Below are 72,089 nucleotides of genomic sequence, written 5' to 3' on the forward strand. Positions count from 1 at the left end.
TTTGTTGAAATCCATTACATTGGATTTGTTGCCTTTGCAGCATCTTCTTCTGATTCCCACAGCATATAATTATCATCTGTCCCACACATTGTACTGGGTATGCAACATTTGTTTAAACCATTAATGATATTTTAACAGAGATGCTAACCATTACGATTTAAGCGTAATCATTACGATTTTGGTGTATACATTACGATTATACACTCATACAGACAAATATTATGACTTGTTGCAACTCCCAAATTATTATATATTATATAGGCCTATACAATAGTGATAAATTGTTCCCCCAGGGCTTGAAAGGGGTGAAAAGGAAATTTCTAGTAAGATACAAATAAATTTTGATAACAAATAAAAGACACAGCCCATATGGCAACTTGCGATAATCATGTTTGTGCTTGAAATAATAAAAAATATCTCCGACGTCTATCAATAGTTTGAGTGCGGTGCTTCTCCATACTGGGGGAATCCATAGTTTCGTCATCAGTGCTTGTCAGCCAATCAGCGCTCGCGTAGATGGGTATTTCTCGTTTTTTAAGCGGCATAGAAACACCATTGCGATCATTCACTAGTTGAAAAAAAAAGAGGCCTCGTTCACCAGATTGCCTTGTTTCTGACAAATCTGAAAGGGCTCTGTTTACAATTATTACGCTCAGTCATTTGAAATAGTTGGCAGCTCTGCTTTAATGATTTTTGATGGTACCTTCTACTTGTAAAGTACTGAACAAAATTGAGCATGCATGAATATGATGCGCAACAAACTTTTCAAAGGTTTTTGCAAAGAAAAAAGTGGGCATTTTATTTAGGCAAATGCAGTACTAAACATGTTGAATATAAAGAATAATCGCTAAATTTTAACGTAAATACCAGCATGTGAGATGTATACAAACTTCTAGTAATTCTGTATATTATTGTGATTAGCGCATGTTTCTACTGCAGATTGACGTACAGGTGATGTGGTTGTTAGTGATACAATATATAGTGTTAGCGTAAGTAATACAATGTATAGTAGTGATTATTGTGATTAGCGCATGTTTCTACTGCAGATTGACGTACAGGTGATGTTATTGTTAGTGATATAAGGGAAAATAAAGAAGGTGCTGTAAACATCATTACAAGAGGATTTTATTAGTAAAACATATTTGATGCTATACAGCATTTTATATGGACTGCTGTGTAATCGATATTTAGCAGTTACTAATCCTGGGTAGGCATAAGTGCTGGTAAAACTTCTAAATTTAGCCAGTTTCCTTTTTGCTAACTGTAAAACGTATCTACCCAAATGGTCCGAGACTTTCTGAAGGGTAGTCTTGAGAACTACGACACTGATCATATATTGTATGCCTACATTGTGATTAATTTCATATTTTGCAATATACTTGACCAAATTAATTATTTACAAGAATATATATAAGAGCCTGATTTATTATTTGGGATGATACAGATTTTTTTGTGTTAATTTCACAAATTTTTATTGTAAATAATACATCCACTACATTGGATGATTGTTTGTTTTTGAATACAATTTTGTCAGAATTTGACTTTTGATATAGTCTTCACATACATATAAAATTTGATCAAAAATAAACTATTTTATATAGTCTTTGAAAACCATGCTAAAATTGTGTGGTTTGTAAGATTACTTACTTGATAATTCATATGAACTTATAAAGATTTAGGTAAACTTTTATATCTTGCTTCAGAATGATATTATGGTCATTATATTTTTTTATTTGAAATATTTTTCAAAATTAAAATATTTCCATGTTATGTTATAGTTTTAATGCCAAACAATTAAATGCTAGTAATCTAGTAGATTACTGTTAAAGGCTTTCAAGAAAGTAATGTCAGATTTAGTTCATCAGAGATTGGTTTGTATGTAGCCCTATATTCCCAAAAATTGTATCCAAATTAAAAAATTTAAAACCTTTCTTTCTTTCTTATTATACCATTTTGCAAAACTTATTTATTAAGGCCACCTTGAGGAGTCACATTTTTAAACCACTCACATGGCAATACAGTAGTATATTATCTGTCAGTTATTCAGTAGATGCTAAATTTACATTATGTAAGGGATGCTTAACATTGCAATTTGTACTTTTGTGATGTCATAAAATTTGTGCATGTAATAAATCACATAAGGAATTATGCAGACTGTAGGCTAGAAAACAGCATAACATATTAACTTCAAAAGCAACATATAAAATTATTTATTGCTCTTTATTTTAGTTTTATTTACTCTTGCCACAGGTCACCTTTGGAGACTCTGTGAAAGTACATCTAGTAAAAAATAAAATAAGGAACACCTAAAAGTTAATGAAGAGACCACACCAGTGAAGATGAGTAAGTGATTGGAATAGTTAATTCAGCCCTGAATTAACCATTAAGCAAAATAAGCACGTGCTTAGGGCACCAAGGAAAGAGGGACACTACAGAGTTTTCCCCCTAACTATCACGCCCTTAACTCTTTCATTGCCACACTTAACTTTAGTCAATTTTTTTGTAATTGTCCTTATCTGCCATGTTTGACTTTACTCTGCATTGTTAAAAAAACGTTTTATTTGGCTCGGTGAGTGACTAAAGTTTCGAGAAGTAAGAAGTCATTGATTTGTGAAAGATTACTGTAAAGAGCAGTACAAAATGTTGATAAAACTTCAGGTAAAAGATGATCGTATTTGAAGATGTCTGACTTTGAAGATGAAATACTTTTCTCAATCTTTCCTCTTGTTGTGGCTATTTATAAGAAATTATAGACAGTGGAACAGTTTTGTTTTACCTTTTACTGTTTTATTCAGTCACATCTACAGAGAAATAAAGAGTATAATACCACAGAAACATAAGTCAAACGAAATGGTGACAGATATGTACAGAGACATGGCTAGTTTCATGTTTTTTCTTCTGTTTTTGTACATAATATTTGGGTAATTGCTCTTTTGTTTTAGTTTTATTTGCATTAGTACTGCATTGTCCATGTATGTTTCTCACTGATGCTTTCCTTAGCCTTAATTTTTTTGGCTTCAAACAACTTGCTGTAAAAGATCTCCTTTATTTGTGAGTCCATATTTTAAAATTTATCATACCAAGAAAAATTTAGAAAGGAGTACTACTGTAGCAATGCACTCATTCATAGATTACACATAACCTACAAGAATATTTGGGCATGTATGTATTCCCATGTGTATGTAATAATATAAACAGACCTGAAGCTGAGATTTACTTAGGGGAAAAATAGCCAACAAAATTTTGTCAAATATGCAGTTTTTAGACCCAAAAATGGAGATCACAATTATATTCTCCTTATTTCTTCCTTGATCGTATCCTTACATCATAATGCCCCCCAACCCAGTCCTCTGGTGATATCTTTATGAGATGAACGAACAATCCGAGACAGAAACACAGAGACATATATGAAAACTTTTAGGTGTAATTCAACTATTTGTGACTATAAATTCAGACCAGTATTTGTTCGATTATAATTCTGAAAAACTGGGAAAACAGTTGACTGATCGGAGCACTCTAAAGGCGATAATTCGACATTTTAGGTCAAATTGCATAAGACATGTAAGACATCATGATTCTTAACGTTGTTATTTGTACATTATACTACTAGTAGTAGTATAGTACTGTGGTGCTGTGGTTATACAAAGATGCTGTAAAGAACCGACAACTCAATAAAATCAATTTAGGATTGCCTGGTTTGGTTTGTTTTGAATTTCGCGCAAAGCTACATGAGGACTATCTGCGCTAGCAGTTCATAATTTTGCAGTGTAAGACTAGAGGGAAGGCAGCTAGTCATCACCACCCACCGCCAACTCTTGGGCTACTCTTTTTACCAACGAATAGTGGAATTGACCGTCACATATAACGCCCCCACAACTGAAATGGCAAGCATGTTTGGCGTGACAGGGATTCGAACCCATGACCCTTAGATTACGAGTCAAATGCCTTAACCCACCTGGCCATGCTGGACCAGGATTGTCTTAAAAAGTGCATGAATTGAACAAGTTCATGTGAGCAACGTTAGTACTGAGTGGCCTCAGTTGCAATGTATTAGCATTAGGCCTTACGTTACTGTTGTTATCTGAGAACTGAGTGATAATGACGTTTGGCCTAAATACTGTAACTAGTTTAGTGCAAGTACACTGGAAACACTACTTGTAGCCTGTTCTGTTCTCAATTTAAGGCTTTCGTTTTGAATTTGCCTTCACATCCAGACATACAGATAAAGTTTCAGACATATGCCTATTTTGTTGATATATGGTATGTTGGCTCATCTAAAGTACCTAGATCAAAACTGAGCTCAGAGTTGAGGTTACAACTCATTCTTCAGATATTTGATTAGGATTAAGGTACTCTAGCCTTGGCCTAACCCAGTATTTAGTAGATCAATCTGCAGTACAGTTTACAGTTGATTATATGTTATGTATGTGTACCAGTACAAAATGATCACTGTGTATATAGGCTACTACAGTATGTGTTGTTAATCACAAATTGTTTTAGAAGACTTTTTGGCTCACAGTGGATTTGTGTATTACCATTGACATTGCTTCTTGCATACAGCTACCATAGCAACAACCTTAATGAATCTTTTGCAATAACTGAAAAACTAATTCATCTGAAATGGATTGAAGCCAGTCTCGAATGGTTTTCAACCATTCAGAATGCAGGAAACCAATAAAGGTATTTACGAATTCATGTTTATAACTGATGGGCCTAGGTCCTAGAATAACTTTCTGACAATCTTTTGTCTAAATGTAGGCCTAGAATTTAGTATGTCTGACTGTCTTACCAACGTTTTTCTCATGACTGATCTCACTTTGCCTGTAAATTCTCCTGATATCTCTAGTGTTAATGTTGATGCAAGTTGCTCTAAAAGACAGTCTGAAGTTGAAGTAATTGCTGAAAATGAAAATTTACTAGACTATGTTAAGATGCTCCAGTCTACAAAAGATGAAGAAACTAAAGAAAATGATCCAGGGTAGTGGGTTGATTTCTCTGCTGATGATGTGGCTTATTAGATTGCTTGTAGACTCACTGATTGTCAACACCACAATGGGCCATTTGGCAAATCTTGCCGGACTTTCAGTAGTGGCAAGCCAACGAAATATTGTTTGCAAAAACTTTTGTTTGGGGTAAATTACACCAAATTAGTTCTGAGGACTTGATGAAAAACTTTGCAATTAAAAAATCTAGAAGAAAACTTTTTCAAAATTTTAACAAATATTACAAGTAAATAATTTGTTTACAGGGTTTTAAGTTCAAAGTGGGAAATTGTTAACTCAGAGTGAAACAAAAATACAGTAAAAATAATTCTTTTAATTGTCATTAATCAAAGTGATTTCCCTTATCATTTCTGAATAAAAGGCTTCAGTTATTGTTTGATTTTGATCCATGCCCAATCTGTTAAATAACTAAAATAAAAAAGTTTTTATTTAATATAGTTGTGGGATTTGGCCTGGAAGAAAACTGAAGAAGGGTTATAAATTTTCAAACTTTTATTTCACTTTCAGCATTTATTTGAGTCTTGTCAGTTAAGTAATGGAGGGTTTGAGGTGGGGCACCATTGTTGGACTGTGCTTAGGGCATCAGTTGCCCTAAATCTGGCCCTAAGTTAATTACATTGTAAAACTAATTCTGAGTTACATACAGATAGGTTGTTAGTTATGGAACCACAATCCACTTACACTGTTCTTAATTTGGAAGGCATTGTTCAATAGTTATTTCATTTAGGCAGTTATAAGTGGTGGATACAGTACTGCAGTCACATATTTTTAAAAGTAAACTGAAGGCCTTGTGGATTGTTGTTATGAATAAACATTTCTATATAATAGCTTGATTAGTGTAGTCAAAATTATGTAATTATTTCCAATTTAATCACATTAACACTGTGTAAAACAAATTGGTAACAGAAAAAAAAAATCCTCAGGGAATGTACATTTTAATGAGTAAGTCTTGATCACTTTGACTTGTCTACAAATTACACCAAAGTTAAGCTCCAAACAAAACTTATAAAAAGTCACTATTTTTATGATAAAATGAAATATTGAGTACTCAGATCATTGAGTGTTACAACCAAATTGGGTTCTCTCAGGAAGCAGTTATCACAAAAAAAGTAACATTTAAAAGTTTTATATTGTATGCCTCAGTCTTAATAATCATTTTGAAATGTCAACAATTTCATTTTTTTAAATTATAAATTATAAATTGAGTATGAACCTGGAAAGTGCATCAGAAATTGTTTAGAAAAATAAGTTTTAATACAGAAATTAGGTTGCTTGAGATGTAATTCCCTTTATCAATGTATACAGTTTTACTGTTGAGCATTGAGATCTATCAGAATATGTTTAATATAGAAAGCAAATTATATATATAAAATAGCCATGTAATGATTCATTAAATTACACAGGCATAATTTGTCAAGTTAAACTGAAATGTAAATGTATGTATAAGAATCATTAAGCATTCAAGTTTGAAATTTTCAGGCATGTTCAACTTTATAGTTACTAACTTTGTATTTCTGAACTGTTTAATACTTGTTAGTTACAATAGAATTTATTCAATATTACAAGCCTTCTTAGTCAGAGCTTGTAATCTCACTTTTGTTTTTCGAGAACAAACTTTCTTCTATCACATTTTAAATACCAAATTCATTAACTGTGGTAAATTTGACCAAAATCTTGCTATGGATTATGAGATAAATTTTACAGAATATCATGATCTTTTATAAACTTTAGTGTCTGCACTTCAATTGTTTTGTAAATTTTACAGTACAATAGTAAACTGGCTTAGTGTGTTGACAACTATAGATTTTACATCTCTAAGTTAAGCTCTTATAATGGACAGTTAATAATAGATACAAGTTTTGAATACATCATATCACACTTAATTAAGTTACTGTAGGTTTAAAAAATTTTTTTTTGCCATATTTACAATTGTTGTAACTGTTCCTTCTAAATATTAAACTTTGTCAAGGCTTATGTTTCCATGATTTAATTCCACTTATTACGTCTTGGTGTCTGCTTCACTTGATTTATTGAATGACAGAAATTAATTAATGAGAGTTGTTGTGTTAGACAAACCTCATAGTACTTTTAATTTTCTTTGTATTATATTTAACATTCATTACAGTACTACAATTTTAACCACTTGTTTTATGATCTAGGTGGTTCAGTTAATTTATTATTTTTGTATCTTCATAAAGATTAGTTTTTGTATGTACTCTTGGTGACCAAATGTCTTGCCACTTGACTCAACACCATAGTAATTTATTTAAGCTACTGTGTTCCTCTACAGTTACACTGTCAAAGCTGTTTAATGCATTTTTATTTATTACAATATGATTTGCGGGAGATTGTATAAAGGTTTGCTTATATGTGGGTATATTAATATCCTAGGTTCAAGTTGAGTGCAAGATAATATTAAAGCCAACACCTAGTGTTTGCATTTTCTCTAACTAGGCTTACTCTATATTACTTCAACAGTATTGATTAGAGTTTAATGTATAATTTTTTTATTATTATTATTATTATAGGTTGCATGACATTGCTTGCTTAATATCCATATTTAGCAGCAAGATGGACAATTCCATGAAGTATTACTGGGTTTACATCTAAAAATAGAAGGAACCAAACTGATTAAATAAGGTATTTAGTTTTTTATACGAAAGAAAACTATACTTAATTAGCTATAGCTATTACCAGGTTAATTTTCAGTTTTGTTTCAAGAACATGTGTTCCAATTAGAAGTTAATATTAACTAGCAGAAATACCCATCCTCTAGGTATAACTGCTAGTTCCTTGTGGCCTTTTCTGGAATTGTCTTGACAGTTTTACAATTTACTTATACTTGACATTCAATAACATTCTCCACTTCTGAGAAAAAATTTTGAACACTCAGTTTAAAAATGAGCTATTATCACAGAGTATATTATAATGAAGTATATCTTTGTAGACACATTTATCGATGAAAGTGCCTTGCTTTTCTGTTGCAACACTCAAAAGATTTTCACAAAAGAAAAAAAATGTTAAAGTTTGTTCTTTCATTGTTTGACATTTGAAACTTATTGCTTTTTTGTAATTTATGTTGTTTAAATCTGAAATATATAATTTTTGGGGAATTCTTTATTTACTGCTCAGCACTGTATCACCCAGATATGATTGATGTGGTTCTTCCCAAGATCAAAGTTCTGGACACACATGTCACATGCTCCATTATAAAATCTTTAAAATGTTTCTTATTAGAATAATAATAAAGTAAGAAAATGGTATCCTTAATAATTCATAAACAATTATAAATTCAGTGTCCCACTGAACATATATATCTTTGTGATTATATTTAATATTGCATTTATTGAAATTTGTTTCTTACTGGAAAAAATTATAAATAACTAAAATACATTATAGGTTTTTCCTTTTCATTTAACTGTTCTGTAGAACTAAAATGCCAAATTCCAACTTCAACAGTTAACCTGGAAGAAAAGGAAAACAGAATATTTAATAACACAAAGGGCATCTTCATCTGGCTAGGTCTGAGCCATCAGGAAAAAGTCAAGACTTTCTACTAGCATTCCTGTTCTTTTCAAGAGAACGTTCTTTATATCTATGTTTTTCAGAGGCCCAGCATGGTTAAGGCACTCGACTCATAATCTGAGGGTTGCGGGTTCAAATCTCAATCACACCAAACATGCTTGCCCTTTCAGCTGTGGTGGCATTATAATTTAACAGTATAAGACTAGAGGGAAGGCAGCTAGTCTTATACTGTTAAATTAGGGGCAGCTAGCACAGATAGCCGTCATGTAGCTTTGCGTGAAATTCAAGACAAAACAAGCCCATAAAATATTTCATTGGTAATTTGCTTGGGTTGTATACCATTTATTTTGTCAACCAGCTAGAGAAATGTCTTTGAAGTAGTGGTGCTTTATACTTGTTTTACAAAAGTAAGAAGACCAGGTTTTTCAGAAATTTATTTTTTAAATTATAGTTCATGGTGTGCAGTCCAAAGCACTTTCACACATGTGAGAGCTACTACTTAAAATAAGGAAGTTTCAAAGTTTTAAGCAGGAGACCGGACTTCAGATCAGAAGAGATAATAATTGCACAGGTACACATTTTTATTTTATATGGAAAGTTTTTTTATTTTAAACATAAGGTCAGGAGGGGCCCTCTCGTTCCAGCTCATCCAGCAGAAAAAAAAAAAAAAGTAAAAAAACCTTTCTGGTTTTGTACTTGCTATGAGAGAAACATTTCTAAAAACAATTGTTTTTACAGCTGTTTTAAACAGGTATGTCCCCTTAGAGTTGTACACAAAACTGAAATTTAGTCAATGACTACAACAGAAAATTGTTTATTTTTTATATATATATACATGGCTGATTTATCCCTAAAGACTTAAATATCAAGTTTTCCACACACCAGTATGTACACCAAAGTTGATTTAAAATAACCTGTTTAAAAACAAACACCATTCTAAATTTCTTAACCATTATTGTCATGTCATGGCAAGAAACTAAAATAGGGAAATGTACAGTAAATGTGTACTAAAATAATTCTTGTATCTTTTGGTGGAACATGGCATGATCAAAATGATTAGATATTATACACAAAAAATGAGAAACAACTTTTGCTAATTAGCAATCACGATAATTAAAATTCTTTAATCCACTAATTTGTGCTTAAAATATAACATAGTTTTAATAGTTGCAAAGCAGTTTTCCAAAAGGTATTTAAGTTTCAAACACTAGGAATGTTTTAATCAAAGTTGGTTAGCAAGGGATATATTTTATGAATATAGTACTACCCACTAATGCTGCCATCTAGAAGTATATATAGAAACTTCAGTGTTTTCATGAGGTAAATGCTAGATAAACAATCTTGCAACAATCCATCATTCTGGAAAAATGTTAAAGTGAGCCCTGTAATCTAGTATTTCTAGCACATTCAGATTTCATTTTAAAATGTTTATTAAAAGCTAAAGATTTCTACATACCTTAACTCGTTGTTTGTTAAAGTTTGAAACCTTTTTATAAAGCAAAGAACATGGTACTATAGACTGCTTGCTTTGTGTAAAAGCAATGGCAGGATAGTACAAGGTTGGAAAATTCATAATTTTGTTTTTGTAAAGTGCTTTCACAGTAATTTTTATAATCAAAACCAAGAGCTATTTTAAGCTTGGCACAGTAGAATATTCAGCTACGATACAAGCTTTATAACAGCTTATACTATAGAAGAGAAAATATTAACCTTGATACCATAATTAGTTTTCAGTAAGGCTACAACCATAAGTGGAGAATAGAGAATGAACCTATTTCTTGAATGTATGTTTTAAATGTAAGAGGGGGGACTAAGACACTTACATAAAAAAAAACAACCTAGAACAGCTAGGTATAACATTTATGAAATTTCAGAACATTATGTAACAGTAACCAATAAAACCTGATAGCTTATGAATGAAAATATATAAGGCACATCATGAAAATAATAAGTCACTACACATATTAAAAACACTTTAAATGATGGTTAACACATTATCACATCTCAAAGATGAGGGAAAATATCTTTTAAACCCAAAGACCTGTTAAAACTATCTTCTTCCCAATTACAAGGAAAGTAAAGCTTTACATATCAATATTGTAGATAGAAGATCTTTTATTTGTTCATGAATGTTTCCTTTAATTCAGTACCAAAATATTCTCCTGATTGTCAAGTACTAATAGCTGCCTGTACTTATACCCAGGTCATCACATTGTCTCTGTTACCATTAAGTACATCAGACAAAATATGCTCCATGAAATCTTCCTGTAAAGAGAGAAGGTCAGTTAATACATTAACAATGAACTTGGTGAGAATATATTACAACTTATCTTTACATAAATGAAAAATGTTTAAAAAAATTAAAATTATACAGCACATTAATATTTGCTACTGCTGATACATTAGCACTTGTGTAGGTTCACTGAACTGAAATGACTGACATTCTTAAATATTAGGTTGAGGAATAATTCATGAGCGTTTTTTCAAGTTAAACAAATATATTCATAAATGAAACGCTTTCACAAAATATTTCATATCATTTGGTAGATAATTTTTTGCTCTAATAGATGGTGTGTTTGATTTTCATATGTCTTTAATTTTTGCTTTCATTTTCAGCTCATTAAATGGAATGTCAAGTGGACAAAATCGAGCATTTTCGACACCATCTGCTTTTCGCATTTAATTTCTTGCAATTTCGTTTAAAACAATGCATACTATATACCTAAGTATTACATGAAATAAAGTATCATAATAAATGTTTTGGGTGTAATGTGTTCATGCATTGAAGTATTGTATAGTCTTGCATGTAATGCTTGAATGAAATTATTTAAAAATGCTCACGAATTATTCCTCAACCTAATATATTCAATTATTAAACAGCTTTTATGATAAAGATATCTTTAAAACAATTACAAGTTTACGTTTAGGATCCAATTTATTCAACAAGAAACTTGGCACAAGAAGGTTTACACCCACTTCAAAAACAAAGGTACAAATGTACACCAAATGCCTTATATAGATAGCAAGACTTTACAGAAGAGGATTTCTGAAACAGAAGAAAGCTAAAGTGACATTCTACATGTCTTTGTCAATTAACCCTTTCAAAATGAGTGTATACAGAAATTCCTATATACATTTACACACTAAGTAATTTTTGATACAGTATATGTATCTTTGCAAAATTCAGTAATACAGGTTACAAGCATTTTGTATACAAAACAGTTTTTTTCATGAAATATCTTTAAAGATTTGTTTGTGAAAATAGTTTGTTTTGTTACTAGCCTGAGTGCAAAGTGATTTCATGTTATGATTAAGAAAACTCTTCATTGTCCCAAAAATCTTAAATAATATTTATATATCTCTAAAACCTCACAAATACATTTTTAGTGTTTGTTTTCAGTAAGACTTTATATTTTATGTTATTTTATATATCCTGACTATTTGGGTCTGTCACTTGACCAACCTGGTAACTATCATAAAAAATTATTAAATAATTTTTTTTTTTTTTTTTCATATTGTAACACAAAAATACAAATGTTTAGTCTAAGTAATTTACGTCTTATAATGTTATACTTTTTTTTTTTATTATATTGCCTAGCTAACATTACAAAACTTGCATTGACAAAGTGCATGTGCACTCATGTTACTTGTATCCAATAATATAAAAACTGACCTTTAACCTTTACAATATGACCCTTTCTTAGCTGTCTGTTGGTAGACTAGTATTTTGTAATATACAGTCATGTTTCTATTATTATACATTATATATGTATATATATTATTACTATTTAGAAATGAGTTCATAAACTTATTTTTCTGAAAACTTAGAACAATAAATAAAGCAGAGCAAACAATTGTCTCTTCTAGCTACAACCTTCGAACTTACTACTGGCCATAGGTTGCTAAACCTTTAAAAATTTGCAAGTGGAGGATATCAAGTAAACATTTTTTCAATCATACACACACACACACACACAAAATTGAATAACCAAAAAATCATAAATAACTATACTGATACCATAGAAGTCCACTATAATTTACCAAGCTTAGTCACGAAGCTGTAATTAGGTTTAAAAAAAGAATAAAATGGCTTAGAAACCACTAGGGAGATATTCTGAGCTATGGATTGGTTATTCACATGCCACATATTAGAGAAAATGTACATAAGGGACTGTTAAAAACAAAATAACAGGGCCACTGTGTTTGATTCAGCACATAAGCCATATCTCAGCAATATATTCTTTATATGAGGTTCTTATTTTATATTGATTTGTCAATATTGGTAATTTGAGTTCATAACTTGTATAAAATTATAAATTTAGTACTTTGACATAACAAACATCTAATTTTAAATAATGCTGCATTAACATACCATGGGACTCACTAAAATTTATATTTAGGTTGTTCTTTTAATATTTACTTTTGAGTTAAGAAATTAATTCATATAATATAAAGTCTGAAGTATGATCTGAAATTTAATTCTAAATTTATTGGTATAAATAGTATTGCAATAAAGTTTTGAATGCAAGTCAACAAACGTGATGATGTGACTTGTGACCCATCATGAAAGGGTTAGAGATTTAAACTTCAAATATTAAATGAAAATTATATGACTAATAATGGATGAAAAATAGATTTATCATGTAGCAGTTAAAGTGCTGAATATATTCTATAACTCTTTACTGAATATAAACAGCATTGTAGTAAACCAAGCTTACATTTACAATTATTTCCTCCCCCCCCCTCAAAGAAAATTTAGTCTGGCCATCAATTATAAAATAAAGAAAATATTAAAGATATCTTCAAACAAACTTAACATTTTATTTGTTGCAAGTTAATTTCAAGTACCTATGAACACAAGTGTTTAGAAGAATTGGAAATTAAAAAAAAAACAACTCGTAACAATGACAAATATTTCAAGTGCTCCATACAGTATTATGGTATAAATGGGCAATCCTCTGTTTCAATTGACATAGTTTTCCTACCTGAAGGCTAGGCATCAAATCATCAGAATCCATGTTTTCCATTCCTAAATCTATGTTTGTATTTTGCAACCCCTCAGGTCCAAGTTCAGTCCCCACTTGTTGACGTGGATCTGAAACAAAAACAAATAGATAAACAATCATTTTGGAAAACAAGTTACTTTGTAAACCTTAAATACTCACAAATATGAGTATATGTCTGAAGTTGATATGAAACTTTACTTCTCTCTGTTACATAATTATCTACACACAAATATCAATCACTTTCAGCCTTATGCCTGCATAAGGTAATCCTCAGACCCAATGGTGGATCAGCAATCATGAAAAATGTTCATTTTAGTTAACACTACTAATTTAACATTTTGATTAATGGTTATAGTAGATCCAGTTTAGCTAGAGCTGGAGTGTTGGGCTTCCATGTACAAAGAATATTTTGTCATTTGCAAAACACTGAGTTATAAAGTCACATGGTTGATATTTGATAAGTTTTAGAATAAACATAATTACAGAAGACATGGGTGTAATTAAATGCAGTTATTGGCTTGAATTAAACTAAAAAATATTAATAAGAAAGGTATAAAGTGAGGTTTTAGCTACTTGCTCTTTAGAAAAATGCCATATAAGAATGAACTACTGTGAACTCCATGTAACAACTTAAATACTATGCATCCTTTGGAAATTGAAAGAAATTAATTATAAACGTAACGTTCAGTGATAATCTTGTTTATTTTCCACACTTAGCATTCCTGTTACTGAGATGTATTCATAAAGATTGAGATTTTTGCTTCAGTTTAGTTTGACTGTGTTTTAAAACAGAATTTCAATGCTAAACACAGATACAAAGAAATAGACTTGCAGATATTTTAAGCTGTTATAATAGAATAACCTTTAACACTTAACATATTTCAAACATAAGAAATATAAACACATTCATGCCTTCTGGCTACAGGAAAATAAAATGTGCATACTACAAAATAGTAAAGAAACAATTTTATGAAGCAGAAAAATCAAAATACTTGGATTACGAAAAAGTATATACATGCACACTACCTGATGAACCTCTTTCCTGCCACTAGATCAGAAATGTAGTATTGGTTTAATTTTTCAAAAGCTTAATATTCACAGACACCAATGCTTTTACCAACAGGAAGGGCAAACAATGGATTTTTTTAATACAGAGAATGAGTTTTGTTTACCTATATATAGTCATTCTTCCATACATTTGCCATTGGGCTTAGACAAATATTTCACTGATTTTTTTTTAATGCAAGATCTTATTTATTTCACAATGTGATGCCAGTCACTTCATCCAAGATAACTCTGCAAAGCCTTCCGTAAAACATTTCTATGACTGCTCTTCCATGATCTGAGCAGAGCCCATCATAAAAAAAATTAAAAATATTTAATACTAACCTATTATATTGGAAACAAACAATAATAGTCAAAAATACATTTCTTTATTAATTAATAAATGAACATTGAATATTAAAACTTGTTGCTCTCTCTCTTTCTTTCTTTTTTTAAACCACCTAAACTAAGTGTAACAATTTAACACAAACTAGCCAAATACTGAAGCTACTGGGAAAACCAAACATGTAGGTGCTTCCATCTGTCACTGCTGATGTTTATAAAATATATGGTGTCCATGAAGACCCTGAAAGACTAATGCAAAGTTAACAGCTTCTGGTATACCTAGTAGCCTACTTTTCCATACCAATTTCTGTTGTGAAATAAAATAATCTACAGATACACAAAAAAACACCAAGTTGAAGAGTGGGAAAAGAAGGTAGAAACTTGGAATCCTATGGAACCGAACCTTCAAATTCAGTTTTGTATTTTGAAAAACTTGACAAAACATTGTGAAAAAAGGCTATCACATTTTCAACTGAATTTCAATCTAAAATTGTTAGTGTTCAATTTTAATTTGCTTTAGGAATAGAAATATATATTTCATGAATGGTACTATTGTAAGTCTATATTTGGATTTCTTTGTTTCAATCAATGCACTGTAAAATATAGCTACATAATTTAAAAGTAAAACGTTAATACTGTATGAAGCTGTCCATGAATGACATTGGAACTAACTGGTCCTCAGTTGAAAAAAAGTTGGGAACAACTGCATGTCATTTAAGTCCAAAGTCTTATTCTTCCTCTCTCATTGTCACACACACAATTAAAATACATCATTATAGAACCTTCTCTTCTATTGCAGTTTTACTGAAAAGAATAGTCATGATTTACAGATCTTCAGATATTGGAAGTCTACATGAAGGTACAAAACATAAGTTACATGTAGAGTATTTGATATATTAAAGGAACAACCTAAATTTTTACAACTTAAGATGTATAATAAACAATAGTATTATTAAAATGCACAATATTTGGTTTACTATATAATAAAATTTTAATACAAAACTTGACTTAACAAAAACTTAAAAAATACTCTTTTCTTTACTCTTCATCTTTGAAATTGAATATTACAGTATACTGTAAGTCATATATAAATAGCAAATAATTTATTTACTTAAATAAACTTAATAAATTTGGGAAGTGGTAATACTGAAACTTTCATCGCAGATGCTGATAATGTAACACAGGGCTGATTGTAACTTTTCTGTAATAGAGAAGGTATTAGCCTGTGGTTGTAAGAAAAGAAACTTATTTAAAAAAGGAATACCAATAAGTGATCAAAATGGCAGAAGTTTAGATAATGTCTTAACATGTTAACTGCTACAATGTTTAGCATCATCTGTGGCAAGTGCTGCTAAGAGTTTTAGTGTGATATTGTTGCATTTCAAATTTGAACAGCAGTAACAGCAAATCTAAAACATATAACATTTCCTTTTAAATTTTACTTAAGATACACAGGTTTATCCTTAGCAGTGAATGAATTAACATTTCAGATTTGGCTCTTACAACTTTTTATTTATATAAATGAAAATTAAATATACTGACTGACCACAAAATTAAATCAATTAAGCATGTAAATTACCAAAATCAACTTGTTACATCGGAACTACTTAAATGTAATGACAGTATAATGTGTGTTTTTCTTATAGCAAAGCCACATCAGGATATCTGCTGTGTCCACTGAGGGAAATTATATTCAGCATCTAAAACATAAAATATTATAGGTGTGTGTGTATATGATATGTTTGTTATTTTTAATAAAAGAAACATTACTTGACTTCTTAAATAGTGAATACATAACAATCTATCATTATGTTTACAGCTGAAGTTTATGTTGCCTTTTTCTATGCCATGAAACTAATCATCTAGGTAATGAACTTAGAAAAGGTGCTTATAAACCAAGTTCCACAAGATTGTTTTAGTCAGTTATAGTTTTGTACTTTAAAACAGGTAAATAGGTTAATTTGCAAGCTTCTTATACTGCCTGCAATTTACTTGACTACTATTATTTTCAGTAATCAATAATTAAATATATTTAGACCAACAACTAAAGATCACCTATAGCCTAATTATGTCAACTCTTCAAGTACCTATGAACATCCAGACACAAGAATATGGAAGAAACTGCAAGTGATAAAAGAAGTTCAAAATTCTTCACAGTGAAGAATGTTTGAGAGTGTATTAAAGAAACTATGTATCAAAAGGTAAAAACCAACAGCAACTTTATACACTAAAAATTTATCTCAGCAAACCTTTTCAAAATTATTGAAAAATTTAAAATTGTACCTCCAGTTTCATCTAACACAAGGAAGTTGTCAGGGGTGTGGGGAAGACTAAAGTTGGAGCCAAGTCCCAGGCCACTGTCACCACTCTCTTGTCGGCTATGGAAATCTGTTCCTGCCAAAAATGGATCAAGACCAGTGCTACCTGGGGACGTTAATGCGGGAACATTTCCTGTTGGAGATGTTGGAAGTGATGGATTCTCTTCTCCCAAGCTTTGTCTCAACAACAGTTCCTAGAAAGAAGAAAATGTATGTAATACAGACAAGCAATGTATTAGAAGAGTGAATGTTCATATAAGGTATAACCAGAAAAAACAAAAGTTCAAATACAACTAAATGTATAGAGCCAAAACATAGTATCTGACCCAGTAAAATAAAGAAACCAAATAACATTTCAAAACATTTATCTACTAATCCTCTTAAACCTGATACAATGAAAGAAATCTTACACCTTGTAATTGTTTAGTTTCTTTTATAATGTGCAGTAATATTATAACTCATTAACTAACCATTAATTATAATTCCAGGTCTGAAATAATACAATAGCAAAAGAAGAAAAACAATTATGTTAGTCCTAGCTTATTCTATGTAGCTGTTAATGTTCTTGAAATGTCATGCCCATAGTCAATACACCTTGCAAGTCCACACATACACAAGGATCAAGCACATACATCACACTGTATATAAAACAAGAAGTTCTGTTAGTGAGAGCAACAAAGAAAATGAGAAAGAGCTTAATAAATAGTGTTAGTAATCCCTGAAAACTAGTGTCAAATGCATAGACTCACTTTAAGCATGGGATTTCCATGGCAGGTCGGCTGCAAAGCACAAGATATATATTTTAGTGTGGAGAAAACCATAAAGAACATGCCTCATGGTAGATGTACAAGCAATGAGCTGTAACTACCATCCATATGCATGTAACAGACATGTGTTGAAAAGAAAACACGCACTATAAATCACACCTGTTCTCACTTTTTTTCTTTTTAATACATCCTATACAACAAACTTCAATCCACAAAAATATTAGGTCAGCTTCTATGAACACTTTCAAAAACATAGTTATTGATAAAATGCTCAAATACGCAAATTTATGTACTAATGGATTAAACGCCTGTGCCAAACTACATGGATCCTAAGATGCTGAATTTTTTCTTTCTACATAATATAAAAACAGCTGTTTAGTAGTTAAACATATACACAGAATCAAGCATTACTAAACAGTCTGAAACAGTTCACTCCATGAGCTTATTGTTAGTAAAACATTTACACTAAATCTAAATTAAATGATTTCTGAAAGCAGTAAATATTCAACTTCACAATCTAAGCATTATCAAGCAGATAATTTGAACTAAAAATATGGTTTTAAACAATGAAATAGAGCTATAAGATCTTAGTACACAGAAATATCTATATACCAACCAAGTACTAAAACAAACACACATCAAGAAATCATACAAAAACTGAGTTCTGCTATTTCATACACAACCATGCAACTGTCCGTTAAACATTTAATACCAAAAACTACGTAGGTATTTCATGTCCATCTTTGGGAACCTTATTAAAAACTTATCACCCAAACTTACTTGGTTAAACCAAATTTTAAACACTTAACCTCCTTATCAGAATTATAGTTAGTTGTATTACTTTCAAGAATATTATTTTGGTGGATCATAAGAAGTGGAAATATTAATATAACTTTCATAACATTTCCAAATTGTTTGAGTATTTAATCTTGAAACTTTCCCAAGAAGTAAAATAATTATAAAAATCTCCAATTTAATTACTACGAATATATTACTCTACAATAAAAAAAAAACTTGCAAGATTTGAAATTATGTTTCCCCTGTAATAAAATATTTTTCAAAACTTTATATAAAAGCCCTAAATAAACATTTAGCAATACAGTCTTAACATACTTTAGAAATTAAAAACAATGTTATGTTAGATTTACCTAGAAAATTGGTTAAGATAATATAAAGAGCTTGGCGTATCAATTAAGAAAAACTCACAAAGTTAGAAACAGTTTGGCTTAACCTTTAACCCAAGCACTAAAAATTAAATTCATCTCCCCCAGTACAAACTATAACTTTGACCTTTTGTTCTGGCCTTAGATTTTCATTTTAAAAAGTTCATACTTTACACTGGTTATTTTCCTGATTATAGAGTTGACCAAATATACAACAGACATCCCAAAAAGTACACCTACGAGAAGAGAGATAATAGGAACCACACAATTTCCTGCATACATCATGCTGATAAAGTAAGAAAAAACATTTATTACATGCAAATTTTAGCACTGAAATGTATTTCAGAAAGATACTTTTGCTTTTTCTCTTAGTTGTGTAAATAATCACAAGTTTTATTTTCTGTCATTTGTAATTTTGGACACACTTCACTCACTGTAAATGTCCATGTATTGTCACAAGCCTATTTCCCTGTATCCATTAAATATCTAGATTAAAACTATCATCAGTTGAGTAGGTTTGATTCTCATTAATAATTATCCAACTGTCAATGTCACGTTTTCTAGAACTTTCTACAAACACAGGAAAAGTGGGCGAGAAAAATACAGTTAAGTTTTCTTTGTATAGAAAGCTTTCTTTGGATAACATTTTACTGTTGAAATGGCAACCTCAACAAATTAAGGTTTCACTTATACAATAATTCTAAGCTAAGAATTTGATACCCCTTAGAAATAAGAACAAAAATTGGTTTCTGATAATTGATTTTTAAAATTATGATGCAGAACTTATAAAAATTATTTGGTTGGAAGACAGTGTTACTTGTAAATGTTACTTATGTGATGGCTAGTTAACTGATAAAAGATATACCCTGTGACTACAACCTGAAACTCCAAAAAACATGCAGGTGAGTCATAACCATGCAAACATACACTACCACAAAAAACCATCAGAATTACAGTCAAATTTATAGGAAAAAACTCGAGTGTAGACTTTTCCAAAACATATTGAAGAATAACAAACTATCACTGTGAATCAAAATTTCCCACATGACAGTTTATTAGGATGCTTAGGTATATTAATTACTGAGCTAGATGAAGATGGGATTTGAATTCCTTTACTACTTAACCCACTGACACTGTTCTTATGTGCTCCTGCATATCAAAACTTGCAAGTGTCTCAGAAGGAGACAGTACTAACCAAAAGCCAATGTCACAGCAATGATTATTCTAGTAAAAGCATAAGGTTCAAATGCCAAACTGAAGACTAGAATCTGGAATTGATAAAAAATTTGGGTCCTGAAAAGAAAAAGTGGGAAGCAAAGACAGATGAATTAGAACTAAAGGCACGCATTAGCTATATTCATTTTAGAAATTCAAAGACCTTTTATAGAAACAAATGAGAAGAGATAATTGTAGAACATACAGTTTGCAGTCTGCCACTGGTTTAAGAGACCAAAATGAAATGAAAACAGAAATCAGCAATTGGGCCCAAAATATTTTAAAACATTGAAAGAAGTAAATCTCTTGATGTAATATTACCTAGCAATGTAGTAATATACTAGTGAATAAAAGAACAGAGCCTAATAAACTAAAGGAAGCAGAAACTACATGTTAGTTATATATTTGCTCAAAAACTGCTAAAACTCATGATCCCAAATCCCCATAAGATCAGCTGGCTACACAATCAAATAACCAGGCCAGAAACAAAAGAAATCAGGCAAAATAGCCCACAGTATAAAATCATCATATACAGATTGTTTAATATGTATTACAGCTTTCACATCAAGGTTACAATCTGCAACTGTTCAAGTTTAGCATCAAGCATAGCATCTGAATAAAGCAAAGGAACAGAAATATTTGAAAAGTATTAAAACAAGTATTACTAATACAAGTGTGACTCACAGATCATAGAACATTAATTTTCATTATGTTTTTAAGTTCTGCTAGGTTTTTATTCCTTCTGAAATCTTAATATGTAACAATAGCTAGTGTGTACCCAATAGCTGGAGAATGTTTAGACTTTTTTTTTTTTCCATTACAACAAAATTAAAAACCAAAACCTTAATGTGTTCCCAAAAAGGTCATAAGATGTGGCTTCTGCATGCACCATTACAAACTATTACAACAGCATTGTTACCTATCTAGAGTCCATACATAGACAACTTTCAGGGCATTCTCAAACATGGAAACTGACATACTTTCCTCATACATTATTGCCACCTGAAGCTCAAAAGTATTTAGAATACATATTAATTTTATACACAAATCCATTACTTCAATTTATTTTTCAAAACAGATGGAAAAAATACTAAAAATAGTGCATATTATATGCCTCAATATGTAAATATATAACAACCTGTTTATCACATAAGCTAGAATATAGTAATCTGACCATATTTCTATGAAATATCTGTTAAAGCAAACACATTCGAGCTCAGTATTTCACATTAAAACATGTAAAATCATAAGCTAAAATTAATATAAAAAACAAGTGATTCATTGGAGTAGTCACTTTCACAATCATAAAAATTAATAGCAACATTCTGTTTTTCTACATGATAAAAAAATAACCATCTTCAAAAACTACTGCATGCCAACCTTAAGTTACTTACAGCCAGTATGCAACCACTTTTAAACATTAGATAAATGTACAAGAGTAGCTACCTGTCTCAAAATTTCTTGCTGTCTCATACGGAGCTGCTCTCTCTCCATCTGGAGTTTCTGGAGTCTTAATTTTTGTTGTTGTTGCTGCTGCAATGTGGCACCAGTAGGTAGAGCTGTAGTGACAGTAGTAACAGTGGTTGAAGCAGCAAGTGTTCCATTACTGGTAGAACTGACTTGTGCCTGTAATTCACAAACAAGTCTTTTAGACTAGCAAGCTTTGTTAGTAATTACCACAACAAATATAACAGTGCATTTTTAGTACTATTTTATCACTACGAGTTTTTTTTTTTTATAGAATCATTACTAGATATCTACAGTGATAAAATAATATCAACATTTTCATCTTCAGTCTTTTCCACATTATTCCTATCTCTCTAATAACAACTACACTTTTAAAACAGTTTTTACTATCATCCCATAACTCCAGATCTGAAAAATCTTTACAGGCACTGAAATTTTTTATTCACAAGACAAGAATTAACTAAAACGATTACAAGTTACCTAATAAAACTTAAATCTAAATTAAAATACTATATAATCACAACAAATTAGACCTTAAAAAAGAAAGAAACTCCAGTGCTAGGACAGAGTGCACACCAAAGATAAGTGCACTGTACCCATTGTTTGAGAATTACGTGTGGCAACAGTCTTAATTACAATTAAAACCAAGTTTGTTGTCCAAGTTCAGAGACGTCACAGATGTTGAGTCTCTTTTTAGATGCTTTCTTATCAATTTATTTATTTCAAGCCACACTAATATCTCAAACAGATATTACAACTACTGAAGTACAATTTTTTTTTTATCATTATGATAAACAAATATGAAAGACTTAAATAAAACAAATTCAGCAACCACCAAAAATCATGATAATGCTAAGGAACTGTCAAGACATTAACCTCCAGCTGTTGTTGGGATGGAACAACAGTCTGTTGTAGCTGTGTTGGTGCAAGTTGCAAGTTTCCAAGTTGTTGCACTGTAAAAAAAACCAACAAAAAACAACAATGTACAATGACAATTACAATAAAACAACTAATTATAAATGAAGATCTCTCTCAAAACTTTTTAGTTTGAACATTTTAAAATGCACAAGTCTCCAATACACAACATAAATAACAAGATTATGGCAATACAAAATCATCAAAATAACAAAATACTGGTATCCACATGAAACAAGCAAGAAAAATCTACACTTGTCAACAGGTTTAAATTGTTAAACACAGGTTGTTCACATGAAATTTAACAGTTCAATGCCCTAATCTGTATCATTCAAGCTCTTATACAAGTGATACAAAATATTTCAGTTATTTTACTGTGAACATAACACAACTTTTCTACATTATAATTTTTGTTTTAGGAGAAACAATTACACAATTTCACTTTAAAAAGCAATCCATTTTTAGTCTTCTTTCATTATGTTCTTGAAAATAAGACTGAACAAAGCAAGAGATTGTACTTTGTCCACTTAATACCAGAAGTAGTTAGGTTTTGTCTGACACATTACCAAGAAGTTCAGAAAAACCATGATAGCTCCTTAAGATATCTGGATATTTATAAATACTTGTTCCAAGATTCCATTCAAGTGTATGTCAGTTGTACTGTCCATAACATATTTTAAAATTTGACATGAAACCAACATATATGCTATAATAAAAATGACAGACTTATTATAAAACTACTAGCAATTAACATCAAGGCTATCTTTAAAACTCTCTCTTATTCACCCAAACTAATTCTCTCTAAAAAAAGGCATAAATTTGGTTTTTCTTAAGATTTAGTAGTTTATACAAAGGTATTTCTTCATCTTTCCAATCTAGGAAAAGAAACAGTCATCTGTTATGAAATCAACGTTTGTTTTTTTGAAAATTTCTACTCAACAGTAATTAAGTATCAGATTGCTTTCAAATTTGTTTTACTTACATTTGCCCATGAAATATACACAAATAAAATGACTATTTACTCTAACCTTGAAAACTAGCACAAATGATACTTGTATGTATGAGTAAAACAAAACCAACTTAAATATGCAACAGAACATATGAAAAGTGTAATAATTATAAACTGTCCTCAGTGTCAACAGAGAAAAAACTGTCCAAGAATAAATGTCTTTGAAACATTAAAATTATTTTAATGTTTTGTATTAATCTTTTAAAAGTAACAAAACTAAAGATAGCTTCACATACAGTACACTGAACAAAACAAAGCTTCACTATCACCAACCTCATCATAATATATAACTATAGATTATACGTTAAAGCTAAGTGTTTATGTTAGGACTACAAAAAAACATTACTTATTTTACTTGTTGTGTGAAAATTTCTTTATTTTGCAACAGATGGTTGTTTGATGTTCTTTATCTAGGAAGGAGCCAATAAAGGTTCTGAACTATTAATAATAAAACAATTGCATGTATTTAAAATCACCTTCCCCTGTACTTAGATTTATGTGCATTGGTAATTTTTGACATATTTTGCACTACCAATCTAAAATCACTACATATATCACCAGCTTGACCAGGATTAACAAAAGCTGTACTTTTCATTTTGTTAACTATCAAATGGTTTTAATTATTTTTAGCCTCTTTAACCTAATAATAGTTTTTAATGTAATATTGCTGTTATAACAAAACAAAACATTTAAGCTCCAAATGCAACAACCCACTTGTATTCCATCATTTTCAATACATTCTTAAATTTGAATAATAAACTATATAACACAGACAGACAGCATGCTTGTAACAATACCTGCTAAAACATTTTCTTTTTCCAGTGCAAATCTAATCTACTTTATTTTTTACATGTATCTAACACTATTAGTGTAACCAGTTGGAAACTTTCTATGACAATTTGTTTCCTAAAGAGAACAAAATTTGAAACTGTCTTGCATGATTATATATCAGGGTGTAATAATGGTCATATTAGTCTATTTATTGAATATGTTGCCATACAAAACAGATTTTTGTAATGAGTAATAAGTATTACTTATAAGTAATTCAGTACATGAGCAAGTTGATGTTCAGATCTAATGAGAGCCAATCTAATTTAACACTTTGTCAAATCATCCACTAAACAAATGTCATAATTTCAACACAAAAACACAAAATTTAACATGAATGAAAACAATAATGATAATTTATTAGATAAGGGAGAAAAAAAGGAAAACTTTGAAAGCAATCTTATTTCAGTCATGACTGAAAGCTACCATGGTTTTGTTTTTTTATACAATAACACCTGATTAAAAAAGAAAATGTGGTTTTCTGAAATTATCATCTCCACGTCTACCTATATACTCTTAAAACAAAAACTTGTAACCATATAGAATAAGCCTTTAGTTTTCAATTCATCCACAGGTCACATCTGTATAAGTAACATTATCAGAATGGTGTTTGTTTTTTGAAGAAGGTATGTATTGAGCACTTGGAACTTAACTAATTAAAGCCAATTATGCCACCAATTTTAAACTTACTAATTCTCGGATCAAACCAACTTGTAATTCTTTCTTTGTGGTTGATGAAATACACTTCTCCTTCAGGGGTGGTAGCCTGTTCCCAACCGTCCGGCAGTGGACCAAGGCTTTGAACATACACTGGAGGAAGATTTCCACCTGAACTGGACACTGGAGGGTTTGAACTTCTGGATCCTAGTAATGATGAGATGTTGACAGCTTTACGTGGATCCTCCCAAGTGGTTGTCTTGGTTTCATGGCTGATCAAATTTAAGTGTGCACAAGTTTAATAAACTACAATAGAAAAACACATATACATAGCTGGCACTTCAAGAAACTATTAATCAAACCAAAATATGACTCCATAGTTATATAAAAAATAGATAATTAGTTTCACTTTGTTAAAGAAAACTTAATACAGTAAAACCTGTCTAAGCCAGAAACTGCATAAGGTGGAAACCTGTACAAGCTAAAAATATCAAAATTTTGCAGCATTAAGATTTTTCTCATAAAAGGCCCTCTATATGGCAGAACCTGTGAAATGTGGACAAAAAACTCTTTTACCTACCTTATCTATCAACAAGTAGAATTAGGACATGAGTAAGGCAGAAAAAATGTTTTTGATTAAATATTAATTTCTCATTTAATTAATAATTTGTTTAAATATTAACAAATTCTCAGACATTTTGTTACATCAAGTATTAGTTAAATATATTCTGTTCTTTTTCTGCCGTCATTATTCTTGCAAGTAAATTAGATTCATGAATTGTAGAAATATATTTTGTCTTTACAAAATTCTATTCTTTAAATAATAATTTTGGCAAAAAGAAATAAATTTCTATCTTCCCTAATTTTAAAATTTAGGGAATATTTACCATAGGTAATAGGTAAAAGTGAAAATCCGTGCTGCTTCAAAAATTTAAGGATGAATCAACTTCTTGTGGAATGGAAAGCGAATAATAAAGCGTGGATGACAAGTGCTATATTCGAGGAATTTTTGAACACATTAAACAAAAGAATGGAACAAGAAAATAGGACTATTCTATTTTTCTTAGATAATGCAACTTGTCACTCAGAAGTTCAACTTTCAAATGTTCTTTTAGTCTTTCTACCTCCATGTATAATATCAGTTATACAGCCACTAGATAATGGTTTATACAGTGTACAAAATTGAAATACGGAAAATTGATGCATCAGCTTATTATTGCAAACATGAACAACTGTAAGAGAGCATATGAAATGACCATGAAAATTGACGTGTTAGATGCAGTTGCATCTTTAAGTCATTCAATCAAATGTGTAAAAGATGAATGCATAATAAAGTGCTTTCGAAACTGTGGATTTATTATTGATAACGGTGGAGAATAGGGTGCGTCAGCGGATAAAGGATAAAAAATTAAAATGTCCCATTCTTTTTTTGCTCAGTTGTGCCACTGCATGAGAAAAGAACATAGACAAAGTTTCATTTCAATCGCGAAGTATTTAGGGGTCGCGCATCCCTCACAAAGTTCACTATTTTCCTTAAATTTACCCTACATTACATTGTTAATGGTAATTAAATTATTTAATATTTATTGATTATACAATTAGCAAAAACATAAAAACTTGAAAGAAAAATTTATTTCATTGAAGTTTTATCTTGCCTGCCCCCTTCGCATTATGTTCGCCGATGTTCTTCTGCCACCTGAATCATATACTGAAATTGATCTTCGTTCTTGGTGCGGCCCTTTGCCGTAAACTGTTGAATTAAAGTTACTCCTCTTTCAGCTGCATCGTTTGTCACAAAAAGTTTCTTTACTCTGTCCTTTCCTTGTTTGTACTCTTCGGAGGCGCTCCACTCTTTCGGTGGTAATGATAAAAATGCGCTACTAATATCCAGATGGTAGAAAATTTTCTTCGTTGCCGAGGTAAAAAAAATTTGGAAGTTTTCTGGAAACAGCATTGCTTGCAGCATCAACTGTTAAACGTGGAGTTGGCCTAGGAGATCCTTTCATGGTATTCATATTTGAGACCATCTTGAGTTTGTCGCTATTCGTTACACCGTCAAAGAGCGCAAGTCCAACTGCAACCTCAGATAAATACCATAAATGCCGATTCATTGCCTTTGTACCAACTTCCTTAATCGTATGATTTTCATGCAATGCAAGTTCCTTGAGTAGTGTAAGGTCCCTTCGAGCTGCCACGGAAGCATCCTTAGCTGTAAACCATGAGAGCAAGTAATGTTTAGTTATAAAGACATACAAGTCGCCAAGTTTGCTGCAGAAATATGCGTCAAATGAAACACGAGATGAAGCAGGCCGTGGTTGCAGTCTACCAAACTCCTCTTGGAACATCCAAATTTTTAGAGAATATATTGCTCGAGCCATCCATCATGCACAGCACCAGAAGTACGGAAAGAAACTGAAGAACGTCCGTGTGGAAGAGATCCAAGAAAAATGACAGCTAATTCCAAGAGCTCTTTATAATCGTCCCGTGGTTGATGAGATTAAAGGAGATTCTGACAAAATTGAATAATATCATCCTTCCAAGGCTATATTCGGAGTGGCATTGCTTCTACTGCTGTTATGTACTTAGTTTTATTAATTTTAGGCCAACAATTTCTAAAGTTTAAAAACAAAGTAATATCTGGACTTTTTTATGTCTATCACGAGTAGAGAATACAGCGCTCAGAAGAATCTCCAAAATGTGATGTCTACAGGCAAGGTGCAAGAGCTCACGTTCAAGTAACATTTCAATCCTCAGACAGACGCCAGATTTGGATCCTGTATTGGTCGCCGTGGTGTCAAAGCAAAGCGATTTAATTCTGTCTTTTACATTCCATTCTACTAAAACTGATCCAATCTCAGAAGCTACTGAATTTGTATCCCCACTATCAATCTTGGGCACTGAAAGAATCTTCTCTACACCTTCACCTGAAACTAAAATTGCCAAACGTTCGATCTTCTCTCTGCCAACCAAGTCAGGCATCAGCTTACCATCCCAATGTAATGTCAAAGGAACGTTTGGAGAAAACCTTTCCTTCAATTCAGCTGCTAGAAGAGTATGGTTAGTAATTTGTTTCCTCCTTATGGAACTTGGGCTAATGGCAAGATCCTCGATTATTATGTCCAATATGAGCTGCAAAAGGAAGCAAAATTTGCGCGGCTTTTCGGTCACTGATCTGGGTTCTGTCTAAAGCCGAAGCTAGCCTTTCACTAATGCCAACTTTTCGTTTGGTTCCGGAAGCACGTTGTTATTTTGTGCGCATTGCGCAACCCCTAAATATGAATGTATTGGATTGATTTTTACGCTAGCATATTTTTTTCATTGAATGGAATCAAATTATAAGCGAGCGACTGAGTGTCACAACTTTTTGTTTTTTGTTTAGTAGAGAAGTTGTTATGACGATTCTCTGATTGAGAAGATTAATGTGCGTGTTTTCTGACACCAAAGAGACATCGGGCTATCTGCTGAACCCATCGAGAGGAATCGAACCCCTGATTTTAGCTTTGTAAATCCGGAGACATACTGCTGTACTAGCGAGGGGCGAAGATTGATGCAGATGATTCTGTGAACGTGGAAAGTTTTTTGAACATCGACAAGAATGTTTTAACAGAAACTGATGAAATTGATTTAAAATCTATAATAGAATTTCAAGATGGTGACAGTGTGAGAGATTCAGAAAATGAACAAAATGGAAAAGATTGTGAGGAAATAGAAATTCCTACTTCACTGCAAGTGTTAAGTTATATTAACACCATCAAATTGTATGCAAAAATGAAGGGAGAAAATGAACTTCATGAAAATGCCACAGAATTGGCATTCTCTTTTAACCACATGAGAAAGCCCATTAAAAAAATGAAACAGTTGAAATTGGACACTTTCTTCAAATAAATTTAAGATTTTGTGTACTTGTGTATATTTTGAATGTCTGTTTTTGTTCTTATCCTTACAAATATAGCATAAACAGTATAATAACTTTGTTCACAAACATCTTACTTCTCTTGAGTCAAGCAAGTATAACTTTCTGCTCAAAAATTATATATAATTAAGGAAATGCACGTTGTCTGTCTATGCCGGAAATTTTACTCAGTCCCGTGCGATTCCACCTTAGACAGGTTTTATCATTATGGATTTATTTCACAAAAAAAATATAAACACAATCTTCATCTTCAAACATCAGTTTAAATTAAACACTATATCACTACATATATATTTTCACATTTGATTAATTTTACTTGCATCTAATTAAATGAGTTTATACAGTCAAAGATGGAACTCCAAGATTAAATGCTGCAAATGAGACAGAAGCTCAAATATACATGAACTATGTTAAATTTGTGAAATTTCTTATGTTTTGTTTTGAAACATTACTGACAAGCAGAATTTAACAAAAAAAAATAAAAAGTGCAAAATGAAATACAGACGTGTATGATAACAAGTTGATTATGTTTGAATATTATTATCAAGCAATTCATTAATATAGCATTGTATATTTAGTACATTTACCTCCTCTTAACATAACAATGGCTTTACAAATAAACACTTGAGGGAAAGGTTTTTGTTTTCAGACTCATTTTTTGAGATTAAACAATCTGCATTAATTGAGGGTTTAATGAATTGTGTAAACACTATAAGCAAAATGAACCAGAAAAATTGTACCTTATTTCAAAATTACAATTGTTCACAAGCTCTAAGTTCAGAAACATTGGTAATTATTCCCCGAGTGAAACTTGTAGTACTGTTTATTAACTATCCATTCCTTCTAGGGCATGGGCTGATACCAATAACCCATGGTTACTTTAACCCAGCTGAACAAAAAAGTTACAAATAAATCACAGTGGAGCAACAGCATATTTCACTGTAGCTATGATTTAATGAAAAACTACCAAATTATCCTCCCTAAGGATAAAAATAAACCATTAACAGCTTTTTAAATATTCTTCTAACCCTAACTTATCACTGCTGACTAATAATAATTTATACTAGTACTAATTATTATCTGGACAATGACCTTAATATTACCCAATATCATTTGTAACCATCATACTTTACTAATAGAACAAACTGAATGTTGTCCTGTCCTGCAAAGTTGAAATTAATGAATGCCATAAATTTATTTTGTTTACCCATTTTGTTATAACTCTGGGAATATAACTACTGTAACTGGTGCTGATTCATCAAAAAATGACATATTTTGGAACACTGAATTTATTAATTTATTTTTTTAAAAAGTGCACTCAAACATATCACATTCAATTTTGTATAAATGTAACTGCGATCAGTTTTTGTGCGTGTTTTACACGAACGTTCCAGGAACCTAAGATCTTCACTTTGGCGAACATAACCATAGACCTCTGGTGTCAAATTTCTGACACCTGGTACTCGTGGAGTGGTACAGAGTGGCATTTGACGTCACATCACATGGTTTTGTTTACCGAACACTAGCATCAATCTCTACTGTGTAATAGCCTTGTGAGGCGTCGTGACGTCACACTAAAAATTAATCATCTATTTTTAGTAGCTTCTAGCCTTATCTTTGCTATGCATTCTTTTTAGAAATGCGTGGGAGGACTAACTAAACGAGTCAATGGTAAAATTACGCAAAAATAACAAGGATATTTTATTTTTAAAACATCAAATATTTTTTAAAAACAAAATCTCGATACCCTTGTGTTCATAAACGAGCTTTATGTGTAGTTTTGATAAAATGTTAACGACGTACAACGAATAAATGGAAGCCGAGAACAGTTACGTAACCTTTCACATGTGATTCATTCAGGTTTCCTTATTTGGTCTTATACCGCACCGGGAAAAGAACAATAGAGGCTTGTAAAAAAAAAGTACTTTCTTGATACCAAAATTACGTTCACACAAATAATAATAACAAGCCTAAGGGAGATTCATCATTTCTTCCAAAACGAATTTCTATGTAACCCTATCAAGTCAAGGTACTAAAATAAAATTACAACACTTTTTAGTACAAAAGACCTCTGAGGAAAACGATCAGTGGCTACTGAAACGTGTCAATAATTATGTTTAAAAAGTAGTTTTTATTCATGTTGTCTGTTTTCGTATCTTAGTTTAATACCTACAGCAGAATATGTATTTACATATACTGCAATAGGCTTCCTTATCTTCACCATTCACAAGACGTGGAAGATGTCATCACGTTAATTATTTATAAATAGTTCTTGCGTTGTTTCTAGACCCGCTACACACACACAGTGTTATTTTCAATCTCTCAATCACTCGTACATTTTCTCACCAGCACTGAAACTTGTCCTCATCAGTCACTGCGGGAATAGCAAGTCTGGGGGACTATTACAATCAACATTAGTTTCTTACATTAAGACGCACCAACAATTTCTAACAAATAAGAGTCTGGTGTATAATCATAGTTATTGAAAACTTAATTCCATATGAACAAACTATAGTAAGTTTAAAACAAAATATCACCACGAACAACTCCCAGCAGCGATTCAAACTGGCATCAGAGTTATGCAAACCGAAACCAATTTTAACATTTTTCCTGCAAAACTAGCGTATATGTATAAACCATGGCAATTACAATTCAAATGAACTTGAGGCAAATAGGTATTTGCCTAAAACATTACTTAAAGTGTTGAAAAAATGTTCACACTGTATAATTTTGATAATGTCTCTGCAGAAAAAAAAAAAAAAGGGTTAGTACACCCGATACTCACCCCTCACAAGTAGCCAAGTGAAACAAATACGGTTACTAGTATACTCAAGCAGCAAGACCTATTACACCACCACCGGATGTATACAATTATTGGCAGTTTGTACGCGTACACATGTTTGTGCACGGGTAGATGTACACCAGTCTATTTAACTACAGTGTTGGTGGAGCGTTTAGCTAAGTCAAATTTAGTGATACGTGCACACTATTTATTATAAAATAGCAGTTCTTAAAAAAAAAAGTTAATATTAACCAGGTTTACCGTCTAATCACAACATTCGAAAGTTGGAATGTTCATGACTTAGAGCTATTAAAACGTCGAGTAATACTTGCAACTTCTGTAAATAAATAATGTCCTTAGTAGTACTCTACTAAACTATTAATAATGTCCTTAGTAGTACTCTACTAAACTATTAATAAATTAAAGATGTGTTCACTGTTTCTTTGTGTGTGAATACCGAAGAACAGTCGAATATACTGAAAACACAGAAAGATGTTAACACAAGTTACTGACGTTGGCCCTAAGTATCTCATTCTGGAATATAATGTATTATTACAGAAAACTGTTTAAATTATAGGTAGGCAAACAAAAAAAGTGGTCAGTAAAAAATTTTTATTAATGGTGGAACGTGCTACAAGTTTCGTCAGAACATTGGTCTATCGTCTTCAGGTATGATCAATTCGTTCTATTGACCTTGACGATAATTTCGGTACACAATTTTTCGAGGTAAACCTTGTGATAAGTGTTAAGCAATACAAGGTTTGTATAGCGTTACAAAAGACAAACGACTCTGGAATTAAATGTGACGGAAATGGTGTTAGCAGGTGACAGGATATAGGTAAAGGTCAAGTGTGTGTGGTAAACAAACCTTGCTAAATACAGCTGTTGTTGCTAGGGCCATTATCACGGTTTTAGCTTTGATGATTTCTGTAGATTCTATACAGTCGCTTTGTTTTCTTAGTTTCAGGTTGATGTACGAAAAGAGATTCAAAGTATTTCGTTACCCGTTTCAAAATGATACTTAAATTAGAACACTGAAAAAAAAAAGAATTACATTTGTTAAAATTAATTATATCTATACGAATTTGTCAATTAAAAGTATTTAATATAATTTCCTATTATTAAACTACACTAGTTGATCAAACAAGTTGGAATGTACCAGTTTCAAGTTTAAAGCTACTCAGAAAAGGTTTCCCTGCACACAACGGTAACCTAGAGCCAGTGCTGAGTGGTGTTTTAGTTACTACACAGATACAAGAAACGTACAGATTTTTCCCTAGCAGATCCATAGATGTAAAGATTAACTACTCTATTACAAGTAAAAACGTGAAGAAGCCACCAGATATGATATGATGACTTGACAAAACACCATATTATCTATGATACTGTATGTAAACCTCGTGAGAAATTATTGGGACTGATGGCGAAAATATCCATTAAATGTTTTCTAATCATTAAATGTTTATGTTTCATGAATGTGACACTTACGAGTATATTAAAATTAGATACATTATTTATTGGGTTAATTTTTAGTTCTGACCTATTTAAATTAGTTGCTTTGATTAGAAGTTAGTGATGATCTCACGTAAAACAAAACTATTAACAATAATTGAGAATTTTGCTTCTGATCGTGGGCTGGGACACGATGTTTAATTTAAAACGTGCAATAAAAAGAAACATCGCGTATAAAAACTATTGAAGTAACTTTACAACGAGAAAACATGGTCGACATTTTGGTCGAATAACAATAATTGGGATCTGGAAAAAATCATTCTGCACCTGTTTCAGGTACAATCAATTTCTCGATAATACCTCGCTGAAAATGCACGTGTTAGTTCAATGGTACTTTTACACACAAAAAAGAAATACCAGTTGTTTGGCACCAATCTCACCAAAATCCTGTTGAAGTTTAATGAACTTGTACTATTGCTTGGGTGAGACAAAAGGATACATTTCAATCGTCACCTGAATTTAAGTTGTTAGGAGTATAATTACTATAGGTAAGCAAGCAACCCGGGATAAGACACGAGAATATTTATGTGGCCCACCTACGCTGGCGTCAAGACGTTTCCGGTGCAACACGCACGCACAGACACTTGTATTCCCAGGAAATTTTCCCGAAGAATAAGGAGCCTATGGAGAGCCCCATTCACTAGTGGCGACTATCATTGGAGCGTTAACGTCACGAAAACCGCTGTTGGCTTCGAGACGTAAACAAAAAAACACTCACTCAATGTGCTAAATCGACACATTTGAAACCAGCACGTCATCTAGTATGTAAAAAAAACAACAAATAAAACATAAAACCTTTCTTCTTAATCAGAAAATATAAACAGTTTTTCCCATATCTCCCCGATGCTTCTTTTCTCATAGTTCCCCCCCTCTCGTTGCTTCCTCGTTGTTTCGCTTAATTTACTCAGTTTACAAGCTTTCTTACCTATTTCTGCCTCACACAAATAAAATTATTCAACAAACCGTTTTCATTGATATATTACAGCAAGAGCAGCGAAGTTGGAGAAATAAAGAATAGTGTGTTAATTAAAACTTTGTAAATGAATACCACTCGTGGAAAAGTAATTTCTTGCTAAAATTGAAGGCTGGTTTCTAACTTCCATGTAAATGTATTTATTTTAAATATTACTGAATTAACAGTTAAAATAACAAACGGGTCATTTTGTGAAGTAAAACTCATTTTTTACACATTATCCAACACACCGAAAAGATGGAGTTGTTAACACTCGTTAGAAAAACACGAGATGACTACATAAATGACACGGCAAAATAACCAGCTGATCTCTGCATAAATTTTATGTATTACGCATTTATACGTTCCTCCATAGATTATTGTATAGTGAAATATTACAGAGGACATTCTTGCTTTCATAGGCTCCGATCCTGAAGGCCGGGATACAGGTCTTTTACACCCTCAGCAGTGGGTGCGGTAAAGTATATGCATCTTATATGTTAAAGACCTCTTTAAAAAGACAAACACAAATAAATTAATGTAATATATACAATGTTTATTTTCTAGGCATCACACTTCATTCAAAGTTAACGTGAACTACACTGTCTGTACCACAGTAAGTTAAATAGTGACTCCAAATAATCGGAAGTTTTAAAAGGATGAAACTCCGACACCGTCATGAAAAACACACAAGACCTGTTGTTGAATATGATAGTTATATGCAACATATTAGAACCTTTACAAAAACTACAGACACAAAACACGATACTACATATAGCCTACATACCCGTCAGTTACTTAAAAACAATCAATAACTTTTACCCATCAAAAAAACAAATTAGCCATATCACTCTACATGAAAGCAGTTAATACGAACCCTCTCATTAACCAATTCATCATTCTTTCCGAGACCCCGATTCATGGCTCACCCACAATTTCCCTTAAATATAATTAACTTTGAAGGGAAAGAAAATTTCTGAACGTCCCCGGTTCTATTGCCCCTAAGCTTCGGCTTTCGGTTCAAATAAATTTAAACCGAAATCCCTACCACGATTTTTTTTGTTGTTTATTTTCTCTGAGCGTTTATTTGACTGGAGTGGACATCCCCAATTTCAGAGAACAAACCAGTTGGAAACTGTAAACGTGACCTTCTTGACATTGCCTTCACTTTCGTCCCCTGGAAATTTCCAAGGTTGTGTCCCAAATTGCACCCTATGCGACTACGTGAAGTGTAAAGTTACACTACTCTGGTTCGACGACCATAATTTAAGGGTATCCTAGAGAATACAAAATGCACTTAGGTGCATCCTAAGTGTACTCTTCGGCAAAATGTACAAGCGGTGTGCACCATTCGTAACAATTATTTTAAGCCCGGTAATCGCCACTGATTTAAAAAAAAAACCAAAAACATTTAGTAGAAGCGGCGTAATCGACTCAGTAAAATCGTACAAACATGTTTTTGAACAAAACAGTTAAAAACTGGAAGTTACAAAATACTGGAAATGATCTTACTTATTTAATTAACAGCAAAAAAAAAGACGCAAGTTAAAAATATAAAAAGTAAATTTTAGTTTTGTCCCACCTAGCTTAAAAATATATTGCATCATAGACGTTTGGAGTATTTTACATGCAGAGGAATAATATTTTACAAAGAAAAGTGAGGAGCCACTGCCCTAATTAGCAGCCTTATTATTGATACTTTTATAGGACTCCCATATATCATAGTTAATGGAACTCTTATACGATACTGGAAAAACGTTTGTTGTTTTTTTTTTTTATTACATGATGTGCAACCCCCAATTTTGCGAAATTTTTATCATTTGTGCATGTACATTTGCAATAGGGGTCACGATTTTCCCATTTCGCCTCTGTTTTCCGTCACGGAGAACTTTATCTCTATTCTCAGGGTGCCGATAGAACGTTATGAATATGTCACACGCGGATATAATGCACTGGCACCATCTATATGAATATAATAGTACTGTCTATTGTTTGTCCATGCAAATACTTCGCAGGGTGTGGATGGATCTTCAAATTAGGCATCAATGTTTGTTCGGTCAATAATAGCGCGCGCAAATTTACGGTTTCAAATTTTGTGTTCTGCTGTTTTTTTATGGGCTTTTTTAAAATTATATATGTATATAAAAGGAAACAACTTTTAATGTCCTAAGATAACCTTCCATTAATCATGGATTTACATACTTCCGTCCAGGTTACGGGTACCCCAACTAGTATATATAATCCACTCTTTTCTCTTGCCAAATATTTTACTGGTTCAAAAAGGTGACGTTTAGAGGTCAAACAAACAGGTCTTTCTTAAGTTTTAAGACTATCCACACACGCACAAACATTAGGTATTTTGAAAAGTTTACGTTTGGAGGTTAATTCCAAAATAACATGCAGTGTGCCGCTCAGTAAGTAACTGTGAACTTTTTATTATATATATAATTAATGACGTCATGCAAATATTTCTTAAATGTCCTCCCACTCACTTTACAGTCAAAATCGGCACCAACGCCAACTCACAAGCCACCTACTAAATATATAGTGGGATAAAAAGATGGCAAAATAGTAAGACTTTGACCTGTCATAAAATACTACTTCATTGTTGCTTTAGAACAAACTTCATATTTAGATATGTTAAATCCAGATCTGCTATCACCATTTCATATAACTTATACTTCTAATAGTTTTTTTTAGAACTGCAGACAGGCCTAAAAAATGAAACAATCCGTTACTCACTGAAAGTAGCACAACTAAAATGGAATACTTCACAATATTTCAAAACAACGCAACTGTTTATGTATCAAAATAGCATCAATACTGAGAAGTACAGTTACTGGCGGAGTGAAGTTTTAAAAACCCTTTGTTGATATCAACCAATGAACTTCTCACAATGACTTCTCACGCTTACAAATTCAAACTTATGGAACTTAGCAGCAATAAACCTAAATTTCATTCACACTTCGATAATACGTTAATTAACAGTTGCAAAACAGGTTTAAATACGTTGTAGTTCAATAAATTAAAACAAATCGGTTAAAACCAAACAAAATATGGCATTAACCGTAATCTAGGGCGGTTTCCATAAAGAAGCATTTTCTCTAATGTTGTTTCACGCGCGAACATAGGCATATTTTTTATCTTAAGGCTTGTGGTACCTCACAACAAAATACCTTTTCCAGTACTATTATGGATAATTTACTCAACCTCTTATCTAATCTTCACGTGCAACTAAACTTGAGTTCCAAGTAGTACAATTACTCTTTAATAACTTATATACACAGGCAACGAAAGATAAACTGGAATTTCCATTCCACGTGTTGGACATAAAATTAATAAAAATGAGTTTGGTTCAATGCACTAAATGACTGAGACAAATACATAATTTGTACCATACAGACGCAACCATCACAGGACGTTTCAGTACTCCATCTTAAAAAGGTTACTGTTGACTAATATGATCTCTCGTATCATTTTACACACTAACACAGGAACTCATTCTATCTATAACTATTTAGTTTTGTTCGTAGCTTGGCTTTTACCCAAGTTCAAAGTTAAATTATTTCCTTCCTAATCTATTTTTAACTTCTGCGATACACAAAATAAAAACTTGTTCAGTTACAGTTAACTGACTTGCTCCACTCAGCTCAATAGAGCCAGAAATATACATATGTAACCTTAACTAAAATGTTATCCACTTCAAACCACCAGAAAGTTTTAAGTTTTTCAGTCCCGTCAGTGACTATTTTTAATAAAAATTAAAACGGTAAATTTACTAAGGAAACATAAAGAACGTCTAACTAAATAATGTTAACCGTACAAGATTCATGTTAAGTCTTATTTTTTCACGGCTTTCATCAAATCCTGTGACAAAACGGAAGGAAATTGTTCTCAACTATTGTTTCCTTCCTCTGATATCCACTACTACTTAAAGAACGTCCTTAAGTACCCCTAACGACAGAAAAAGAAACACCGAGTTAGAATGTTGAATAGGAATAAAAATATCAGTTACCTGCCATTTATTTAAAAATTTAATTGGCACAAAGATACCCAATGGGTTATACGAGCTCTATCAACCGCTGGGTATCGGACTGCGTGTGGGTGACCCTGTTGTTTCAACTGTAACAAAAGCGATTCCAACAGATTTACAACCTGTGTATGTTGGGGAGGAGGGTTGTCATAACACAACGGGAATAAAAATATCATAAATCTAGAAAGGTTTCAAATTCATAGAAAACCGTTCACAATCGATTTCCAAATACCAACAAGATGCTGAAATACCACTTCCATATAGTTAAGTTTTGTGAAAGCTAAATTACTTGTTAAATTTCCAAATACAAATACATTTTTCAATATCTAGGATAATTTAACCTAAAATCCTGTGAAATAAACCAAGGTACGTATAACATACAAAGTGAATAACAGACGCTTTGCAGTAACTGGCAAAACACAAAAACTCAACTCTAACCCTTTTTAAGTCCAATAAAAACTGTTTACCAGGTTACTAATGACGGTGGAAGACGTCCAGGGTGGGTACTTAATTTGCGCGTGTACGTCGCCTTAGGAACAGTCTTGACCTCTAAAAAGACAAAAGGTCATCTGATAGTCTACCAAACCGAATTCGGGAAATCTGTGGTATTCAATACATCAGGTACTGCGTAACGTAGAAGCTAGAAAAAAACAGTAAACAATATTGCCTGTTTTGAAAGCGAAGTCTCTGTTTTTGTTTTTTCAGAGATAAAGGGCGTCTTCACATCATGCTAGTGTATCATTATCGGTTTACGTTTTTCTGGTTTCCTGGTATAACAGATTATTCCAACCTATATTATGTAGGATTATAATTCCGAATTACTTTGTTTCTTAACTATATTAGTTTACTTTTGATCAAAATGTTATTAATAACACTTGCTAGGAAAAAATGAAACATGCATATCCCATGTAACTAAGCTATGTGAGAATAAGGAAACGCTATAACTAACGTACGTCCTGTATCGATAAAAGATAAAGCTTGAAAAGGTATGAACCAGAAGTGTTGCACGAGATGATGATGAATGTATATCACGTTTTTGTAAAAAACTTCGTCAATGATTCGAAATTATTTTAAACATCTACAAGAAATCCTTCAAATCTTGCGAGGTTTAAAAAAAAATGACCCCACCGTCTTCACTTTGGGTTATTCGTTCACTGGACGTAAATGTTCTAATACGACGGTTTTAATAATGCACTACCCAAAGTGAAACAGCCACACAGTTCTCCCACGCAACACCTGTCACATACCAACTACATTGTAGGCATACACATACCAATTGTGTCATTGGCACAGTGTCCTTGGGACAAGGGAACCCAAAATACAGAGTGTAACCTACAGTTTATGATTTGTTGAAATAACTAACTAACAGACTATATTAAGACAATATCCACGAAAACTCTACAAACAGTAGCAACCAACATTTAAATTCTTAATATTTTTGCCACACAATCTGAACCTACAGTTACTATACGAATATCACACCTGAAACACTATCTTCAAGAGAAGACACATTAATTTTGACACTTCAGACTAGTTATTACATTAGGGTCATACGAAACTTCGAAATCAAGAAACTCTTTTACGTCTTACGGATCTCAAAGAGAAATTCACAACAGCAGAATATCATACTAGTACTTTTGATCAAATGTTCTCTTTAAATGTTTTTCAATTCATACGAGAAATGAATTATTTTATGTGCACCAATATAAAGGCAAAGTGCACTACCAGTTTATTTTTAATTCTTAGAGGTGGTGGTGGTATATTTAAACCATCGATTCAATTAGATCATTAGACCGCTCTGTAATACTACCAGTTGGTTAATTGTGATTTAGGCCTATCGACTGGACTACCAGGATCATTAAGGCACATCAGTGAGAATATGCGCAGCTGGAATAAATTAACTGCACAACACTTGATTGGTTGTTGTGCGACCACGCAGATAAGAGGGAACACTGTTACTAATTCTACAATTTTACACTATACATTTAACTGTGTTCAAGCGTAGAACACAATGGCCTACTTTTATTGTTCCCATCGCGGGTATCGAATCTCTATTTTCTGAGTTACAAGTCCACATGCTTAACGCTGTATATTCACTTTGTCGTAAACTGTATTTGTAGATTTTTAAAACTTGCATATTCCACAAGATATTCAAGACCCAACTATATTAATGGCATTTTCCCAAATGACTTCGCGTTATTAAATCTTGTTTTTTATTATTTAATTGAAAGAAGAACACGTTGAATTCCACATAAGTACTTTCTTCTTCGCAAAATCAGTGATTTTTTGAGTCGCTTTGTTATATTTCTTTATTACCGTTTCTTTAAGTAGGGTCTTAAAAGTTTAATTATAAATATTTTAAAAAGTTACGTAAGTGCTTCTCTCTTTCAAATTTATATAAAAATAAGTTGCATCGTCTCTCTTAACACGTACTCAATCGTTTTAAAATATATTTATAAACAAGTAGATTTAATAACTGATAAATAATTAATTGTTAGTTCACGGTGATACCTAATCAGTATTTCAGTTTTCTTGATTTATAAAGTTAACAAAATTAAATTCATACTATGAATAGGAGAGCTAGGCTTAAAAACATGGTAAGTTGATAGCGGCACTGCAAACATACCAGGCTGATAACATGGCAGTACCAGATCTAAGTGCAACTAAAAGAGGACAACACACGGAAAATCGTTTTTAACAACACATTCAATTATGTAGTTATCGGAATGATTGAACACACATAGATGTAATATTCCAGTAAAATCGAGCTATTACTTTTTTTCCGGTAACACGATGAAGAGAAATATTTTAATATACATGAAACACCTATATTGAACAGATTTATGTGACATACAAGCATTCAACATTTATTTGGTAATGAAATCGTGTAGTTCTCTTAACAAATTAATGAATTAATAATAACAATTCTTGCACAGAGTTCGTTTGGACTTGGATACAGTGCCAGTAACTCAAAATACTGGTTTCTGACAACATGAACATATTCTTCTGTATTTCTTAAGGGTGTCAAAACCTGTGGTCCTTGAACTGTTTATTTGTTTCACAATTCTGGGGTAAGACTACACTTGGTCTATCTCTAATCTGGAACTGTGTACCCAAGAATTCATTATCGCAAAATCTCGCTCCAGACTTTGGGGTCGGAGATTTGTTAGAGTCATATTCAAGGCTCATCACTGTTGACTAGTTACCCCCCCCCCCCCCCCCCAAAGTCTATCAGATTAACTAGAGACTTAGCAGTGAGTGCTGTTACCAGCTGGAAATAAAGCCATAGTTCATTATAGAAAGTTAAATCGCCACAAGCTCGTGGCCACAATAGCGTGATAGTCGTAGTAATAGATTAACCATAAAAGACGTGATAGTCATATTTAGAGATGGAATCATGATCTCGTGTTCTGAAAAAAAAAGAAAAATTAACATGACTACATTACTTGAAATCAACTTGTCGTGTATATCGTAACTAACGAATACCAATTAGTATCCTAGCAACAAAAAACACACAAATGAACTTGTTTATTTTCCCGAAAGGGGGGCCTAAGCCCGTTTGGAGGAAAGTCACCTGTTTTAACCACTGGTACCACTAAAATGAAATCGCAAACGTTTTAATACCGAGATATAATGCAAAGTAACACAAAAAAAACAAAAAAACATTTTAAGTTAGTTATTTATTGCAATAAAAGTACGGTGTACGATGTGTAACATTAAATGAAAAGTACCTAACATAGACACACAAACAACTTACATAACAGTTGAACATATACACAAAATTATATGAGAAACATGGATACTCATCTGGCTTGCCACTACCTAAAGAAGCTCTACATCTGGCTGACCTCACGAGATCAGTCTCAATTACGATCCTAGCTGGATTCTATAATATATCGAACATTATATATTGAATTTACGAACACATTTAATATATATATATATATATATGATGGTATATAATATACAGAGTCAAAAGCACTTTTCATGTATATGCGAGGTTAATCATCACATGAATAACTGGAATAATTCAATAATTTAACCTCTTATGAACTTAAACCATTCTAAACACAAATTTCCAAATTACGACTTTTCCCTCTACATCTCCCCTCCTTCCTAATCTGTCAATTCAGATGTTAGAAATGGCAGTACAAACAATGTTTATGTAGTTTTGGACAAAATTCCGAAACGAATCTTTTACTCTGGAAAGAAGTTTGGTGAACCAAGAACCTTCCAAGTTAAAAGTTTAAAGGTATAGGACATGGGCTACTATACATATCATTTAAAAGAAACGTGATTTGGTATTAAGAACTCTAACGATCGAATTATTGATGACGAGAAACCCACTTGAAATAAAAATGTATCTCAGAACGGCTGGTATGGGTATTAACACTTACTGATAAGCAGAGAACAAACTTTTATCAACCCGCAGATGACCTGGGAAGGTTGAAACGTTGTTCCCTGCTTATAAATAGAAGTGTTAATACCCACACCAGCCATTCTGAGATACAATTCTAAAGACTGAATCTCTATTCGATCTAAAGTTTGCACATTTTGCTCCTATAGTGCAAATCAAACGTCAACTTTATTTTACATTAAAATGAGCATGTTACTCAACCAGAAAAATAACACTTATTTTTTTACTGAACTCGCAATTATTTAAAATAAACACTAGTCGATACTGCTAGAAAGTCTGTATAAACAACACATTATCTTAGTTTTTTACTTAGACCTTTTGCTCAGATTTAATTAGTTCTAATCTGAATATTTACTGACTGTTGAATCAGTGGAGTTTATTTCGACAGACACTATACTAACTGAAATATATTACTAATTTTGTTCATTCGTCACGCAAATAAACTTGCAACATATGAGCAACAGAAAACAGATAAAAAAAAACACCTTAAACAACTTTTATTCATTGAAGAAAGTTAAATCAACACAAACGTGATAGTCGTAGTAATAGACTAGCCATAAAAACTGGATGGTCATATCTATAGACAAATTACAATCTCGTGTTCCGAAAAAAAATTAACATGGCTACAGTATTTGAAATCAAACTGTCATGTGTATCGTAACTGACGAAACACTAATTAGTATCCAAGCGACAGAAAACACAAAAATGAACCCGCTTGTTTATTTCCCCGAAAGAGTGCCTAAGGTCGTCTGCAGGAAAGTCACCCATTTTAACCACTGTACAACAGTGCGTTGTCTGTCAGTCAATAGACACTTTACATGATGTCAATGAAAGGTGTGCATGTCATGAATCACGAGAAGAATTATGCACTCTGTACGCTATATGTATATGAAGGTGAAAAACATACTTGTTACTCTTAATTTTGGTTTTAAACAGAACACTACCGGAGACCTTGAGGAAATAGATCTAATTACATACGTCCAGTGTTGGTATATCCAACTATACTTACTTCTATATCGTATATATCACCAGTAAAAAGAGCATTAGCCATGAATGTTGTATATCACCTTTATTTTCATTATCTCCTTCGGTGATATTTTAACAATTTAATCTACATCGTTTATTATTTTCATCTCGCATATTATTACTTTTTATCTTTCAACAAGTTAAAGATATATACATGTTTTCTTTTACAGGGTAAAGTGAAATAAATTTTAATTTACAACTAGTCACCAGGAATATACTTTACTCACTTACTTAGCAAAAAAGTTAACTATTCCAATGCGTGTGTGTATAGATATGTTTCTTGAGTAATATTTTTAGCTTTAACATTAGTGAAAGGGGTCTATTTATAAAGAGTACGCGCCACTAGGCCTATACACAAATAATAGATTACGGGAGGGAAGACTTCACCTGCTTCTTTCAAGTGCCAAAACATCTCAGCAAATCCTGGAGGAGGAACCGTCGCCAGAAGATGCAAGATTAACTATTCACTTCTAAATGTTTATGTAGCTTACTCACTGCTCCAGAAAAACTCACTTCTGTTTAACTTTTCTTGTCACGAGTTAAAAAAACAACTGGTAACGCTACCAGATAGCACAAGTAACAATTCGGTTAAACACTCCTGTCATAATTACATACCTAAATTAAAATATCGAATTGTTTATACAAAAGTTTCAACATACTTTTAACGAGAACTCAAGCTTTCTGTTTTTGTTTTTTCATTATATATTCATCCCTTGAAAGCGGATTATTCGAGTTTATAACGCAAGTGTTAGTTTTATTGTTAATTATGAAACTTTTGCTTTACAATTACGCACCAAATAGAAAAACATTCTAAATTATATCGTGAAAACGGTACATGAATAAACTGTTGTTAGGTGAGAATAAATACAGCTACAAATTTTTATCATTACATGTTCTAAAGTCACCTGCGAGTGTAAGAACATATATGTTTGTTTTGAAACTTTTAAAGTAAAAGAATAATTAGTTTACCATACATGCAAGGCTTAGATTTTTCAAATATGTACGTAAACGCTAAGATATTAGTTCTTTCTACTATCTACTTAAAACCTTCACTTCAGAAGGATAAAGACAGGAAATGAACAAACGTTTATGTACTCAATGTGATGGTGAAACCGATTGTAGGTAAACAACAGTTTACATATAATTTCTAAAAACCTGTTTATCAATACATATACAGATGGATGACATTTTTGAGCAATATATATGAATGCCAGAATCGTGTACGGTTTATACAGAGTAAATCGGTGTTAGCAGGTTGAATACTACATATAAAATGGGAGACGAATCTTTCGAACCGAACGGCACTTCATGCGGATGGTCAGGATTCAATCAGAGACTCACGCGATTCAGGTTTTAACCTAATGACCACAGAAAGGACAGCTAGCCAGTAACACTCGCCGCTACAAGATTAACTCCTTACCGTATAATGGTAGAGATTGACACTTATTTTTATAACGCGCCCAAATATTTAAGTGCAGATCAATTTCAGCCGTATTACGTTTCGAACCTTGGATCTGAAATCCGACACTAACCAGAAGACCACGCTCGACCCAAATAATTAGGAAAAGTCAAAGTCAATAAAAGTTAATATTTGTGTTATTTAAATACGTCTTGCTAATACAGAAAATCTATGATCACTGAGGACTAATATTTTCACGTGTTTTAGGATAAACTGTTTAACTAAAGGTTTTTAGGTTTTTCCAAAATATCCCAAAATTTAATTGAAACTACATTATTCCTGAAAACGTTATATTATTTAATTATTTCTGCCGTTCAGTAATAAACTGAATCAGGTATGGGGGGGGAGATGTTTTATTCCGACTGTGAACGGCATCACCGCCCTGGTTAAAACAAAAATAGTTCATTTACTCATGTCAAAGTAAATATTATGGTTATATTATTAAAAGAGTGGTCTTACCCATATGGAAAAAAAAAAAAATCAGAAATGAATACGTCAACACATTAAGATATTGACAATACTAAAAATATACTGATTTCAATTACTATTGATATTAAATCTTAACTAAAGATTACAACATTCTGTTTTATTTACTAACTACCGGATACTTCCATCTACACTCCAAGTTATCGGCTCTCTCATGAACAGTACATGGAAAATGTCAAGAACTGAGGAAATGGACCTAAAGGCTTATAACAGTTAAAGACACCGTTTAAAGAGCAAACAGAAATAAAAACACTTAAAACAAAGACTGATTTATCTGTTGCGTCCACCGCAAGGAATCGAAACATTAATTTTAGCATTGGAAGACCTTACACTTATTGCTGGCACACAGGTGGACACTAAACATATATCGTCCTTCAATAAATCACTTCGTAACACCTACATAGATAGTGCCACTTATTTCAAGATTGTCGACAGAACTTAAAACAAACAGCTATTTAAACTTTAGTCTTTATTAAGAGTACCCAAATTCACATCAAAACCAACAAGGCTCTATTCTTCCGTTACCTTTACAACCGTAACGTAGTTACTTGAATATGTTTTTGTTTTTTAATGAACTAAAGACACATCGTGAATAGAATTAAAAGCCTGAAAGCATAGATTTAGGGCATACAAGTTTTGTACAAGAGGTCGGAGGTTTGGTTTTTAGTTTATATTAAAACAGTATGACCATCGATGCCAGAAAATATCACATACACCTAAAGTAATTTGAGAGTAAAAACGTTCCCACTACATACAATTAATTCTGCGACTGAAAAAATGATTTGTACAGGTTAGTCATGTTTGTACAATGTCTTTAAAATGTTCAACACCTGTCTAGCGGGACTATTACAGTCTCATCACGTGAGCTGCGCAAACAGGTACAGGTATTATACATGGGTGTTATATTGCACCAAGTCAGAAATGGGTCAACACATTTTCCTGGCCTTATAAACACACGTATTCATAACAGAATAACAAGGCTATTTCAGTTTCTATCCTCTTGCTTAAATGGAATAATGGGAACAACAAACAATCTGTTTGTTGACTCGTGGACGTTGACGCTTACCACTACCATACCAGCTTGTCGAAATGTTGCATACTTGTAAAGTTTCTTTCACTCCCCATTCAAGCGGTCTCCAAACTTTATTTCACCAATCACGTATAGTATGGGGAAAAATCAATGTGATAATACTCCAACAACAACAAAGAATAAAACTGCAATGGTGAAAACGGAAAATACAACGCAATTGATAATAATTGGTTTGCGCAAATACTATTAGAAATGAACCGTATTTTAATACTTTTAAAAAAAAGTTATTTTGGAATTATGTTACGTCAAGAATTTCTTTAGGCTTGTTTCAATTTCGCTGTTGAACCACAATACTTAGAACTATATCTCGGTTTCGTTATGATTTAACTCCCTATAAAGTTATAAACAATCGGTTTTGCGTTTAATTTGAATTGTATTAAATTAATACTGTCTACACCAGTGAGTCTACATTCCTTGTAAGAAAACTCAAATGAGAAAGAAAAACAAACTGTTAGCTGTGACAAGAACACACACACATACATTTTTCTACATCTTCAGAAATAAAGCTGGTTTGTGAAGTTCGAGTGTAAATTGGTAGTTGTGTCATTAGCGAGTGCTCATGCATGTTTTAGTGAGTGTATTTCTCTTTATGAGTTATATATTGTTCACGAATGGCAAGTGAAGCAAAAAGGGCAACCACTAGTTACAAAACTAACCTAAAATACAGTACCGTGTGTGGTTTCGATCAAACCAGTTCTGCTGGAATAAACAATACAGCGTCAGAAGTGGACAGCAACACTTCGCTGATCTGACGTCAGAGAAGACGGGACATGTGTTAGTTCACCATGCACAGTACACAAGTTGATTACAGAGCTGTTATCAACGCACGAGACTCAAGTCCACTTTACAAAAATTATTATAAAAGTGAACATTACTCATAACGAATCCGACTTAATATTTGCTACTCTAACTAATAAACTTCAAATACGGGAGAATAATTATCATGAGAGAGAATTAGTTGCTAAATTGCAACAGGGGAGATGAGTTACAACGGATGGATGTACTTTTTATATTTCATTCTTGCCTTATAATTTAATACAGCGAGTTGTATCCCTTACATCCCTTATTTGTTCGTTTTCTGATATTTCAACAAAGGGCTTGTCTATAAAAAATAGTGTTACGCCAATACACGTACACATACAGAAAAAACGAGATTTCACGATATTTTCAGATGTTAGTTTTTGAGTAAACATGAACGATCTTCGTCCTTGAGTTCCCTTCGTATTGCACACACGGGTACACTTATACTAGCCGTAACTAGCGTGACGACTGTATCCTTGTACAAGGTTTTTGGCATGACGATAATTGGAACTTTTAACAACACTTTCACTGCTATATATGTGGAAACAAAAGATGTTACACACAAATATATATCATTTTGAAGTTAAATAAGCCTACTGATTACTGTCTCCTTTTAAACAGATAACATTAAAAACACACGAGATGACGTCGTAATATTTGAAACCGAAATATCTTACTGCATCTTCTACTCTCTACCCAATTGTTTCTTGTTCTATTTAGTTGTTATAAGTACACACACACTTGGTATATATATTCTGGGAATTACCTGTTGGTAAGCCACTGCTAGAAACTATTGTGCCATTTAAGGAAATCAACCCCTCACACAAATACATTCAAGTAAAGTCACAAAACACTGACCACGGAGACACCAAACCTCAACATAAAACCCTGCAGGTATAAAGGCCACAAAGCAATGCCTTTCCCTGCAACAGGTGTAGAATATCTTTGTGTCAAGTCAGAAATACGCGCGAAGCCTCTTGTAGCAGCGTTCAGAAAAGTACTGACCACCATTAAAACAAAAACCTCTTAATTAACACTAAATCAAAACTCAAGACAGTGCTCGAAATACTCTCCCTCGCGTTAAAAATCATTTATTTACCATAAAATCTACGAATTTTAATCAATAAATGTAAATTAAACTTCTTCATTTTTTTCTTATGTTTCTTAAATTTTCCAGTCCAGACGGAATATGAAGGTACTGGTTAACATGTATATACACTAAATTACACTGGATTTTAAAACTATAAACAAATATATTCACGTTTAAAAAACTGAATCAAAGCAAAACTGAAATATTAACCCAACAGCCACAAATAATGTTCCACAGTATGATAAACTGCGTATGTACTATTTCTTAAGGTGTAAACTGTTTTTTTTTTAAGCTAAACCGGTAAGCACTTGTTACAGAATATTCTATATAAACGAAGAACAGTACTCACTAATGAAACACGAACGCTTCACATTTTTCTACGTCGCTTAAATTCTATGGATAAAACGAACAATATTACCTAAGATCCATGCTTATAGTACTGGAAAAATTAAACACTTAACGTCACCAAACGAGAAGGATGTACTGTACGGATTATATAACATTTGTTATTTTTAGCGAAAATACGCCAGCCTTGGTGCCAACTGAGCGGGAAGACCCGCCATTATTACCCAAAATACGACAAAAAGTACACGTTACATTTTATAACTCCCAAAGTTATGAGGGTCATTACTTTTTGTTTTGTTTTGTTTTTTTGACACTCGGTTAAAATGTACGGGTTGAAATACGTGCAATATTAAAATATTCAATGATGCATGTCGAAATGGTGTAAATAAACACGTCAATCAACTCTTGCAAAGCCCATTACCTTTATTTCCGAAACTACTTAAAACTAATTAGCATGTTACATTTGTCCAAACTTCGGATATAATGTGTGGTTAAAACAGATTTGCTTTGTAGGTACATTCCGGTGAATATTATGTACACTAGCACATTAAGAAACTGATCTGGAAATGGTCGCCATACAAAATTGATAAGAAAATGGAAATATGAAATTCATACAAGTAAAAAAAGTATTGGTAAACAAAAACATGGAATAAATTAATCATGTTGTTACTTAAGTTAAAATACCTCAGTTGTATCATTAAAATATTGGTTAAAAAGCTTAATATGTCATCATTACAACTGTTTAGCATTTCTAATTTGGAATATTTCTTAAGCTGGTCAAACCTCGCAGGATATTATTGGAATTATTACTAGAAATATTATAAAAATGCAGATACTCAACTAATAAATCAATGTATTCTAATAATAAATAACTGAAGCCAAGTAGTTTTGAAAAATATTAGCTGCACTAATATTTTTTTTATCTCCAATTTATAAAAGTAATTTCCTTTTATCAAAAGGTAATAATAAATTAGTCCATAGACTATTACACACTCGTTCCAAAATAAAATAATCCTTTATTAGACTGTTTATATTAAAACTTACCACCTATCTATTACATTTTCATATATAAATGACAGGAAAACCACTGGTACTTTGTTGAGAAGTTACATTAAAAAACAGCTAAGTGAAGTGTTGAATGGCCATTTTTTAGAAATAAAATATGATAATGTCAAAAAACTTAACATTTCTCTTGGTAATAATAAAGAAAAGATTTACCAAGTTTGTGTGTTGAGTTATAGTATTTGTAGCAATGACAACCTGAACACTTCACATAATCTCTTATTTCTAACTAGATGATTTCTAAAGCAAATATTTTGTGCAAAACAACACGAGGGCTATCTGCACTAGCCATCCCTAATTTACCAGCAGAAGATTAGAGGGAAGCCAGCTTGTAATCACCACCCACTACTGACTCTTTTGCTCCTCTTTTCCCAATGATTAGTGGGATTGACTGTAACATTATAATGTCCCCATGGCTGAAAGGGCAAGCATGTTTGGTGTGACAGGGATTCAAACCCGCAACCCTCAGATTACGAGTTGACTAACTAGATGAACAGAATCTTTCAGCAATTTAAAATTTACCAGCAAAACAGTAACTTTCAAGTTTATTAAAATCCACAAAATTTTAGTGAAAGTTATTAAAAATTACAGTTTACCAACAGGCATAATTAATTTGGTTCACATCAAAACAGCCCTTATTCAAACAACTTGTAAGTTATTATAACAAAACCACAGAACTGGAAAATATTTAAGGTTTCTAATACAATCCTTTTTATTCTTCAAAGTGTCAAGGCAAGATCGCAAAATTACAGGTCAATTATTCTGATTTCCATTCTTAGTAAGGTTTTAAGATGTATTTAAAAAAAAAGAACAGAATCTTTAAAAGACAGAATTTTATCAGTAACATTACTGAACAAAAACACATTTTATTATCCTTTTTTAATATTTATTTTCAATGTGACTACAAGAACATCAAAGATAAGAAAAAATTAATTATTAAAAGTAATAATATTAATTTATTTAATTAAAGGTTAGATACCTTTAAGACTTATTATTTTATGTAAAAACATTCACTATTTTATTCCACTCTAATTAGATGTTTCTTTTTCAAAAAATTACTTAGATTAGAACAAAAAAAGTACCAATTAAATTAATATAATAAATAAAATCTGTCAATACAGTACCTTATATCATTTATACTTTTAAGACACATCTTTTGTTATATTTTATGATTAATTACTATTGAATGGACAAAACAAAAAATCAAGGTTGAAATGTATTTGGCAAAACTACTTCAGTATCATAATTCCTAGTTCTTTTCCACTTGATAACAAAATAAATGAACAGATTTGTTGATTCTTTAAGTTTATAAAAATATACTTGAAATTCATAGTAGTGATCATATCATATTAACATAAAACTCACTATACATACAACAACAGATCACAATAATGCTTATTCATAAGCCTATAATTTCATCTGACAAACTAATCTATACAGAAATAGCCAGCTTCTGAATAAATGAGATAATTTATTCTCAGAATTCACTGATAGAAACATAATAAAATGGTTCTTTCATAAGCAAACTTAGCCTGTCCATTTTAAAGGATAGTCTTGAGATGTAAGTGAATAGTATTTATAAAATTATGGTGAACTTGACAGAACAAATGGCTTTCTGCCAGCTTTCTTATTCTTATGAAAGTGCAGTATAACAAAGTGAAATTTTATGAAACAGGCTAGACTTTTCATCATTATACACAAATTTATGACATGTACTTGACCCTATAAGAAACTGTTCAAACAATGCATAATTTGAATAAAGTGAAAAATTCCATCCATCAATAAAAGTTTCTTTCATGCAGTAAATATTAATTTTTGCTTATTTCTTTTAAGTATTGGGTAAATTCTAGCTAACAAAGTACTACTATGCATCATTTTTTCCCCCAAGAGTTTTATGTGATAAAAATATTTCAGAAAATTTTGTTTCTACCCTGTGAGAAGACAGAGTTAATTCACTATAAAACTACTGCACTACCCACTTTACAGACTACATTAAAATAAAAAACTTTTGTAAATGTATAAACATGAAAAAAAATTTATAAATAAAATTCATTGTAATAACTTCGACCACTGCTTGCGTTCTTATCAAAGTCAGTTCGTAACACTATACTGAATTTATTATCTACCCAAAACTTAAAAATAAGTTTACAAATTAAATTAAAACCTGTTTAAACTATATCAGTATGTTGTGGTCACTTTTACACCATTATACAAGCATATGCAATAAAGTCCTTCTGTTTCAAAATATCAAAAACTGGTGCACCAAATTATTCACTTCTCTACTAATTAACAGTCCTAGGAATTGCACAGGCTTTAAAAGGTATATGACAGTGCCCCATATGTGTGAACAGGAATATGGTTTTGAAGAATAAGCATTGATGATATACACTCAGTGACCACTTTATTAGGTCCACTTATCTAGTACCAGGTAGGAACTCCTTTCGCAACCAGAACAGCCTGCATTCTTCATGGCATAGATTCAACATCCCTTGAGGGTTTGGTCCATGCTGACTCGAAAACATTTTACAGTTCTTACAGATTTGTCAACCACACATTCATGCTGCAAACCTCCCATTCCACCTTATCCTAAAGGTGCTCTATTGGAGTACACTGGAATATCTGTCATGTTTGTGTAACCAGCTTGAGATGAGACATGCTTTGGAAGTAGCCACTGGAAAACTGTTACCAAAAAGAGATGTACATGGTGAGCAACAATGCTCAGGTACTCTGTGGCATTCAAATGATGCTCAGTTAGTATTAAGGGGCTTAATGTATGCCAAGAAAACATTTCCCACACTATTACATCACTACCACCAGCCTGTACCATTGACACAAGGCAGGATGGATCCACGGATTCAAACTGTTTAGGCCAAATTCTGACCATACCCCATGCATGTCGCAGCAGTAAACAAGAACTGTCAAACCAGGTGAATTTTTTCCAGTCTTCAGTTTTGGTGATCCAATGCCCAAAGTAACCTCATCTTCCTGTTCTTAGCTGACAGGAGTAGAACCAGGTATAATCTTCTAATGCACATTCAGAAATGCCCTTCTGCACATCACTGTTGTTAAAAATGGTTATTTAAGAGTTTGTGACCTTCCTGTCATTTTGAACAAGTCTAGCCATTCTCCTCTGACCTCTCTCATTAATAAGATGTTTTTGTCTACAGAACTGCTGCTCACTGGATACTTTCTGTTGTTTGCACCATTCTCTCTAAACTCTAGAGACTGCAGTGCATAAAAATACCAGGTCAGCAGTTTCTGAGATGCTGGAACCATCACATCTAGCACCAGCAATCATTCCACAGTCAAACACTCAGATCTTGCATCTTCCCTATTCTAATGTTTGGTCAAACAACAACTGAGCCCCTTGACCATGTCTGCATAATGAGTTGCAGCTACATGATTCACTGTTTGGCTATTTGCATTAGAGAGCAGGTATAACTAATAAAGTCGCCACTGAGTGTAATTGCAGCTATTTAGCCAAAAGTGCTCATGAGAAACACTGGGCTGAAAATGTTAAAACAAACAAGTATATTTTTAAAAGTATTTCACAAATAAACAAAATATTGTAATGAGTACAGAGTCCTTTAAAAGGTTTGTTTGCTATTAAGCACAAAGCTCCACATGGACAGACCACCACAGATATTGAAACCCAATTTCTAGCAGCACAAGTTTGCAAACATACCACTATGCCACTAGTGTAGCACTTTAAAAAGAGATAATCACTGGCTCACTCTAACATTACATCCTTTGAACTTCCAGTTATCAGGTCCAAGTTGACTACTTTGCTGGAAATTCATGTACTGGGGAATATCACATTAACCCTATTTTATAGGTGAAGATGAGATCTGTCTTAGAAATTTTAGACAACTAGTCTTCTTTAACCCTTTCCAGACATGTCATGGGTCAAAAGGATATTCCTTGTTAACTCAGCTTAAGAGCTTTTTCACCTTTTCAGTAAGGTGTCTCAAAATTCTGTAAGCAAATCACATTGTTATGGACTAATAAACTGTACTGTAGGGTGACTGAACATAAAAAAGCAAAAAGTTGTTACTGAGTTCAGTCAAACTAGACCCTTGGTACTAATGGAATTTCTCAGTGGTCAGTGACTGTACCTTTGTTCTTTCTTGACTAAAGGCATAATCGGTAACATTTACTTATAATATTAAACTCTAGTACTTCTAGCTTTACTTAAAATGTTGAGATGATGTTCTGTAGAATGATTTGGATCAACTGAGAAATTGGACACATTTCAGCAAAAGATGTTTAATTACAGTAAGTACCAGGTAATGCATTTAGATTTTTTTTTTTTTTAATCACACATTGATACAAATACACTTAAGAGCACAACTGAGAAAAATAATCTCAGCAAGATGAAGGATAAGTCACTCAAGTCGTGAGACAGTGCTCTACTGCTAGTTGTAAAGTTGACAAGATTTTACTGCTTTTACTGATGTACTGGTTACAAGTCCAGAGAGTTAATTATTTCATTATACAAATCAGTAGTTAGATCTCACTTGAAATTAAAGCTATTCACTATTTGATTAACTCTCAAGTTCATTAATCAACTCCATCCAACTAACTGCTTATTTTTGCACAAAATGACTATAAAAACATATAATGCTAAAAGTAAGATTTCAATACCCATGGTGGATAGAACACAGACAGTCTATGTGTAGCTTTTTGTTTAATAGCAAAGAAACACAATGGCAACATTTCAATAGTAAATTAGCAACCTTAATTTCAATTAGTTGGTTACTTTCACAAGTCACTACAATAACTGAATAAGCTAAATAAACATGCATCAAAAAATCTTTCAGCCAATATTTCTGTTACTGTAGTGTTGTAGAGAGCAATAGCCAAAAATACCAATTTTGATTAGTTTATTTCTTTTGCAACACTAGCCAATTTAATCTTAATTTAGATTACAAGACAGTTGGAATGCCCAAAAACACCAATTGATTACTTTGGTGATATTAACTGATATACTTGTATTTTTTGCAACATTAACAGATATAATCAATTAATAAATTCATCACCCAGCTCTACTTGAAATACCATGTACATATTTGGTCTTTATCAAAAAATGATATTGACTTACTGGAAAGGTTCCATAGCTGAGCCACATAAATGAATCCTGGGATGAAAGGGTTATCTTACTAATTAGGTTAAGATTTCTAACTCACTCTCTTTTGAGAAAAAGTTATGCAGTGGTGTTACAGAATTTTTGAAGATTATATGAATAAATGATAACAGCATCTGATTTATATTAGTTTATAACACAAATGAACACAACTTTATGATTTGGGAAATACAAGCTGGGCTACAATGACAACTTTTTTTTTTTTTTATCAAGGTCATTTACTTATGAAATGAGCTACCTTCAGCAACAGTGAGAGAGAGATAATTTTACAGAAGCTTGGAAGATGAACTGATAATTTTCTTAATTAAAAATAAGGTACGTGTTTAAACATGAAGAAAAAATTGTTCCCTGTTGCCTGTACATTATCACTTATCTTAACAATAAAGTTCTAAGAACATTCCCAAGTGAGTAACTGTAATTTCTGTTGTGTATAATGTAAGAATGTTAAAAAAATCAATTTTAGATATTATAATTTTTTCTTGGCACATTTAAAGACTTACAAACACATTAGTTCTACATCAATATGATATCCTTTAGTCTTCAAGACACAGTTCACAATAACATGTGTTACACTATAAACATTCAGTACTTCTAGACCACAGATGCTCTTACTCTGATGCTAATGTCATCATTAAACTTCAGCACACATATAACAATGAGTATACTCAGTGTCTCAACAATGACCAATTAAATCCAAGGGCTGATTTACTTATAATACACCTTGTATGTATTAGATAGTGCATTATTTTAAAGTAGAATTCACTGTATTGTTAGTCATAATTTTACTTAGACTAGCTTTCTGGTGAAAAAAGACAAATGTCTCTGGTTCCATGTACTTAGAAAGATTACTACTGCAAGTAATTAACAATGAAGTGATATGTGAATTAATGGTTCAGCAATTATTTATCACATTTCAAAAGGGTGTTGAAAACACTCACACCTGAGTGAAATACTGGATATAGCCACTAAAGATAATGAACTGATTCAAGATTGTCTGGATTCTATATACGAACAAGATGTAAAAGTAGATGTCAATTTTTTTTTTTTTGTGAAAGGGGGATAACCAGAATCCTATAAAGGAATCAAGATATCACAAAAGAGTACTGGGTGGTTGTGCAAGTTACAGTTTATCAACCGACATTCCTTTAATAAGATACAACATGAAAATTATCAGTGCTCTTTGTAAATTCTAACAGTCTACACTCATAAATAATAGAGAAGCTAAATTTGATATTGTGTAACAAATGTTTAAACTGGTGTAACAACCCAGAAAACATACTAACAGACTGAAGTCTTAAGACATAGCATAAAAGAACACACAAGGAAACATCCATATCAGGTTTATTTGTGCATGTGTTGCTCAGGAGTGAAAGAGACAGTATTTTCCATGCATACATTCAATCTGTTGTGTTTCAAACAAGGTGTATTCTCTCTGGATTCAGCAATTACAGACTGACTCATCTATACTAGCTTTATAATTCTTATGGCATACAGGCATAACAATAGTGAGATACTGTGTTTGTATAAAATGTTAGTAACATGGTTCTTAGGACTCAAGCAACAAAAGAAATACATGCTTACAAAATCATCAAATACACTGTCCTTGAATCAGAAAATTAATTAATGGTGGAATGTGAATTATAACATTTTTATGGGTGCATTATAGGCGTGATTAAAATCAATTTAATTTTGTGTTTTCAACATTTGTTAGATAAAGCTAACATGTTAATGTAAGTAAATAAGGTTTAAGTGTGGGCAAAATTCTCATAATTATTTGTCTTTCTGGAAAAAAATAAATTCCATTCTTCATCAAATGAAACAAACAGCTGACATGAAGATCCAACAATACTGACATGGTCAAAATAGTATGCTTTGTCACAAACGTAACAATGTTTAAACCAAAAAGAACCATAAAAATTAGCCCTAGATGTATTAAATTTCACAACATTTCAAAAAAAGAAATTTTTGAACAAATCTGTATTTACTTATAAATCTTTAGCTTATTACCCATAATATGCAAGTATGCACTTCCATATTCACTTATTCTACTACTAATGCAAAATAAAGCAAAACCTAATTAATAGTCATACAGTATCTTTAACCGCAAATTTACCTAACACTCAGGCCTATCAGTTTTTTGCAACCACACATGAATTTCAACAGACTGAGACATAATCTTAACAAAATGTTAGTGTTATGTACATAGTAAATAAATATAATTTTACTTGACAGGTTTATTCATTATGTTACATCAAAAACAAATACCAGATAGCTATAAGTGATATTTAAATAAGTTAATTTATTCAATAAACAGGGCATTACTTACTTGAGAAAATACCGCTGACCCGAAGGTGTTCTTGCCATCTCCCAACCTGGCGGCAAAGGTACGTCATCAATAATATTGTCATAACTGTGTTGTCTGAAGTGTTGGTGCTGCTGCCCAGTATTTTGGTTATACGTTTGTTCAAGAGTTGCAGGCGAAGAATTTGCTCGAGGATGATGCACTTGAAGAATATTATTACTTGAATGTTGAGCACCTTGGGGTGAGGGTGAGGCACCTGGGACTGGACTCACACACGGAGGAGAAAATGTTGTATCAGAACTAGATTCTCGGCTGTGAGATGCAGATTTTGTTTCTGGTTGTTGGAAAAAAGACGGTGGCAAATTTCTAAGTCTCATAGGAACAGTCCTTCGACTTAGTTGAACCTGACTGTCTTTTGGCTGCAACACAGCTTTAAACAGGTCGTCCAAGTTAGTTTCGCTGTCCCTGCGAATACGAACGATTTGGTTCGGTCCACTTTGTTCGATAACATCCCTAACTTGGGACATTTTGGTTTAGTAAATTTATGCCGATATCTAAATCAGCAATTCGTAAGAAACTGTTCTAGTATCGATACTATCGTTATACCTTCAACAGCGACGTTTCTCCACAACCGCCACCCCGAAGTTCGTCGCGATTCTGAACTCAGATCACAGATACAAATCATTATACGACTAGCTTTTCATTCATCTTCCTGCGACACGTAAAGTAGTTCCAAGAAAACTTGTTAATATGCATTTCGCTGTTTTTTATATCCTTTATTTAATAAATAAAAAATTATGATTGAATTAGACTTATAACAAATTTGCTCAGTTTATGATGAAAAATATAAATTGGGTGTAGGATTACAGAAACATTACTTATCAGAGTTACAAACTACGATTGCAAACAAGGATAAATGTTATATTACGGGATCCTAAAAGTATTATAAAAGAATTAGACTTATAACAACTTTGCTCAGTTTATGATGAAAAATATAAATTGGGTGTAGCATTACAAAAACATTACTTATCAGAGTTACAAACTACGATTGCAAACAAGGATAAATGTCATATTATGGGATCCTAAAAGTATTATTTTGATTTTAAATGAGTTCTCTGGTGGTACAGAGGTAAGTCTTCGGATTTACAACTATGAAATTAAGGGTTCAGTTTCTCTCGGTAGACATAGTAGATAGCCCGATGTGACTTTGTTGTAAGAAAAATACACACACACTGATTTAAATTAAATAATTTTCATAGAGATTGACTTAGCAAAACAAAATATTGTTCGTGACATACTGAACAACTTGAGGCTAAGCAGGATTATAATTCATGAGTGGAATGTATTTCGTCTTATTTATAGTAACTTAAAATATCAATAAAAAAAGGTTTGTCGGATTTTCAGCACTTTGTAACGTGACATCTGGGTATATGATGTGTTTCCTATCTGCGTAGTGATTAGATTTTTTTCTTCAAATTTTCAGTGAATTACAGGTGCTATTCTTAATATAAAGCAACGGTCATTGGGACTAATATGTTTTCTCGATGTAATTACTCAATAAGCTGGTTGGTTCACAAAGGATATCACGTGCTCTTTGTGAGAGGAGAACGCTGAATAATACGCAGGCATACCGTTTGCTGTTTACGTTATTTCAATGTAAATGTTTTTCAAACTTTCTGTTATTATACGTCTGTCAAAGTTTTACATAACACGTAATCAATAAAAATCACTGAACTGACTTTATTCATCTGCCTTTGTTCGCTTGTAATCATTTAGAAAAAAACTCCTGTTGTGTTGTCGTGTAAGGATATCAACAATGTCTCAGTTACTGTTTCTCTTATATATTCAAACATCTAAGCACGCCCTCTACATTCCGACACTCAGTTACACAACCCCTTTCAAACATGTGGTCAGCTTCCGGTCAGTTACCTCTTCCTTTCTTTGTGTACCTGACGATGACCGAAGAAGGTCGAAACATTATTCGCTCCTCTACGTAAAAAAAATAAATAAAAAAATCTCAACCCAAACGAGCCGTTTTTACATATATATTTTTCTCTACAAGTGGGTTTTCTCGACATCACTGTTTCCCTTATGTTTGAATGAAAATGACCAATCAAATGGCTAGTATTGCAGTGCATGCAAAATTATTACTCAAGTTTTGTTTTTACTAATATCTAATAAATTATTTGTCTGATGTAAATGAAATTTATCGTAACTATCATATTACCATACGCAAATTGTACAATTGTAATTAAAATCCACTAAAAAATAATAGAGTTGTAAGAAGTTTTCTAAAGTGTCATGAATTACACAGTGTCAAATTATTAATTAAGTTCTGAAATGAGTCTAAAGCAGCTCTTTGAAGTGATAATAAATAAAGCCGATACAATTAATATTTAATAGCCAAACGAAATCCAGAAACCGCTTAATATACAATAATCAGAAGAAAATAATTTATTCAGTTATTGATATAACCACCATTTACTGACCTGACTTTGATAAGCCTATCATCGACAGAGTTGGTCATCAGCATAAATCGTATGTTTCAAGATACTCCAAAGTTATTAGGGTTTAAATCTACAGAAGAGGCTGACCATTCCATAAACCAGTTATTTTTAAGTCTAACGAGAAGCATGAGATAGTACATGATCTTGTATACAAGTGACCTTTCTTTTGAATCTTAAATACTTGTTCTTATACCAAGGTTCTAAGTTGTCTTTAAGAAATGTAATATAGGCTTCAGAAGTAATTTTTAGACCATCGGGTACTCTAAATGGACCCATAAGCTCATTACCAATTATACCAGCCCGAAATATTACCACTACTTCTCCTGGCTGATGTCTCATTCTGGATGAGGTTGAAGTATCTTTTCCAAGCCATCCTCTGGTCCACTCATCTGGGTCATCAAGAATTGCACGACACTCGTCTGGAAACAAAACTTCATGAAAATTGATTTTTAGATATCGACAAGCCCATGCAAGTCGCTGGATTTTATGTCTGGCCTCCAATGGTGATTGAATTGCAGGTTTAACACATTTTGCAACATTCCAGAAAACCTCTATCAGATTTCGTCCACTTAGCATTGGTTTGTTTGTGTTTTCTTATATCAAAGCCACATCTGGCTATCTACTCAGTCTACCGAGAGGAATCAAAACCCTGATTTTAGCGTTGTAAATCAGTAGACTTACCGCTGTACCAGTGGGAGGGACCTTAGCATTGGAAAAGACTAGGTACTTCTTAATAGTTCTATGGTCTCGACTAAGTTCTTTTGCAATTTTAGTTGATTTTTTCTTATCTTCTGATGTTAAAATCCTTTTTTTTTTGCTCAAAATTTCGATCAAAATCTAAAACAAACAAAATTTGCTTGATAATTTGACAGTGTGTAATTCATTACTACATTTTAGTAAACCACTTAAACTTTTTTATTTATAAATAGATTTTAATGACAATTGCCTAGGTTGTATGTGATAATATGACAGTTAATTTATATAAATTCCATCCAAGTCAAAGATATACTTTTTGAGATATTTGTAAAAGTAAAACTTGCATAATAATTTGGCATGCTTGTTTGTTTGTTTTAAAGTTCGCACAAAACTACACAAAGGCTACATGCGCTAGCCGTCCATAGTTTAGTAGTGTCAAACTATAGAAAAGGAGCTAGTCATAACCACCCACCGCCAACCCTTAGGGCACTCTTTTATCAACGAATAGCGGGATTTATCGTCACATTATAATGTTTCCAAGGCTGAAAGGGTGAACATATTTGGTGTAATGGGTATTGGAGCCCGTGACCCTTAGACCACGAGTCAAGCACCCTAACCACCTGGCCATGCCGGGCCTATTTGGCATGCACTGTAACTGGCTTGCCAGTAGAAAATATCAATTTTGTTTATTTACTGTGTTACAGCAATACGTTTTAAGTGAAAGCACATGCGATACTATAAGTGAATGATTTAGTTCTATGAGTAATTAGGGTGAGTGGAACTAACTGGCTTACTTGACCGACTTTCTATTTGAGCAACGTTAGGACTTTGAAGAGCATGAATACAAGTAGTTTTACATAGATTTTCACATTGATATTTACGTACATATATTGGTACAATCAAACCGTTTTCATTTCCTCCAAGTTTTCAGTTATCTTAACAGTTGTTTTTAAGTAAATATTTGGCAGAAACTTTCAGTTTCTGTTATTTATTATACATGTATGCTTCTTATTATTTTAAATTAAGAGCACGTCGTGTTTTTATCACACTTTATGCTTTTATTGTCTTTTCTGTGCTATGTGTGAGTGTATTTCTCATTTAATAGAGTTATTGTTCTCATGGTCGCCTTAAGCAAGCAAGATTTAAAATATTTATTGACGCATATGTTTATATTAGTGTTTTAGTTATTTTTGTTCACTCTAAGTGTGAGCAGGTTTAAAAGTGTAACATTGGTTCCACTACTTAAGGTTTAAGTGTTTTGTTTTATAAGTTTCTTTGATGAAACCCAAGTGAGGACTTGAATTTGACAAAGAGTGCTTACATAGATTAAAGTAATGTAACATTTAACTTAACTTGGAGTATGTCTTCAGTTAGTATTTTCTCATACTTTTCACACTCACTTTAACCTATAAGGAAAGGGAGCCTTGTATGTACTAAAAATAGAAAGAGATCTTTGTTTTTCCATTAATGTTTTCTTCAAATCTTGTCAATTGCACATCAACACCCACACGATTATTTGCCTAGTAGTTCCCGTATAATTGTATTGTATTGCATGTAGTGAATTAGTAATTTTAATTGGTATTTGCATTTTAAACTATTAAGATTAATATATATCTATTATGTGTATGAATTTGTCTCTAGTTTTTCTTTGTGACTCAACTATTGCAAATCATTTGGAAATAAACATCCAAACTCGTGAACTAAATCTTTCAGTTGGTTATTAGTGGACTAACCTTTCTTCTTTGCTATATTCTGCAAGATAACTCAATAATATAGTATTAATGTGCCACTGGAGTGAGCTACATTTACAGAAAATTGCTACAGAAATATCTATACAATATACTAAACAATAGTCTCATTGTATGTGCATGCACATGTCAAAAAAAAATATATAAAGAACTTACAATACACATCTATAGAGCTTCCTACTTTAGATGAATCTTCGAAAACAGTTCCTCCAACACAGCATATGACTTTTGGTGAATTGTGGTAATATAGTAGGCAATTTCTTGAGTTCTCGTGGGAGCTTTATTAGTTTACACCAGATTGGCTTTTAGATGGTGTACCTCTTCTTCCAGCTGTGAAGGAGAATTTTAATGGTCAAGGAGATGACCCTTCGCATAGTTATAAAATGGCTAGGACTCTGTCCACCTGCTGGCTTATTTTTTACAGTGGTACTTTAATGTTAGAATCTGCTGGAGTTTACGAGATTATTTAATATCCGTCAAGGTTAATGTCAGCTGTTTTACCTTTACCCTTTATGTGTTATGTCCTGGACCTTTTGGTGGGAAGTGATGGTAATGACAGTTAATGAAATTGCTCCCACTTTGATACTCAGTGTCATAGAAGTTCCCTTTACTCATGATAGGACTATCATTGCTAGGTAAGGTATTTCTGAAGTGGTCAGAGCTTCCAAGTGCTTTGAAGAACCAAGCTCTGAGAAGATTCTCTTAGATTTTTGGTATATGGCACCTCCTAGCAGTGGTGGATGCACACTAGGTATATTGATGCTTTTATAGCTGGCACCCCCACTGATAGATCACTTCAGATTTCTGGGATGAGCTCTTATAGGCTTTATCAACTTTGGCATAACAGTGATTGCTATGGACTTACTTATTTGGGTCACTTGCAGAAAAGGCTTGATCAAGGAGTGGCTGCTGATTGGTGATGTGATCACTTTTGATGCTTCCCAGTTACTGGTGTGAATACAGTCTGATTTTCAGTAGTTTGGGTTATTTGGTTCTCTGGAGGTTTCAGGACTTGTCCCTCTGCAAATTCAGTTAGAGTCCACATGTTTGAAAAGCAGGGAAATAACCAATCTTTGTTCATTAGCTCTCACTCTACCTGGTCAAATTGTAGATCAGATCCTGAAGTACTGGATATCACTGTGTAGCTAGAGATATCTGGAAACTATCTAAACAAGTAATTCTCTAAGTATTCATTTTTTATGTGTAACAACAATTTCTTGGGTCTGTGAACACATATATAAAATCTTTTACTACTGAGTAGTTCAAAATATAATAGCCATAAGAGTTAAGAAGTTGATCCTAAATATCAAAAGTTAAGATGTAAATGTAAAGCCAAATTAATTCTGAATGGTCAAATGTTTGGCTAAAAGTGTAGTTTACGATTGTAATAGCCCAGTTGCAACAATTCCCTGTTCTAAAATTTGTTTTAGAAACAGTGTGAAAACCACTTCCATGATCAAATTATATTTTTAAAGTTTTGTATGTAATCATACGTAGATCATCTGTAAAATATATATACCCTTTTCACCTGTAGATGTAGTTGCCCCCAAGTCGTTTGGGCTTGAGCTTAACTTGTATATTTAGTTCTGGTCTCTGCTGTTTCTATTGTTATGAAAACATCTCACAATTACTCTGAAACTTAGCTTATCCCTTTTACTACTGTCTGTTTGTTATATTAATAAAATCCTGGATCCATCAGAAAATAAATGGGGAGAAAATTCATACTCAAGTAACCAAAAGAGAGTATCTATTACATGGGTACTAACCACACTCTTCTGACCATGAGAATCTTCGTCACACCAAACATGCTCTCCCTTTGAGCTGTAGGGGCGTTATAACGTGCCAGTCAATCCCACTATTCGTTGGTAAAAGAGTAGTCCAAGAGTTGGCGGTGGGTAGTGATGACTAGCTGCCTTCCTTCTTGTCTTACACTGCTACATTAGGAACGACTAGTGCAGATAGCTCTTGAGTAGCTTTGCGTGAAATTAAAAACAAACAAACAAACAAACATTTCAACTGCATGTTTCTCAAAGTATTTCAATCATAATCAAGTAAAACACTGAGTGCACCAAGTTTATATTTAGTGTGATTTAAGTTGTTGTTTGTGAATTTAATTTTCTCGGGTTAATTTTACCTGTCACGAATATTTCAATTAAATCTAATTTAAATACTACTTGCAACAAAAACAATATACCAAACTATGTTTTATTTAAAGGATTGTGTGAACCTATTACTTTTATGTTTTCCAAATATTTAAGTGTTGAAATTGAAACGTTCTCTCTCATTAGCATTAATGAATATTTCAAATAAGCTGCAACTGCAAATAATTCTTTATTATCCAGTAATCATTGTAGCTTTATATCTCAAACTCTTATCCTTCAAATACAATTATTTAATTTATTCATGTGTTGCATGATAGTTGTGTTCTCAATATAATTGGTCCATTCATGTTATGCAATACCTATGAATGAATTTGTGTAATATCCACACTCATGTACAACACGTCTTTATTTATTCATATACATATATTTCCATATAAATATATACCAACTTCACAAATCATCACACACACCAGTGAATGTAGACAGACTGCCTGTGGTTCACATGATGTAACCATAGTAAACTACATAGACAACGTTTACTTGCTATGTTTTGATGACTACAATACAATAACATACTGCCGCCTTTCTGATGATTAAGTCAGTTCACTTGTAATCAGTAAATTGCAGGCTTGAGTCTTATCACCAAACATTTTTGCTCTTTCAGCCGTGTGTTTGGATATTTATAATGTCATTTTCACCGGTAAAACAAGTATCCCAAGACTTGACAGTAGATAATGTTGACTAGCTGCCTTTCTTTTAGTCTATAACTTCTAACTAGGGACATCTCGTGCAGATGGTCCTTGAGTACCTTTGCACGGAACTTAACAAGCAAACAAACTGCAGTAAAAATTAATTTACTGTCACAAGTGGTTGCCAACTTCAGCAGTCAAATAAGCAAGGTATTGTAACATAATTTGCAAGTTTGTTCATTTGCTTCAATTGGTATCGCAGATAAATAAATACAGACAAATCCAATGAAATGAAGACTATTCCACTTAGATCTATAACAACCTGAATTACATTCTAAACTGATAAAGAACACAACTCCTGCATTGTACATCAAGTTATATACTCTTCCAACATGTAGTGTATGAGTTCAGCGATCGTTGTGTGGTCTGCATTGTGAAACTTCCAAAGCTACTTTGGAAGTTAGGGTAAGTATTTTTACAGAATATTGAATGACATTTTGCTTTGGAAAAATCGCTTCATATATCAGAAAGTAAGAATCACAATGCTTTTTCAGCTGAGTATTTGAGCTCCTACCAATTATTATTAATTTTACAAACTAATTATAGGCTAGGCACATTATCTATTAACATCAGTCATCTTATCTCTGTGATAATAGAACTATCAATAGGTATATCATGAGCATTTGTTCATGAAGACTTCCTTGATAACTCAAAAAGTAAGGGTTGTTCTGCCTTTTATGTTTCATTACTATCATTATTAACAAAGTATCCTAACTTTGTTATGATCAAACAAACATTTCCATATTAAATTCTATTTGATAACTAGGAAAGTAGAGAATGCCACTTTCTTTCACTCATTAATCTTACAATTAGTGACTGTTCCAACTGCTCATCTAGTAGTTAATCTAGCCTCAATGCCCAGAAGATTACTGTCATAATCTCAGCTGACTACTAGAGTTGCCCAGCACCTCTTCTGCAGATATCTTTAAACCTGACTCATTTTGCACAGCAAACGCAATACTTGCAGCATCTTCTTCTAATCAGCTGAGCCAAGATGATTTAAAATAGTACTATCATCAGTATCCTCTAAATTATCAATCTCGACATATAATTCCTGGTCTAGATCGCGTATGAGCCTCTCATACGCTAATGACAAAGTTGTCCACATGCTTATGTGTGAAACTCTGCCAATATATTTCGTATGTCAATGGAACTATCTATTCAACCACCTCCAACCTATTTCTGTGTACCACATTAAATGCTGTACACAACTCACATAACAGGTGATTGATTAAAATACTTCCTGATCCATGGGGATATCTTCAGGTGTACCAACTTAGAGGGCCCAGCTTGGCCAGGTGGTTAAGGCACTCGACTCGTAATTCGAGAGTCACGGGTTCGAATCCCCGTCACACCAAATATGCTCGCCCTTTCAGCCGTGGGGGGCATTATAATGTGACGGTCAATCCCACTATTCGTTGGTAAAAGAGTAGCCCAAGAGTTGGCGGTGGGTGGTGATGACTAGCTGCCTTCCCAATAGTCTTACACTGCTAAATTAGGGGTGGCTAGCACAGATAGCCCTCGAGTAGGTTTGCGCGAAATTCAAAACAAACAAACCAAATTAGAGTATCTAGTGAATCACTAACATATCAAGTATGGACTTGGCTGAAGTATCAAACAATCAACTCATTTAGTGATGTAATCAGTTCAATAATGGCCAGCATATAGTGAAGAATGGGATTGGTTTGGAGAGTGTAGAATGTGTTATAGTTGTTCAGAAATGATAAGAGAGGAAACCATGGATATAGGTAACTGGTTGACTGGAGATATGCAGAGGACTGGGAATCAGTAAGTTTCAGCTTCTTTGGATATATATTCAGCAAGTGAAATGGAAATGTTACTAATGAATACCTGAAATTATAGTTTGTAGTTATAACTGTGCATTATGACCTCTTTAACCTTGACTGAACTTCTTACCAATCATAATTCACCTAACCTTACATTTGAATCTGGACTTTTGGTGCGTAAGGCCACGTTTTGCTGTGGCCAGTCTTTCTCTTCAATTAGCTAGAGAAAAATCTTACTAGCACTAAGTATGAGGACGTTCTGGTGGCAGAAAGAACTACGTTAGTAGTAACAACATTACCTATACTAGTAGAGCCAAGCCATTTACATCCAAAATTGCCTTTATCTTTACTTAAGGAGGATATAAAACTAGAAAAGGCCGATAACATATTTCATTAGAGGATGCATCATTATGACACAGTGATTGAAGCAGATGTGTTCACATCTCGGATGGAACATTATATTCCCCAAAGCCAAAGAAAAACTTTTCAAAGCCTGAAACTGCTTGAGGGTCAACTAAGTCTCAGGAAATAATGGTGAAACAGGCCCATAGAAGAAACTAGTCATGAAATAAGTGACAATCATTTAGTCTGACATGTTTACTGTGATTAGTTTAGTCATGGTTAAACATAAAGTTACAGAATGGGATATATATATTGAAACCCACGTTGACGGAAATGCAGACAAGCCACCAGGCTCAAAGATTATCTCCATAGTCTGCAGGGTGAACAAAAATATTAATATTGGAGGTAGGACTCATCACCCCTGGGACAAGATGAAGCATTAACGAGGCAGTAGTGATAGTAGAGACTTCATCAAGCGAAAGATCTCATGAGCATATCCAGAGAATGAAAAGGGTGGCGCTTCCTACTAAAGATTATTATGAAATGGTCTATGCTTGAGGATATTTCAGAACTTACAGTCAGAAAATGGTTACTGAGTGGACAAATACTTGGACCTGTACAACCAAAAGATCATCTGAGGAAGAGGGCACTACCTCCAGCATGCTATGAGGAGGAGGTACAGTGCTTAAGAGCCAACAATATCGACGATACACTCGCGTTTACATACATACATATTTTGTTGATTTTTACACTCGAGAATCTTCTACAACTTTTGTCAGTAGGCAGGAATTTCGCAGCACTGATTTAACAATATAAATTCCAGGCATTTCTAAATATAAATTCAACTTAAATAAACATCGATATTAAAAGAGACATATGATGGTAAAACCGCCACACCAAGAAGTTCTGAAAACCAAAGCAGTGACCAACCACAAAGTGACTCAGCTTTGGAAAATCTGCCAATGGGTTTTAGTACCAAAATACAAACCTCCAAGATTTGTGTATATTTTAAGGAAAATAAACTAATCATAGACTAAGTACTAAACTACTGTTTTATTTTCCTTTTTAAGTGTGATTAAAGCTCTGTCACACTTATATGTGTTTTATAGATCCTTAATGTTTTTTGTATATTTTGATTATTAACAAAAAATCAAGAATCCTTTTTCTTTAACATAGATGAGTGTTTAGAAGCCAGGAACCACTCTAACTTCATATGTTTAAAATGACCTGTCTTTTTATGGTTTAATTTGTTTTGAATTTCGCGCAAACCTACACGAGGGCTATCTGCGCTAGCTGTCCCTAATTCAGCAGTGCAAAACTGGACGGAAGGCAGTTAGTTATCACCACCCACCGCAACTCTTTCGTAAACTAATAGTAGGATTGACTGAATATTATAACGTCCCCATAGCTGAAAGAGCGAGGATGTTTGGTGTAACGGGGATCCGAACCCGCGACCCTCGGATTACGTGTCGAGCGCCTTAACCACGTAGCCATGCCGGGCCGCCCTTTCATGTATGCAATAGAGCAAAGACCAGGTATTCAGGTATTATATGTGCAGGTATATCTTGCACATATAAAATCATTTTATTCGTTCCTCTACATAAACAATTTTCTCAGCCCAAACCAGTCGTTTTTACATATACATTTCTCTACAAGTGGGTTTTCTCGTCCTCGCGTAGTTCTTTGTTAAAACGTTTCGTTCACGTGGCGTATAACTGTTTATAGAAATAAAGGAAATTATCCGTACTTCTTGACTGTCATAATTTAAAATGGACGGAGTTTAATTTTAATTCTCAGCTTGAGGACAAACTTGCAAGGAAAATGAAAGAGAAAAGTGTGTGATAGATAGGCATATCGTGTTTCCCAACATGTTTAGAAGTAAAGAAATAGTTTAGTCTGACTATGCAGTTTTTTCTATAAACATCTCGTCAAGAAAACCACTGAAATAGTTTTATTCTAGTTTCTCTTGTTGTTCTTGATAGTAGAAAATAGATCTTCTATCCAAGAGGACGATGCAGTAACTTCACACATTAATGAAGAAAGCGGTCAATAGCCTCACTGTCCTTTCATTGACTGAATTAAGGTTCTCTGTTGATTCGGAAAGCTTCCGTTCATTTCTTTTTGATAGTTTCACTATACGACTGATCATTCCCTCACAGTGCTTAATAACTGAAACCTTAATTCTAGTTCTATTTGGTTTTAACGTGGATAGTTCTCCCGATATTTGTCTCAATGGAGGAAACTTGATGGTCTATTAATCAATTCAGTAAAGGCAACTGTATACACAAGTAAACAGTTTTATTTATTTGTAATAAATATTGTTTCACATCACATGTAATATCTCCATATTTTTCCTGCAGATTTAAAGCTTAGTTGGTTTCCAACTTTAAATTACTTTGTAATTTCCTGTTACTAAACTGAATTATCTAATACCTGCATGGAAATCAGCTCTTCTGAGAATACAACATATAAACTGATAAATAAATGATTAGTGTTAACTTCTTATCTGCCACTTAAGTAATCTTTACTAGTTTTCTCCTTTCATTGAGGTACCATATAATTTCAACATTTCAGTTCAGTACCACTCACCCTATGATACGGTTATCTTTACTAGACAATTCAGAAAAAAAAAAAATACTATTTTTCATAGGTAGTTTCACTTAGACTTAATCAAACTTCAACACCTATTTTTCATACAGATGGGGTTGGGCTGCAACAAAGCAGAGTGAGAGGTAAACCATATATTGTGAGTGTTGTTCATTAACACACTAAGTATGTTGCTCCAACAAATCTTGACAATTGACTAATTTGCTGTAAGCATGGTATATTAAAGTAAACAACTCACCATGAACAATTCAGAGTCAAAGCAGACTTTAATACCAGAACTTTTTGAGCCTGATTAGCTCGCAAAAAATATTAAGATTTTATACATCAGATCCAACTAAATCAAAATGGATGGCAACTGCAGTACCAATTACTAGTCAAATTTTGATTTTTTTGACACAATGCATAATGTTTAACTTAAAGTTCCAAATTTTAATGTATCACTTTTTTTTTTATGTTAGTTTTACGAGGTTGGAAATTAGAATCTGACATCACACTGTTCAAATCATGATGTTATCATGTGATGAGAGCTACTGTCACTTGTGGTAGGCAATGCTCTGTGAAAATGTAATTTATGAAAGTTCAATTTACAAATCCTATACTGATAATACTTATTACTTTTACCATAGGATTACTTCAATATGGTGGTTTGCACAATTGTTAGGCATTATTAAGAAAAAAAATAAGTAAAAAAGACAATGAAATTATGATACAGTGACTTTAGCATAATGCACAAAACTCCACGTGGTGTGTGTTGGGAAATGCAATGAAAAACAGTTTAGCTTATGGAAAGCAATAACCACATAGTAAGAATATCCTACAACATGGTACCTGGTCATCATTAATTTTATGTTCAATAAAATAATAGAAAATTACTTGGTTATCACTTCTGGAGCAATAATTACTTACAAATTAAAGTGATTTTGTTCTTTCAAGGCATATTAAAGTTAAATAAAAATAAGAAAAATGTATCATATTCTGATAACATAATAGTTATTTCAGGCCAGTTCCCGAAACAGTTCAAATTCACAAGTAAAAACTAGTGAAGTAAGAAGGAAGGAGTTACAGTATGAATATTTAGCTGTTTTTCTTAATTTTCAAAACATACTATCAGCTCAGGAACCGAAATATAGGAATTCATTGAAGTAAAAGCACGTTAGCTAAACAACCAAGGCAGATACCCCAGTGCAGGTGTAGTCAGCAGAATTTATTGTCAACATGGCTTCTTTTCACTGAATTGTAAGATTTACTATCACTTTTGTAATTCCTCCACAGATATAGGTGCAAGGCATGTTCAATGGAATATTGTAGCTATAACCTTGGACTAGTATATAACAGAGTGCTCTAATACTTTTCAAAACTCACTGATAAAAGTTGTCCAACTCATTCAAAAACATATCTTCTCTTGACTATCAAACTTAATAGAAATGAGTGTTAAAAAAACACTAAAAACTTGCACTTGTCACTCATCGTATAATTATTTAATGCTATTTAGGTGCCAAAGCTTTATGACAATCTTTGGGACACATTACATACAGAGAGAAAAAAAATATGTATATAGAAGTGATAAAAAAAAAATGGAAAATCTGCTGTAGCTATTGCATGAAGAGGTGCATATTTAATAGTTCATATATAACAATATGCATACAAAGATGTTTTAAAAACATGGATATTGTCTGTAACAGATATATGAATTCTTTTTACACAACAATCACCAGATATCAGACCATTTATTAAGATAAAACTTCACCTGGATGACACATGATCAAGGTCGATTATGTTGCAAAAAAAAAGTGGCACAAGAGGAAATCACCACACAGAAAAAAAAATCTACATTAAAGAATGTCCACATGGACTTCAATATACAGAAAAAAAACCA

General features: G+C 32.6%; 2 protein-coding genes and 1 long non-coding RNA gene across 7 annotated transcripts in view; 1 reads left to right on the forward strand and 2 right to left on the reverse strand.

Annotated features, from left to right (window-relative positions):
* Window positions 1-588: 588 nt before the first annotated feature.
* LOC143241054 (uncharacterized) lies at window positions 589-11,287 on the forward strand. The gene is made up of 5 exons (XR_013022167.1): window positions 589-1,207; window positions 2,251-2,343; window positions 7,532-7,643; window positions 8,980-9,099; window positions 11,145-11,287. It is a non-coding gene; the product is annotated as an uncharacterized LOC143241054 (long non-coding RNA).
* Window positions 9,327-58,346, reverse strand: LOC143241052 (transcriptional coactivator YAP1-like). 2 transcript variants are annotated; one of them, XM_076484517.1, is made up of 8 exons: window positions 57,700-58,346; window positions 25,296-25,534; window positions 22,730-22,806; window positions 21,833-22,012; window positions 17,991-18,020; window positions 17,207-17,435; window positions 13,514-13,623; window positions 9,327-10,793 (listed from the first exon to the last, which is right to left on the reverse strand). In XM_076484517.1, the coding sequence occupies exons 1-8, from the start codon at window positions 58,200-58,202 to the stop codon at window positions 10,722-10,724; spliced, it is 1,440 nt and encodes a 479-aa protein (XP_076340632.1). In that variant the 5' UTR covers window positions 58,203-58,346; the 3' UTR covers window positions 9,327-10,721. The 2 variants fall into 2 exon arrangements, with proteins under 2 accessions (XP_076340632.1, XP_076340633.1); XM_076484518.1 differs by lacking the exon at window positions 17,991-18,020.
* Window positions 58,347-71,806: 13,460 nt separating this feature from the next.
* The window catches only part of LOC143236789 (uncharacterized), an 89,753-nt gene continuing 89,470 nt past the window's right edge, over window positions 71,807-72,089 (reverse strand). For all 4 annotated transcript variants that reach the window (XM_076475348.1, XM_076475346.1, XM_076475344.1 and 1 more), the window contains exon 21: window positions 71,807-72,089. This exon is cut by the window's right edge and continues 1,436 nt beyond it. The gene's annotated coding sequence lies outside the window, so the exon portion shown is untranslated.

The sequence above is a fragment of the Tachypleus tridentatus genome, chromosome 13, assembly GCF_004210375.1.
Source record: "Tachypleus tridentatus isolate NWPU-2018 chromosome 13, ASM421037v1, whole genome shotgun sequence".
NCBI classification, from domain to species: domain Eukaryota; kingdom Metazoa; phylum Arthropoda; class Merostomata; order Xiphosura; family Limulidae; genus Tachypleus; species Tachypleus tridentatus.

Coding starts and splice junctions, on each gene's coding strand:
- LOC143241052 (XM_076484517.1), bottom strand. CDS start 58,202: ATGTCCCAAGTTAGGGATGTTATCGAACAAAGTGGACCGAACCAAATC. Junction 22,807..25,295: donor TTGGTTTGATCCGAGAATTA/GTAAGTTTAAAA, acceptor TTTTTTTTACAG/TGCAACAACTTGGAAACTTG. Junction 22,013..22,729: donor CATCCCAACAACAGCTGGAG/GTTAATGTCTTG, acceptor TGTGAATTACAG/GCACAAGTCAGTTCTACCAG.